Genomic DNA, 72,089 nt, shown 5'->3' with positions numbered 1-72,089 from the left:
GTTAGAATGTGAAACCTTATTCTAGATGCCAAATAAAGGGCACAGGAAACAAGTTTTTAGTCAAAAGAAATCAATACAAAATTTCAGCTTAACAACGATCTTTCCCTCTTGTCATTGTTTACCACCTTGGGAGCCCAAATTTCTTCATATTTGGTAGCAACTAGCATGGCCGTCAACCCCACTAGTCGAATATCCTTTCTCATAATAGTGTACAACATAGAAAGAAATCTATCAATCAAGTTAATCATGAGAAAATGTGTCTCATCCATTAAGTCAAATTTTAGATGCACCTGTAAGTGAAAATTGTTTATGTTAGAAATTATCAATGTAAACGTACAATCTTTTATTATTAGAGAAACAAATATATATCAATATGTATTAATAAAGTACATCAATCAGCTAGTCAATAAGTATTTCCCGCATCTTTTGGTTGATATCAACTTGCCTTGATATGTAATTTGATGAGATATTGTTGCATGCCTACAATACAACAAGCACAACAGACCAAAATAGAAATAAATTAGACATACATCTACTTATTCAGAGTTGAATCTAAACTATATACATGGATGAAGGCTTACATCAGTGCTTGACCTAATTTCCTCATTCATAAGTTATAACCTTCCATGATGCTTAGGTGGGTAGTTTAATTCTCTGGTGGAGATATTCATGTATGGCACAGACACACGTTGCTCACGTGTAATCACTGCATACTATATGTAGTGAAAAGCTAGTGCCTAATTAAATTGTTTAAATGAAGTGTATTCTTCCAAGACAAGGTGTTGTTATTTCAAATAGAACAAAGACAGTTTGCAAGGCTCCCATGACAAAAGGGATGTACCTTTGTATACCAATAAGCATTGTAAATGTCTTGAACATATTCAACTACAACAAGTTGATTTTCATTATCTCCTTCGTCAATGTTGGGCAAGTCCCCTTCCTCTTCCATGACATCCCACTCAATGACTCCAGATGAAAGATGTTTAATAGAAAACATTGGATGGCAATTGGAGCTATGGATTAGATAAAACCTTCAATTGCTTTTGCAAAAGAAAAGAGTAAAACTCTGTGAATAAAAAGAACCATCTACACATGCTAAAATAAGAGCAATGGACCAAATGCTCCTAACCTCACTTCTAACAGTCAGTGTTGATGTAAAATCTTGTGGAAGCCTTGTCTTCCTTTTTGATGCATTAGTCATTGGCATTCTTCTTGAGACAACTTTAGCTACAGGTGGGTAGAACCTAGACTTGGATGCATTTGAAGTAGATTTTCCTGAGATTTCAACATTTGAAGTCCTTAGTGGTCTCCCTGAAGCTGAAGTACATTTTCTCGAGAGGCCAGTAGTAGAAGGCTTCCCTAAAGTTGAAGCATGTTTTCCTTAGAGGCCAGTAGTAGAAGACCTCCCTGAAGCTGAAATGTTTTTAGCAGAGAGATAGTAGTAGAAGGCTTGTGTTGTATCCTTGAACTCGATGGATCATTACTTGAGACATCAACATTCAAAACCCTCTGGAGTTTACCTGAAACTGATTCACGTGTATGTAAGGGTCCAACATTGGAAATCCCGGGTGCTTTTCTTGAACCTACTACATGCTTGGATTTTGAAACCAAAGTTGATCTAATGCTTCCCTTTTCATATTTATTCCTCTGTGGCCCCAGTGGATGGGAGAAAAATAAAAATAACGGAAGTAAAATAAATACATGTAACCCATACCAACTAAACAGGGAAGCAAAGAGCCCTGTTATTGACCTCAATATATCCACACGCAATTACCTATTTGAAACAGAGGCCAATGTATAAATCCCAGTAGTAGTGAACTCATATCATTCACCTCATACTGCATACTAACATCTAGGGATTGATATATGATAAATAAACCAGATAGTTGTTTAATCACGCAAAATTTATACAACCATGGATGATGTACATACCATGGACGATGACTTTGTTGTAGCACTCGTATTCTTGACATTGACACCAAACCTCATACACACCCACTTCTAATTGTTAACTCTAATTGGTAAAAACCCCAAAATATCTGCAAAAGACAAGAGCATCATATTGGGAAGCTAAAACTACCTTGGTATCTTCTTATCAGCAAGATAATTCTGCTTCCTATATTTCCCGTAGACATAAAATTACACACCCAAAGCATCACATACAACATTTTTCTTCATCAACCCCACCATAAGAGGCTCTAAAATGCCTCAATAAGCATATGGATAGATAAAAATGCTTGACCAGAGAGGCTAAGCTCACAACCAAAACTTCTTTATAAAATTGAAGCTTCCATTATGTGCTGATAGAACATGAGTACTACATAACAGTTTTGCAAATTAAAAAAAAAATACATATGTTCTAGGAGTGAAAAAGCCTACCTACTCTAGCTTGATCTCATCACCCCACTAGGTTTTCAAGCATGGCACCCTAGGTTCCAAATGTTTGAGAAAACCCTTCTAGGCCTTGTTTCAGTCGTGTCACCACTACATCACAGAGCATGCATATAACCTCTATCAAATCAATCTATGTTTTACACTAGTCATATAGAGCCATTGATATTCATATAAACACTAATAAAGACATACTACATATTTGTTGATATTAGGTTTTGGTATGGGGTTTGGACAGCATAATACTATAAAATACCTTTGCTAGTCATGGGCTTGTTGGGCTTCATTGCCCTATTTTCGATTCCAATTTTGGTTCGTTGAAAACATAAACAGAAAGAATTCAGTAATTATTTAATAATCAAACCCCTCCAAAACTGATAAGGAAGCCATAACTAAGTGCGATCCTGACTTTAAACATAAAATCAAATTGAAATTTAAGAAAATACACCAATACCAGTAGTGAAGAGAGATATGCTCTTGAGATGGCTAATAATAGACATCTTGTAATTATCTCAGAAGCAAGGCATGATTTGATGATAGTCATCATTTCGTTACATGCTTCTATCATTTCTTTGAATAAGCCCTTGATCAGTCCTATATGCAACTCCAGAGAGGTCTAAATATAGCTCAACAAACCCTTCAGATTTGGCATAAATGATAAATCTTACAAAAGGTGAGGATAAGGCTAATTTTTTTTTTCCTTGGAGGTATTTTGAATATATATAGATTGCTTTCAGAAGAGCCCAAAATAGAGGCTTAAATGAGCATATATTATTCTAGAAACCATAGAGAGATAACACAATAATTTCCTCCAACTTCACTTTGAATAATCCCAAATTTTGTCCACAGAGATGTCATTGAAAAGAATTAGGTAAAATACTACTGGGGTCTACCAATAAGAGGGCCCAAATAGGTCCCAAAACATGCATGAAATTAATACAAAAATGCCACAGATGGGGGGGTCTCAGAATGGTCGAGAAGGGCATCATGAAAGGGCTAGTCTTTGCCTTAAATGAGCCAAAAGGAAATGCAAGATATATATGAATTAAACTCATAAAATAAATCATTTCATAATGAGCCGAGATCCTTTCAAATTGATTCATAAGTGCCCAGTAACAAGGCTATGAACTACATGATATTCAAAGTGTGATATTCAAATTGATTCATAAGTGCACTTTCAAATTTCATATGTAGTTAATATCATTTATTGCAATAATTCAAGAATTCTAAAATATTACCAGCCATCTTGGAGATTCTGGGATCATGAAGAGACTAATAAGCAATAGAAAACTGAGAACTAGCTCTACATCACCTCCCATTGACAACCTCCCTCGCTCAACAATGCATATTTTTTTTTTCTATCTATGTTCCCCGGAGAGATCATAGGTATATTCTGTATGAAATTTTATGAAAAGTGGCAACCAAGTGGCCTTATTTTCCTTTTTGGGGGTGATATGTTTATTTATAAGCACTTTTCTATGTATTTTCCTTTTCCAAACCATGAAATGGAAACGTATGGATTCTTTCTTTGGAAAAATAAAATCAATTAAAATTTGCGTAACATTCACCCTATCAAATTCTTGTCAATCCAAAAGTTGCAAAAAATAAGATACCATTCACCTTAAAATAGCCCTTGGGTCATACGCACACATTTCAAGGGCCATCAAACACATATATATCAATGTAGGAAAAAATAAGAAAACAAAGTGCTATCACCCAAACAATCTACCAAAAGCACATATCTCAATAAAGTTGCAAACAATTTAAAAACAAACTACCATGACATGTCCAAAAGCCTTTACATATAGTAATTAACATTAATGTCTTTTAGTGAAAGCACTGAAAGGAAATGCACAAAATATGATTGAGGACTCAATTGACAATAATAACCAAGTGCAATTTAACTATTGTAGACCCCATGCATATGGCCAAAACATAAATAATTCCAAAAATACTCTAATGACACATTTGAACTACAGACTCTAATTTATATGTCCAATTTAAAAAATAGAAAAGCCAACTACCACATAAACATTGAAAATAAAATTCACTTCATGTGTTAGACGTTTCTGTCGTGTAAATATGTTGACTTGAGTGAGAAGAATCCATCCTGACCGAGGCTCGTGTCATCAGATCCTTGATATCCTTTCTAGCAAGTGAACGATTAATTTAAAAATTCAAGGAAAATGTTAACATTAGTGAGAAGAGCCACATACTTGTCCACAAAACATATTCATGAAAAAGGAACCACCTCTTCTTATTTTGCATGATTAAATGGACCAACTTCAGAGGGACCAAATTAACATTTTAATGAAACACAACTACAAAAGAATGAATGGCTAGTGAAAGAAACTTACACCAAAAATCAAGTAGCAAAAGAAGGTTGAGTTATCCCGAACATTCACTATTTGAGCTATTCACTAGACCTAAAACCAAAAAGTACAAAATTAACATCAAATTCATATGAACAAATCAACAAAAATACAACCAATAATTATTTATAAATGATCCAACATATGGAAATACATAAGGAAAGAGAAAGTAGAATATTTTGAAAATCTACCTTCAAATTTTTCACAAAATCTGAAAAAACTTTGTAATCACATTCTTCTAATTTGTATGTATCATTCCTAGCATTGTATGATAAGTTTGTGATTGCTATAACAGATTCAAGTTGTACAAAAGCACGATCTATCAAATCCTACTTATACATGTATTGCCCCTTTATTCTACTATACAAACATAATTGAAGCTCGATGCCTTTTAATCTATCCAAACGGTCAATGTCATTATGGCAATCAAACACCCTATTACCATCCTTATTGCTTATTCTTTAAACCCTTCCAATGTACCACGTTCTGCAAGAAACAAATTGTTTTGTACTTTGAGTAACACCTTTTCTTGTTGTACGTTCACTGGGGGGAATTGTATTACTTTCAAACAACACCCCACAATCTGATCCAATTCCAAAGCCAATTGAAACATCATTTTGTGGATCCTTCCCATCTCGCCTAAAGTAGACCCCATTTCTCATTTTTTTCAACCTATATTTGGATAATGTCAGATTTCCATTCAACTGACTAACCAAACATACTTTAAAAATATCCTTACCATAAATATCCACCACTTACTTTATTGTTTTGCTTCCATTTTCATTAGTGGAATATAAATTTTCATCCAACTCGTTTCTCCACTCACTTTCCATTATTTGCAATTCACTTTCATTGTGTACCAATGATGATGAAGATTGTAATATAGAGTTGGAACAAATTAGTGGAGAAGCATCAACTACTTCATTCACATTTGGGATGTTGGATAATTTTTATCCTCTGTCCATTGCTTAACCCACCAAGAAGATTGATTGTAATTTTCTGGTTGCATTCCAGGAGTTGATAAAATGTCTTGTGCATCTTTCAATCCAATCCTGAGGGCTTCTACAATTTTAGAGTCTGTGGATATTGAATCATATTGCGACAATAGATCAATGTTTTGTATTGTTTCTTGGTGTAATATATTCCAAATGCTTTCCTGCTTCTTATGAGATTTACTAAAATGAAGCCCTTGGAGATTTGATTCTTCTTCAACAGCTCTATTAATGGTTTCAGCAACATGGAGCAAGTTAGTGAAATCATAGGCCCTCTCCACTCCAACCATCCCACCAAATTTGCTAAAGATGTTCTCACATACATTGGACCCAGTCAAGTGCAAAAGACATGGAAAGTTAGAGTAATGATCTCGAAACAATCTCATCAACAAAACTGCAAAATGGCAAGAAAATTTCACATCTTGATATGATTATTTGCTCATGAAATTTATGTTGAAATTACTATGATATTGTTTTTGTACCCAACATAACCATAATGTGAAGAAATGATGAAATCGTGAAGCATTTTGCACCCTTTCATAAATGCTCAAACTATGAGACATAAAGATGTCAATGTAGTGAGCAAAAATCATTAGATATGTCTCTGTAGCTAGTTTCCTCTCTAACTCTCCACTTGGTGTGCTTCTCAACTCTTTCAAACACCTCTAAACATGACTTGAAGCATTGCATTGTGTGGATCCCCAATTTTGTTGATCCATCCTCTCTGTATCTTCACCCTTAAGCTCATGATAATCCACTTTAAAAGTGAGATAAACCATTTTGACATGACCAAAACTTATGTAATCATTTCCTAAAACCAATTCTCGTCGACTGCTAAACAAAGGATTCACTAGCTTTTTTCTGTTGTGGATCTAATCTTCGTCATGCAATCATGTTACATTAAAACCATTCTACAACCCAGTTAGCCTCCACCCTTGCCAAGGAATTGGATATCGAAGACATGATGTTGAAGAATAATCCTTCAACATAAGTTGCCTTCTTCTGCTATCCCCATCCGAGGAATGACCAACAATAGATCCCAAGTTATTTTCCACATATTTCTTCGACATATATTCTACCTTTTCCCATTGTTGATAAACAAAATTTGCATTGAAATTATTGCATGTTGGATGAACAACCACAACCAAACGAGGAATCTTTTCATGTAAAGGGTTTTCAATAATAACACGTGCATAATGGCCAATACCATTGTTCTTAAAAGAATTTGTTATAATCTCATAGCCTACAGCTCCATCACCAACTCTCACTAAGAAATGTTATTTTCATTGATGTTCTTCTTTCGTACCACAAAACCCCACCAGTGTATCAATTTTTCTACCCATCTAACATATTGTTTCACAACTGTTTCATCTTCAGCGAGAAATACAAGAATTAGGCCATCTATACCATGCTTGGATTTATAAGAAGTATAAACGTTTATGGCTGCCTCAAAAATATGCTCGTGCTCCACTGGGATATATACTAATGACTTTCTAACTTGCCTTAAAGTCATAGATATTGAAGGACCATCCAGATTAAAGATAATAAAGCTATGTAATCTAGGACCTCCCCATAACTTGATCATCTCATAAAGGGATTTTGTGGATGTACTATACCTTTTCCCCACTTTTGCATGCATCAAGTTATGAAAAATATCATTGACAAATTCCTAGAATTGCATCTTTATCTTGTAATTTTCCTTGCTTATGTGCCTCACGCACATCCTTGCAAAACCTAAATTACATCCTTCCTTTCTATCAATTCAAACAACCTTTCCTTTAGGGATCTCATTCTAATAGAGGGTGTAGCAACCTTTGTCCTCTCACACCAATGAGATCGCATTGTTGATCTATGGCTAACATTTGTAACCCTTGCAGAATTCTTCAATTCATTGTGAGTCAAATAGTCGAGCCTTCTACCTTTCCCCGTATCTCATTCACTTCTTTTATTGGTGCACATTGATTCATGATATAATCACATCCTGAAGTCATCACATTCTGGAACCAACTTACAAACGTTACATCCTAATGAATAATATGGAATTCTTGTCTTAGAAGCCCTCTAGCAATGAATATGCCTATATGTACCATCAATACGACATTCAATACCCTCATAACATAACATGATCTTGGAATGCTTCTCTACGGCCCATAATTTTCCACCTCTTTAATCATCCATTAGGACCTTTGTTTCCAATCTCTCCCCATTTATATCAATATAAGGATACCAATACCCCCAACATTGTAGTAACAAGGGAGATAATTGAGCTGTAATAAAATGACAACAATCAAATAAATTTGAAGTAGGATAAATAAAATAATATACAAATTCATGTTCAAGTTTAGTCTAAGTTGTTAATTAACACACCTGAAGTAGAAATATCTACACTTGTAGAACCCCTATGTAATACTGATGGTGATAATGAGGCCAAGAACCTAGTCAAAATTTGTTGGGACATATCAATGGTAGGCTATTTGGGTCTCCCAACCGTGTCACTCCTCAACTCAATCTCCTCATGTGAACCATCATTTCTAGTAGTAGCAGTGTGATTCTTTGATTTCATGTGTTCATTTAGAGAATTGAAAATATTACCACTTGTCAGCACTAAACAAAACCATTTATTGCATCGTGTACATTCCACTCTCACTTTTTTAATGTCCTTATAGTCTACAAGTGTTGCTTCCACCACCTTGAACAAATTAGGCTCGTGCGTCTTGTTGAAACCATCTAGCAGTTTGATTTCTTAATCAATATGAAATTGATCTCCAACCATCACTATCTTTTGTACTTTGTTACATGAAGGAATTTCACTACCACTTGGCATTGATAGGTGTTATTGATGGGCCCTTGTTTCCATATGATGGTTTTTGAAATTTCGTGTTTTTCTGACAAGGATTCATCACCTATTCCATAATCAATGCCACAAATTTCACAATGGATCTTTATTTTAGATTCTCCCTTTTCTGAATATACTTTGAGAGTAATTTTCTCATTGACAAACTCTTCCATTAAACTTTTAACTTTTTTTCCCCAAGATGCCAAGACACTAGGATCAGCAACTATGGCTTGTTCCACTAACAAAGACATATTTTCAACTCTTGGTTCTTTATGCATAGGTCCCTCCACATTCACTTCAATGTTTTCAAAGATTGGTATTGTTTCCACTACATTTTAACACTCTTATTCCACATCAAATGTGCCTAGTTTCCTCTTGATGCCTACTAGTGTTGTATAAAATTTCCATTTTTTCTCTTTCTTTGTATTTAAACCTATTCCATCCTTGATAAAATAAAAAATGTATCCAACAATTTCATCATCCAAAATTTCATCACCAATTTCAGAAAATGTAGAACCTTCTCGACGCTTAAGCATGCCAATGATAGAATTTTCTTCACTGGTAGCAATTTTATAAAACAATTCCATCTGTTTTTGCACATAAATAAATGAAAAAAAAAGTAAAATTCCACAAGCATATTGGTTATTATAAAACAAAGAGCAAGGAAGCAAGGTATGAAATTTCAATTCAAAGCTCCATAAAACATGAAGAAATATTACTACTTGGATGAGACACCTTGATTCAAAATGTAGTATTAGTGGATTCCTCAAATGGAACTAAAACCATAAATAAAAAATATTACTAAAACAAATTTGAGAGTTGATTTATTGTTGCACTAGAACTCTTTTCAGCCTCTTGGGTGGGTGTTAGAATACATGTTCTCGACCATTTAAAGCATATAGATTGAGCAAGGCCAATGTGGGTTGTAATTCTTTACTCTGATAATTTCTTCTTTTGAATCGCATTAAGTAGTTTGGGGCAAAGAAACTTCAAAGGAAATGACATTTGGGTTCTATAATATTGAGTACACTCCATGTCAGGATCTAGTGAGAATACGTAAGTTCAATAGAACTAGGTTGACAAATGGGTCATTGTCTAGACAAGGATGATGCCTTGGAATGCCTAGGTTACTGAGAATTTTAGTATAAAAAGAACCATAAGAATTTGATGGATTTTTGATGTTGTTTTCATTAAAACGGGTTTTCAATTTCATTAGGACCATGGAGAGTGGAGACTATGTGCTTTGGTTTATTTTTGTTAGAGACTCTACCTCTGTTTTATGGTCCGTAGACCATTTTATCCTCTAAAAATGATGGTTCATTTTCTAGGAGTTCTAATGAAGGAAGATTCACCCATCATTCATGTCTATTTTCTCAACACATCTCATATCATAGGGTCGTTATGGATGTAGATGCAGGTACATAAAAGGTTACATGAAACCACTAGAGGTAAGGGCTATAATTCATTTCTTTGTTTCCATTCATTGTACATAACTCAGCTATGATATAGAGAATTATCAACTTAAAATGTCACATTGATTGTGTGCCTCACTTTTGCGCAGGTCCAAAGGCACTTTCAACTATGTAACGAAGCACAAAGACATTACTTGCAGTAAATTCAATACAAATCGAGGGAAACTCCTCCAAGACAGAACCTGAGGTTAGTTGGATTGGAAGTTACTTGTTCAAAACTTTCTAAGTTGGTGTAAAAAGTTAAAAGTGAATGTTTTGAGTCTACATTTTCTTATTTGACATTCTCTACTGCCTGACATATCTTCTCTATTTAGAGAATCTGAAATTTCCCTTCAATAATCCTAGCCTACAAAATGTTTTGGATATAGTTTCCTCACTTAAAATGGTAGAAGCTGCATATAGAGAATTTGAAGGTTGGTGTTAGAAAGAAATCATGGTACCCATATGATATAATAGTGTAGTTTTGGAAGGAAGAAATAGAAAAACATATGAGGCTGCAAGAATTGCCAACATAAGAAAAATTTTCTTCTCCTTTCTTTAGGGACAAGGAATCTTCAATATTTTTTTGCATGAGAAGGCTACTAGTGACATAGCACAAGTAGAAGAAAATGGAAATCGTTTAATTCGTGAAAAGGGAAGTGTGTGAATGAATGGAGTACTTGTTGTTCGACCCATGGCAACAACATTGGGATTTTCTAGTGTTGTATCTTTGAACAAAAATAACTAGCATTTTCTTCTTTTCACTTTATGTTTTAGCCCTGATTGAATCCTTTAATAGGATAGGCACCATTCCATAGATGCACGATGATACAAATAATGAAATTATACAACTATACACTATCGAAAATCGATCTTCAATTATTCTTTGTACCGCGGAGTTGGGTCAAGACTCTAGTTGAAGATTAAACTGAAAGATCTTCTAGCTTATGGGCACCTAGTGTGTGCTTTGAATTGTGTTTCCAAACCTGTCTTCAAAGAAGATGAAACCTGACTCAATATTGACTACAAGCGATGGTGGAATTTTCCCAAAAGGTTTCTACCCAATGGCTTAATAGATTCCTCCTTAAACTATTTTGTTTCTTTGGTAAATGTAGCATTCCTTTCAATAAGAATGTTTGTATTGTGTCATGTCAAATCCACCAAGGCACTTTCACCAATTATACTTTAAGATACGTATTTCTATATTCGATAGAAGTAAGTTGATAAATGTATAATGCCACAGCCTAAACAAGGAGGAGGAGAGTGGAGACTGTGTGCTTTGGTTTATTTATGTTAGATACCATGCCTCTACTTTGTGGTCCCTAGATCATTTTATCCTCTCCAAATGGTGGTTTATTTTTAGGAATAATGATGCAATAAGAGAAGGAAGAGCTAGCTAACATTACTTTCTTTTATCTCAAAATATTGCAGATCATAGGGACCTTGTGGAAGCATATGGAGGTATAAAGAAGGTTGTGCGAACCATGATGGGTAAGGTCTATCCTTTCATGGGTTCCTTTCATTGTACATGGCTCTGTTATGCTATAGAGAATCATGAACCTAAAATGTCACACTGATTGTATGTCTATCTTTTGAGATGTCACGTGGCTTTCTATGTTTCTTTGCATCATCATCCTTCTCTCACACACATTTACTCACCTCTTCTACACTAGGTTGGCCTCAAAATTGGATACTGAAAGTGAATTTACTTAAAAGCGAATCCCTAAAGACCAACATGAAACCCAACATCTCTATAAATGGAAGGAAATTCTGCAACAAAAAATATTTGGGGCATATGGTAGTTATGTTATGCCATGGGAGAATTGATCAATGCACAACAAATCTATTGGGTTGAAGTCTAGCCATAAATTTTTTGTAGATCACTCATTGGTCATGATGGAAAAGGGTCAAACCATGTGGCACAAGGAAATCCTTAGCAAATACATATGCTTTTCAAATCTGGTTTTTGAATGCAAGTAGTTAATTCGAGTGTGAAATATCGAGAAAAGGGATGTCAATTTCTATCAAATCCACACCCTGATACAATACATCTCATCCAAAAATCCATTTTGACTGAAAGAATACCCTGAACCATGTATTCCTCAACAACGCATGGAATTTCTAAGGACACACAAACTACTATAAACTAATGTTGATGCTTCTATGCCAGTCTGTCATCTAGGCACTAATCTATGTTCATGTTTGTGACTAGTCATTATTTTCATATTTTTAAGGTCTCCTTTTTTTAAAGGGTTTTGGATGGGATCCCCAACACTTCCATGAAATTTTCTAAAATTTCGGGTTGGGGCAAGTCTCGACACATACCCTGGACGTGGTTCCATGTTCTTGCATCCCTATTGTCCAGAAACTTGGTGGAACATTGTGTGTTGTTAGTGAACAAAATGGTCAAAATTAATCATCCACAAGTCTTAATGATTTTTAATGAGTATTAATAACCCCTTGCACCTATTCAATTCAACAAATGCACCAGCAAAAACCACACACAAAATTTATTCTCACAAAATATGTGAAATGAATCCTGTAAACATTGGTTTTAATTTTGAAGTGTACTCAATTTCAATGCTAAAAAATATCTCGATTGTTTCTGGGGTCATGACTCTATGAATATTTTTGCAAAATACTGCAAGCCAAGATGTGCTATGGTTTCCACTCATCCTTAGGTTGGTAATCATATATTTGTAAAGTTTTGGCAGTTTAAAAATTCTTTCGAAGCATCCTCTAAACTTTAAAGCAATAAGACACAACCAAAGTGAAGGGAAAAAAATCTACGAACAAATACATGTAATTAGTGCAGAAAATAGGCTCTACGAGCCATAGAAAAAGGTCTTTTCTAGACAAGAAAACATCGTGGAATAAAAAACCCCTCTAAATTTTAAAGCAATAAAACACAACCAAAGTGAGGGAAAAAAACTCTATGGACAAATATATGTAATTAGTGCACAAAATAGGCTTTAACAGCCATAGCGAAAGGTCCTTTCCAGACAACAAAACATCATGGAATAAACAACCCTAATATTCGCTTGATTTGGTTCTCTTATGGACACCAAAATATGATCACAACATTATGAGCCACAGAAGAAAAACTAACAGTGAACAAGATCGAAAATGTTCACGCCCACTTTCCTAACTTGTTGAGGTCACAAATAGGAAGAGGGGATTGCATGGAACCAAAACACTTACACAAAACCCTGCATCAAACAAAAACAGAGAAGAAAAAACATTAAAATAGTGCACAACATAGGGAAAACGCCCAAGCATGAGTGCACTACACATGAGTTGCACAATTGCAAAAAAAAATAAAGATATGCCAACCATAAAAGGATGTCAAAGATGTAGTGTCTGTAGGCTTAAAACACTTATATTAGAGAGGATTGGCTCAATTATCAAAAGATAATTTACAAATGAGGTTTGAGTAGTGTATTTAATAATGTATACACAACTCAAGTTGGGTGCCCTCCCAAGAGGGGTTATGGGTCGGCATAAGTAGGGTACACTCCCGAAGAGGGTTATTGAGCCTACATATCAAATTTGACTAGGTTTGCTTGAACCATAACCTAATAATACACCAAATAATCACATTAATGAGAAATAAGAGTTAGTCATATGAAAATGTGGGGATTAAGCTATTCTCAACAATGATTCACCAACAATTGTAAGATTATCTGAAACATCCACGAATCAAACATCTAAAAATAAAATAACCATTTGACCTAAAGAAACTGAAGTTGTAAGGTTATCATAAACATCTATGAAACAAACATCAAAATATAAAACACCAGTTGACCAAAAGGAAATCTTCCATTTGCATGAAACTAGGGGAACAGACACTAAACTATGTTGTACCATTTGAAAGACTGTCGTTCATCCCCTTGTGGTCTAATGGTTGAGACAAAGAATTTCCATAAAATAACATATGCTCAAACCCCAATAGACATAGGGTAGTAGAATATTTGCTTTAAACAAGTTCAATGGCCCCAAACATTGAAGTTCATAGATCCCTGCATGTTAAAAAAGGTGTGTACCCATAACAAAAAAGAATTTGAAATAATGTTCACATGCAATTTGAGATAATAGCAATATCATTTTCTTTGTCCCACTTTTGCATACCACTATCAAACTTCTCAAAATCTAAAATCAATCCTTAATTCCAAAATATAAGAAAACATTGTTCCAGAGATGAAAGAGTGTCTGACAAGCATTTTTCCTAAAAGATTTTAGGGAATTGTGATAGACAAATTCTTGAAAATTAATATCCCCATGAATAGTAGAACAATGTTTGTCATAGACAACAAGAAAAAATGAAACATGCCCAAAATTTCTTGCGTTGAATATGATTAAAGGGGCATGATAATGCATTTGGTTGGTTGAAAACTTGTGTGAGAAGGCTTTTCTTCCACCACTCATTGATTTCATTGGTAAGGCCAACCCCTGGAAACAACCTCAAATTATCAAGGCCATAGTTGTATATTCAAATAAAGAAGAACATATAATCTAGAATCTCCAATTGTGTCTTCCATATATCCCAAGTTCAATTAAAATCAAGTTCCTAGCTGATTAATTGTAGTGAGTGACTGTTATTTTATAGTTTTACCCAACAACACTATATTGGAGATTAAGGATATGGGTGTTGAAACATACCAAGCTTCCTTGGCCAGCAGGGCACTGACTCGATCCAAATAATCTTTGATAATGCTCTATGAATCCTACCATAGAATTCTGTCTGCTTCATTACCAATTACAAGATTTAAGTGTACATTCCACAAAATATATAATCCATAACATAAAATACAGTACAGTTCTTCATTCAAAATTTGCAATAAATAAAGTCATAACTGAATACTAATCTTTAAAACTAAGTTAAACATGTGGAATACCTGCAAAGTAGTGATTTTCCAACTAGCTGTAATCATCCACTATGGATGCCACCCACGAACTAGGATATGAGATGACAAGGTATGGGAAATTTCACCCACTTCTCTCTCCCTAAATTTCACCCACTTATCTCTCCCTAAATTCACCGTTAGAGCTCTACAAAGAATTTTTCACTGTTGCTTGATCTTTCAGTGTTGCAAAGGTGTGGTTCCAATAATAAAGAAACACAATGAAGAGTAGAGGCAGGAAGGCTCTGGTCAGGTAAGGTCTTGCAATGGGTACATTTACAAGATTTAAGTGTACATTCCACAAAATATATAATCCATAACATAAAATACAGTACAATTCTTCATTCAGAATTTGTAATAAACAAAGTCATAACTGAATACTAATCTTTAAAAATAAGTTAAACATGTGGAATACCTATGAAGTAGTGATTTTCCAACCAGTTGTAATCATCCACTATGGATGCCACCCGCAAACTGGGATATGAAATGACAAGGTATGGGAAATTTCACCCATTGCTCTCTCCCTAAAATCACCGTTCGAGCTCTACAAATAATTTTTCATTATTGCTTGGCCTTTCACTGTTATAGAGGTTCGGTTTCAATAATAAATAAACACAGTGAGAGCAGAGGCACGAAGGCTCTGGTTAGGTAAGGTCCTTCGTTAGGTACATTTACAAGATTTAAGTGTACATTCCAGAAAATATATAATCCATAACATAAAATACGGTATAGTTCTTCATTCAAAATTTGCAATAAACAAAGTCATTACTAAATACTAATCTTTAAAAATAAGTTAAACATGTGGAATACTTGCAAAGTAGCGATTTTCGAACCAGCTGTAATCATCCACTATGGATGTCACCCATCAACTAGGATATGAGATGACAAGGTATGGGAAATTTTACCCACTTCTCTCTCCCTAAATTCATTGTTATAGCTCTACAATTAATTTTACACTATTGCTTGGCATTTCACTATTGCAGAGGCGTGCTTTCAATAATAAAGAAACAAAATGAAAAGAAGAGGTGTGAAGGATCTGGTTAGTAAGGTCTTGCGTCGAGCGACCCAGTCAAGTCCTGAGAAACTTGATAGCTAAAAGCTTCTAGGGTTCAAACAAGTCCTAGGGTTCAAACAACAAGAAAGTTGTTAAGGTTCAAATGAGCAGAAGTAGGTGGGTTGCAGCTCCAAAATGCAACGAGTGGTAGGGTTCAAATGAGAAGAAAGTTGTGAGGGTTCAAACGAGTAGAAGCAAGTGGGTTGCAGCTCCAAAATGCAACAAGTCCTACGGTTCAAATGAGTAGAAAGTTGTTGGGTTCAAACGAGCAGAAGCGAGTGGGTTGCAGCTCCAAAATGCAACGAGTGCTAGGGTTCAAAGGAGAAGGAAGCTACTAGGGTTCAAATGAGCAGAAGCGGGTGGGTTGCAGCTCCAAAATGTAACTCTTTCTCTCCGCTCGTGAAGTGTAGCCTGATTTTTTCCCACGTGTAGCCTGATTCTTTCCCTCCACTTGGCCAAAGAAATATATCAACAATACCTTAGGTTATATATATTATTGTATAGTATATTAAAACCATTTAGGCCCTCATTATAACCCCAATATATTATTTTGTGATTTTTCCATTTTTAATGCCCCAATATGAACACATGTGATATAATATTGGTTTGCCATTGATGCCCCCATGATCATAATCATGTCGTGATGATGAACCTTGATAGGGGTTCGAAACACATCGACTATAAGGTTTCTATGTGATCTCTCCCGAAGATCTTGGCTTAAAGCTATGATATTATAACAAAGTCAATTTACAAATTAAGAATTTCCATGGTGAAGTAGAACTAGATCTTGTGGTTAAAAATCGTGTTATATATTTTCTTATATAAAAGCATCCAGTTTGAGAAATATCATGGCCTATCAATACCACATGCCCAGAAAAACCTCATTTCATATGACACTTGTTCATATGACATTTTTCAATGAATTAATTTAATTATAATGGGAGAAATGACATAATTACTTCGGAGATAAAGTTTAACTTTTAATTTGTTAAATACTTACCATTCCTCTAATAATTATTGATAATTAAATTAAAAATTTGGAAGCCCTATTTGAAAATAAACAACCTATACTTATTATGATTTTAAAATTTATTTAAAAAACACCTAAACATCCTTGTCAATTTTAACTATAAATTTAATAAGTAGAAAGGAGTTTAGTATTATCATTTTTAATAATTTTCAATGATAAATATTATATTTAGTGATTATTATGGTTTTAAAATTTCATTTTTTTCAGAAAATATCTGGGCAGATCTACCCAAGGGGATCACATCCAGCTTTCTCTTAGAGCATAAACTCGAGGGAGTTAAGGATTATTGAACTTGTCACCTCCCATTAGCAATGAAAACTCATCTAATTCAGCTAATCTTCAGGGCTAATTTTCTTTTAAAAATCACAATACAAACAACTTTATAAATTTCAACATTCAAAAATTTCAACATTCAAGTCAACTGGTAAACAGGAATTTAATCTCACAGATTTTTATTTTCTTGATGATGAATATCATATTTAGTGGTTATAATGGTAATGGCTGAATTGATCCATTTATATATATATATATATATATATATATATATATATATATATATATATATATATATATATATATATAATTCTGTTGGGTAGCTTTTTACTTTATATTGATAGTGTAATTTAAATATTTTATGTTTTTACAATTTTGTGTAATGAGTTTCGCAAACTTTGGCAAAATATTATTGAAATAAAAAATTTGAGTTGTTAAATGTGTATAAATATGTTTTTGGTGGATTTTGAAATTTAAAAGTACTAAATTTAAATATTTTATTTTTTATCTTTTTATTAAAATTTAACAATATAATTATTAACTGAAATCAATATTATTTTTAAATAATTGAAATATATTTCAATCGAAAATTTTCAAACCTATATATTTTTAACCATTATACCCACTTTTACCAAGCTAATGGGAAAGCTAAGGACATTGAAGGTTACCAAGCGGAAATCTTAAAAATTGGAGGTCCTGTCCTCATCCCCCACATCCATAAGCTTTTCAATCAAGCAGTCAAGCAAGGGTTCCCCAAACCTTGGACTGAGAGCCTCATTATCCCTATTTTTAAAGGTGGGGATACAAATAACCCCTCTAATTATCGAACAATTATGATCAACCCTCTCTTAGCCAAGTTATATGGTAGTATTTTGGAAAAGAAGTTAAGCATATGGCTTGAAAGTGAAGGTAAGTGGGCTAAAGGCCAAGTAGGTTTTAGAAGGCACCACTCAACAACAGACCACCTTGTTACGCTTAAGATCATTGCAGAGGAATGTCTTAATGATAAATCCAATTTATTTTGTTACTTTGTGGACTTTAGAAAGGCTTTCGATATGGTTCCTAGATACAACCTTTGGAATAGATTAGAAGAGCTAAAGGTTCCTCTCGAGTGGAGAGCTATCGCTATAAGGTTATATGAGAATGTAATTGCCAATCTAAAGAGCAATGAAGGGTGGTTGAAAGATATTAAGTGTAACATCAGAGTTAAGCAAGGTTTCCCCCTCTCCCCTATCCTATTTGGCATTTACATCGATAAGCTCGAAGGCTATTTAGAGGAAGCAGGATGTGATGGCACGATATTAGCTGGGATAGTCGTCATCCTTCTTCTTTATGCTGACGATATTGTTCTTTTGGCAAGGTGCCCATCTGATCTTAATAAGCAACTCAGGCTTCTTAAGGATTTATGCTCTACCATGGGTATGACTGTTAACACTGACAAAACAAAAGTTATGATTATCAAATCCAAGAAGGAAACTTACGCTAATTTTATGTATGACAATAATAACTTGGAGGAAGTGTATTCTTACAAGTACCTAGGAATTGATATTCATCACAAGCTCAGCTGGAACCATAGCATTGAGAAAAGGATTAATGGGGGGTGGAAAGCTTACTTTGGTCTTGAAAATAATTGTAAAATAGCAAACCTCGTAATGTGGGATAAAAAGAAGTTCCCCTTTGAAACTTTAGTCACTCTTGTTATCTTATATGGCTGTGAGGTTTGGGGTTGCAGCATCTCCAGAGAATCATGGAGAAATATTGAGCAAATCCAGAAGCATTTTATAACTTATAACCTGAAAATTAAAAGTAATACACCCTATCCCATTCTCCTTATAGAAGCAAGTCTTCCCCCTATTGAGAGCCTAGCTATGCTTAGGTTTCTGTTGTACAAGCACAAAATCAGTAACATAGATGATCATAGACTTCCTAAGCTAGCTTTAAATTCTAGCCAAAACCACCTAAGGCTCAATCGAGGGTGGCATAAAGATACAAGGGCCTGGTTAAACTATTGGGAGATCAATGAAAATGATGCATTGCAAAACATAAATAACATTAAAGATATTGTTACTTCTAAGTTCAAAGAAAAAATGTGGCGTGAGAAAGATTTAGCGGCTAAAAGAAAATTAAGTTATTATAAAAAGGTCATCAACCCCACCCTAGAAGATCAAAGGTATCTATCTATTTTAACTAGCTCAAAGAAGAAAATTAATATGGCAAAGATTAGAACGGATTCTCATGAGCTCCATAGTGAAACAGGTCGTTGTGCAGTTTCTAAAACACCATGGATGGAAAGGATCTGCCATATATGTGAGAATAGGAACATCGAGGATGAAAACCGATTCCTCTTAGAGTGCCCCGCGTATAACCACATTAGATCTTAGTTTCACAATCTTTGTTACAATACTGACCTTCCTAGCCTTTTACAATGTCAAAATTATAGTGAGCTCGGGAGGCTTCTCTCGAAGCTTTTTGAGCATAGGAATAAAATCTTAAATCAAAATAGATAGTTTGTTTCTTTAAGTCCGTTAGACCATTATTTGATCTCACCTGAGGTTAACCATCATCATCATCATATACATATATTTCAATTACATTTCCATATGTTACCTGATTTATTTTTATGTATATAATAGTGTATATATTATATTATTGGTAGGTTAGGAATTTGTCCTTCTTCACTAACAAAAGACAACAAAGCATTCACATAATTATTTTAAATTTATAAAATAAAACCGTAAATATTAAATATCAATTATTATTATTATAATAATAAAATTATTAAATTTATTTTTTATTTAAAAATAATTGCACCATCTAATTTTAATAATAGCAAATCTGTTCAAACTCATATAACAACTTTCTTAATATATAATTTTCTTAATTTGAATCCATTCATTTTGGTTTACATTAATTTAATAAAAAAATACGCATTACTATATTTAATCTTTCTAAATATTTAGAAAACCCAATTTTAAAATAAATGTAAACTAATTTATATAGGTACAAATTTTTTTATTTAATTTTAAATTTTTTTAAATAGCATTAAATTAGAACAACAAACATATCACTTGTGAACCATAAAATAACCCTAAAATTGACAATAATAACAATTCTAAGGTTTGTGCGGGCTACCGTTCAAAGTGCGGACGTTATGGGTTTGGTATTTGTGATAAAGTTGTCGACATGTCTTCCGCCTCTTTTCGTGTTCATGATTCATCACGAGAGAATCGCGCCATTCTTCGTATCCTGATCCGATTATTCCTCTTCAGTTCTCGACCGCCCTCTCAATTTAGCTATTTTTCGGTATAGTCACCTATATAAATTAAGGATGATTTATAACAAAACCATATGCTGTAAAAACACAGTGCAGCAGAATAGGGGCAGTAGCAAGGGAAAACTATAGCGACAGTGGCGCAGAACAGTAATCAATAGAGAAAATGTCGAAGCTTTCTCTGGCTATTGCACTGTTTGCTTGTGTCGGCATTACAATAATAAATTTTATCAGTGCCGCACAGGAAAAGCCAGAAGAATTCAATTACGATGAAGCACTCTCAAAGGCCATTCTCTTCTTCGAAGGGCAGCGCTCTGGAAAACTTCCCTTGAATCAACGAGTGAAATGGAGGGGGGACTCTGCTCTTTCTGATGGTCGTCTGGCTGGTGTAATGGCCGTAATCCAAAACAAATAATGCAATTCAATCTAAAAAAATACCCACTTCCTCAATCAGAAATTTCTATTTTCTCACGCTTCTCTTTTGATGATTTTTGCTGGCAGGTGGACCTGACGGGGGGTTACTACGATGCGGGAGACAACGTAAAATTTGGATGGCCCATGTCGTTCACAGTGACATTGCTTTCTTGGGCAACTACTCGTTATCAATACGAGTTACGTCGGAGTAACGAGCTAAATAACACTCTCCAAGCAATTCGCTGGGGAACGGATTTCATTGTGAAGGCTCATTCATCTCCTATGACGCTGTGGACTGAGGTGGGCAATGGGGACACCGATCATCCATGTTGGCAGCGGCCAGAAGATATGGATACTCCTCGAACGTTGAAACAGGTCAACCCATCTTCTCCTGGCACCGAGCCTGCTGCCGATGCATCCGCAGCTCTGTCGTCTGCAGCCATTGTTTTCAGGAAGTTTGATCCTTCTTACTCAAAATTATTAATTCAGCGTTCAAAAGCTGTGAGTACAAATTTCAGTAACTTTGGAAATTTTTTATCGCGATGGTATAATTTGGAAATATTTTAAAATTACATTATCAAGATTGGTTGGATATTTGGAATTAACTAATAGGGTTAGTATTTGGGACGATGTGAAAAAATCAATTAATCTCTTTGAACAAATAACATGTATGTATCATTGTTTATAATTATTCAACTATTAATTCTAGGCAATGATGCATTCATGCTAACTTGAAGATCGATTGATTTTTTCATCTTCTATTAAACATGAATTACATTAATTGATTCCAAATGTAAACTAAATCTTAATAATGTGATTAATACCAAAAACATTTATCTACATTATGGATCACAAAAGTCTTAAATCTAACAATATTTTAAAAACTTATTACTTCATCATATAAATACAAATTTCATTCAGTTTAAGATTTATATTTAAATGAGATATTTTAAAAATATATTAAAATCTAATTCAAATATGCCAGATTAATAGTTTTATGTAGATTACTTGATTCTTTTAATTTCAAAATAGTATGGACCAGCTTAATGGCTGGATCTAACTCTTATCCTTTAAATTCCAAAATATTTTGAAAACATGGTATTGAATTCAGTTCAAAGATTTTTAGCTATTTTCCTTCTGTGACTGGTGTATATATATGTTAATTTTCTGTTGCCTTGTTTTTGCAGCTCTTCGAACTTGCAAACAAATACCGTGGGTCTTATCAAGCATCTTGCCCTTACTACTGTTCCTATTCCGGTTTCCAAGTATGTACTCCTGCACACAATTATACACCAGTTTTATCCATTCTGTGAACAAAATTGAAGGCACAAAAAATTCCAGAAGGTTTGAGTATTAGATGAACCCACTGTACTTGATGTATCATATTTATAATTTTCATAATGCTGAGCAGGACGAACTGCTGTGGGCTGCTACATGGCTTTACAAGGCAACACGGGATCGATCTTATTTGCAATTTGTGTTGGATAACCAAGGATCCAGCTCCCCAGTCACTGAATTCGGTTGGGATAACAAATTTGCAGGTGTCCAGATACTCTTAGCCCAGGTAACCAGTTCGTATACAATGCAGGTTTTTTGTCACTGTTACTAAATACCGAAAAACTGATACTTTAATCCAATTTAGTTTTGTTTTCTTAATATTAACAATGGTTTTCAACCACTTTCCTAATGTTTGATGATACAAACTTCCACATAAATTAACTAATCTAAATTTCATACGTGTCACTAAATCTATTTAATAAAAAAATTAAAATTGCTATGGTAAAAAGAATAATAAACTTTAACCAATTCAATTAGTAGCTAACAACACTTTCACCCATAATTGGTAAGAAGTATATATCTTAGCTCATAGAATAATAAACTTTAACCAATTCAATTAGATAAATAGCTAACAACACTTTCACCCATAATTGGTAAGACGTATATATCTTAGCTCATATAACAAACCGTTTTGATGCACAGGAATATCTATCTGGAGCGAAGTCGTTGCAGAAATTTAAAACAGAGGCAGATTCCTTTGTGTGCGCCTTACTGCCCAAAAGTAGCACAGTGCAGATTCGAACGACTCCAGGTTTAACCATGCAAACCAATAAAATATTTTTAAAGCAAAGTATAGTTGAGTAATTGAAATTGTAATATTACTATATTTTTATATAAATTGTGTAAATGTGCATATAACATTCAATACTTCAATATTTTTTACAAATTTCCAAAACAAAAGTTTATTGTGAATATTTCCTACAAATTGACACAATGCATATGTTGAAATAATAATATTAAAGTTATGTGGAACTTTAGAAACTTACATGCCTTAAAACTTGAATACTTCAATGCTTTGCAATTTAGAGGAATTAGCAGAGTTGAAATTGTATACTTCCTTAGATCATTCTTCTTTGGCCTTCCTTGCAAACTAATAATATGAAATTTGCAGGTGGGCTTTTGTTTGTAAGAGACAATAACAACTTACAGTACGTGACTGTGGCTTCACAAGTACTCCTAATATACTCAGAGATACTTGGAGACGCAAGGATTTCTTCAATACAGTGTGGCAGTGTTCCAGTTTCACCTTCAGATATTAAAAGCTTTGCAAAAACACAGGTAAATAGATTAGATTTCTGAACTTAATCTTGGAATCTACAATCCACCTAAGGATGTCACTGGAGCTTCATGACATCAAATATAATTATGAAACCAGCTTTCAAGATCTGACTGGTTTGAATATATGGGCTTGATCAGGTGGACTATATACTCGGCAACAACCCATTGAAGATTTCTTATATGGTGGGCTTTGGACCGAAATTTCCCGAGCGTCTTCATCATCGAGGTGCTTCCCTTCCATCTATTCATGTACAGCCTCAGAAGATATTGTGCAAAGAAGGAATGAGTAAATTTTACGACGCCAATTTACAGAATCGAAACATTCATGTGGGCGCTGTGGTGGGAGGACCTGATTCAAATGATCAATTCACTGACGCGGTATCTGATTACAAACATCTGGAGCCGACGACATACATGAATGCTGGGATGGTTGGCGCCCTTGCCGGCCTCGTCCGCTGGGACGCGTGGTGACAAAGCAAAATGAGATTGCGTAGCTTGCCTGCTTGTTTGGTCTTTGATTAGGGCTCCCTATCTTTGTATCCACTGCTCTACAAGTATTTCTTATAATGCCTACTAATCTACACACGTTGGATTGGGGCAGAGTTTGAGTTGTGATGACACATAAGCCCACCAGTTTCCACTGTGCAACCAGTTGTCTATGCAGATATTCATTTATTTTTAAAAGTATATTCGAGAAATATATCACCAGTATTTTATTTATTTCCATCTCCTTTTCCATATTTATTTGTAAAAATAACAAACTCAATTTTCACGAATGAAAACTTACTTTTTTACCTTACTAACCAACTGTTAAAAACCAATTAAAATGTAAAATACCATTCATAAAAGAAACAAGGTGATACAGGTTTTAGGATGGGTTGCTTAGTTTAAATATAGTAATGTTGTATTTATGTGATACAGGTTTTAGTATGGGTTGTTTAGTTTAAATATAGTAATGTTGTAATTTGATAAGTGGATGATACATTTTTAAATAAATATCAAACATATAATAAAGTAAATTAATAGTTTAAAAATTATTTACTAAATTATTGAATATGTAATGTTTTCACTCTCAATAGTAACTATCTCAAGTAATATTTTAAATATGTTGTAGAAATGTGAGTGATAAAAAAAACTAAATGAATAATAAAAAGTGGTTTTTCAAATTACCATATATGTAAGACTAATTCACAATTATTATGTGAATTGACACAACAGAATAAAAATGGTTTGTTTTCTTATTGGATATTTCCTAAATAAAATGGATAAAATATATTACGCGTTTTTATTATGGAAATCTTCAACAACAATATGAATAACTATGAAAGTCTCTAATCACTTAGGGTTTGTATAGTTTCTTTTTAAAATATTTTAAAAGAAGTTGTTTTTATTGTAAGTAAAAATAGTTTTAAATATATATATTCGTCCTTTTGATATACATATGTTTTCAACTTAAATATTTTAAATAAAATTTTAAATAAAATTTTCAATGAATTGAAAGTAATATGATTGAAACCTACATGATTTTTTTGACTTGGATTAAATCTTTTAAGCAAAATAGATAATGCGGAAAAAGATAAATTATATATATATATAATTTGATTAAAAAATAAATATTAATAAAATATAAAATTTTATATACTTACATCCATGTATCTCTAAACATTCAATCTTTTCTAAAGAGAAGAAAACGAAATTTTTGTGCCCCTCTCTCTCTTTTTCGTGCCCTATTTTGGGAGATCAAAGTATTACAAGTTTTGTTGATGCTGGAAGTTGATACATAGATGAAGTTGTTAGAAGACACTTTGAAGATATGGGAGGCTGAATCAAGCACTTAATAGTTGGAAGGAAATTCCTACTTTTGAATAACTATGGATTGACTACACTCAGGAAGAATTAAGGGTCCTATTAGTTTCCAATTCTGAAGATATTTCGAATGCTTACATTTTTCAACATTAAGGAAAGAAATCAACAAGACCAAGGAAGAAAGTTGACATGTTCAAGATAGAATGATATCAATGTCATAAGAAGGTTCACTATAGGACTGACTTTCCCGACAATCCAAGAAACAATTAATTACAATGTGGCAGTTTGACCCAACCCTCATTTAACTTCTAATACCATGAATTAAGTTGTTGGAACTAACGAATTTTGAAATCAAATTATGAGCGGTTACAAATAGCGAAATCGAATTTTAAATGACACAACATTAATCTTCTATTAAGGATTTATGATATCCAACCATGCATAACATTAAATGAAAATAATATAGATTTTCATTTTAAATTTTCATAGCAACTGTCATGCTTAAGCCCAATCGAACATCATTACAACATCATTACCCTCCGCAATGCACATGGCCATCCAATTAAAATGGTTGTCACTGAGGATCCATATTAATTTAATTTGGATCGCTGTAAAATAAGTAATTCACTTTAAAAAAACAAATGAGGCAATATTGGTATTTACTTCTGCTCTAATCTAGAATCAAACAAAAAATAAAGATTTCATTTAAGAGTATAATGAATCAAAGAATGAGAGACGTGTGGATTACAGATACACTAGTAATCAGTGAGAAGTTAGTAGTAATCAACGAGAAGTTAGAAGTCACAACATGTGCAGGGCTTTAATTGCCAAATAGATTTAATTGTTAATAGATAATAATAGAAAGTTATTAATAAAATTAAACTATAGACTAGTACTCTATAATCATTATCAAATAAGATGTTATACAATACTACTAATAAGATTTAAAAAAAATAGATTCAATTGTTATTAAATAATAATAATAAATTATTTATAAAAGGTGTGTACATGATTTTTTGTTCCTGTGGGACTTCTACATTGGAGAAATCGGTCGCTCCATTAATCAAAAGATTAGTGAGCATGCAGCAGACCTTAAGCATAAGCGAACTAAGTCTTTCGCTTTAGGTGAGCATGCAGCAGACCTTAAGCATAAGCGAACTAAGTCTTTCGCTTTAGGTGAGCATGCTGAGAAAACTAATCATCATGTTTGTATTGAGGAGGCTAGTATTATTGCTAAGGTTTCGCACTTCCATCATCGGAAATTTAGGGAAACTTTTGAGATTGAAAAGAGGCCGAGTAATCTCAGTAGAGAAGATGGCTAGAAAATATGTTGGTGTTGGGTCCCAACACGTATTCCGCTTTAGGTGAGTATGCTGAGAAAACCAATCATCATGTTTGTATTGAGGAGGCTAGTATTATTGCTAAGGTTTCGCACTTCCATCATCAAAAATTTAGGGAAGCTCTTGAGATTGAAAAGAGGCCGAGTAATCTCAGTAGGAAAGATGGCTGGAAAATCAGTCGGTGTTGGGTCCCAACACTCTTTTCCTAGTCATTGTTCAGCTCCTTTTTTTTTTCTACTTTCTTAACTAATTTATTTATTTTTATTTTTATTTATCTGTTCATTCATTTTTTATTTTTATTTTTTAATCTATTATTATTATTATTATTTTACCATCTACTTTCTTAACTATTTTTTTTATTTTTATTTTTATTTAGTGATCTATTTATTATTTATTTTTTTTCTTTTTTTTTTTCTTAACTATTTTTATTTAGTTTCATTTTTTTTTTTTTTTTTATTTATTTTTTTTTATTCTTTTTATTTTTTATTTTTTTAACTTATTTTATTTTCTCGTTTCTTGTTATTTTTAAGTTGACTTATATTATTTTTCTCATTTATTTATTCATTTGTTATTTTTATTTTTTAACCTCTCTTTCTTTTATATTCATATAATTTATTCATATAAGAATGGTCCTGTTTTTAACTAAGTTCCATTCAAATACTAATTTAACTTATAATTTTTAATTATTTATTAATAATTTTTAACTAACTATTATCATAAATTATTTTTATATATTTTAAGGGATTGGTCCCCTAGGATAACTTTTTTCCCTTAAATTATTAAAAAAGTTTTGATCCCAACACAATAGTCAAAAGTAGCTGTTGGTCTTGCTAGCCGTTGGAGGCTCTGCTCAGTCTATTTAACTTGCTAAGCTGGATCTGTTTTTTCAACTTGTACTGACGATGAACCACACTGGTTGGTTCGAAACGCGTCAACAAATAATGTTTCATGTGATCTTCGCGGAAAAATCTTTTGTAAACTAGATTTAATTGTTATTAAATAATAATAAAAAATTTATTTATAAAATTAAACTATGGATTAGTTAAAAAAAAAATTAGTGAACAATATATTATTAAATCGTCAATGCCATACCTGATGGAAGGTATAATAGAGATGGTTTTCAAGCAGAGCTAGAAAATGGAAAGCCAATGCAACAAGCCCATGGCAAGATCCTTGTCCAACATCCCACACAAACTCCTACATTTTATGACAACAACAGTTAGAAATAATTAATTCCTACTTGTCTATGGTTGTATTCTCCATTTGAGGAGTTTGTTCCTACATAATAGAAATTTAGTTTCTCCTAGTTTAGTGTGTGGTTGAGAGAATCTCTCAACCACACTACTGTATGTCTAAGATAGCATTCCTATCTTAAGACTATTGATTGTATAAATATGTGTGTAATATCCTCATTAAATAATAGAATATATTATTGAGTGCCTATAATTTTATCGTGGTATCAGAGCTTCAGAGCCCGTAAGGGCCTTTGGCCCTTCCTGGGCATAGAGAAATAAAGAGATTGGTTTTCCAATCCATTTTTTATTTGTCCATCACTGTGGCGTTGTTATATTTAACATTGTACAGAGGCCACGCTGCTGGTTTACGAAACAAAGGAATCAACCGTGCTGCGTAAAGAGTCAAGACAGTGAGAGTTTGGAGATTTGTTGGCGATTGTTTAAGAGCCAACACCTGTTGGAGATTTTTGAGAGGGTGAACGAGCCGAGTATTGATGAACCTGTGTAGATATCTGTGTTAGATATGTCGTTGCTTGAGCAGAACTAAGTTAAACTAGCTGGGTTAAATACCAGGGGCTGTGGCAGAGGCGGAGCCCTGGGTGCTCACATGGTGGCCGCCCCTCTTACCAAAACGCCTTTTGCGCATCGATTTCCAAACCGATGTCTTCCAGAAAGATGCAGCCTGTGACAGTTGCCGTGGTGTCTGGCAGGCGGAGGATTTGGAGTTTGTCGCCCTCAGAGATGATATGACGAAACAACGGAGGACAAAGATGTGTGAGGTTGTGTGAATTGGGGAGCAACCATTTTTCTGTGTGCGGTTCTGGGTGTGCCAAGGCCGGTGATGGCTGATTGGGATCTAAAGTCCAGATCAGTAGCCGGTTGAGGAGTTATGGAGTGTTGCGCAGATGGCTAGCTGTTCAACCGAATTGTAAAGAGGGGCCACTCCAGTGAGCGCTGTCAATTTGACCAGGATGATCGTTAGCATCGTGGAGAACGCTGAATGTGTGTGATCAGGGAGTTGAGATCTACAATTGCGTGAAGTTTGCAGCACAGTTGTGCTGTAACCCTGGTACTTCATTCTTTTCATTACCAATTCTGCAGGTGTTGGCCCAGATCAAGGCTGAATTTGCAGAGGAAAAATTATGACAATTGCAGTTGTTGGGCGCAGAGGAGAAGAGAGGCAGCTGTTGCCGTAGCAATCAGAATTAATGGTAAGCGTAAGTTCATGTTCACGGGGTTTGCCAGGCAAAGGCACGTTATACAGTTGAGGATTGTAAGAAGCTTACAAGAATACCGTAATCTGTTTTTTGTGCAACATCGTTTGGCTGGACGGCTTATATATCCAGAATCATTAAAACTTTTACCTCTTTATGGACTTGCTCTGTGTAAGTCCTTGGCTCTACGAGGAGGATTTGAAGATGCTCACATTAATGAGCACTCTGCAGCTGGTTTTAGTATGATGATAATACCCATTAAGAGACTGTTGAAGCTTCGTTATCCATGTTTAGGTCGCCTTGATGAATATTTGCTAAAGGGTGGAGATGATGCCAAAGCTTCACTTCAACGTCTGGTATTGTCTGCTGAGAGATTGGATCCTAGGGGTGCTTTTCTCTATGATGATGGTTTTCGCTTTGTTCTTTGGTTGGGGAAAGTATTGCCAGCAAAATTTGTTAAAAAAATTGCTTGGAGTTGAAGCAGCCAATGGCCCGGATCTGTCCAAGATACCAATAATTGAGCAGAATAACGAGCTCTCACGAAAACTCTTAGCCACTCTAAGGACATCTCAGAGGCACCAGTTGTTCCTGTAGGTGATGAGAATGTGAAAGAAACAACAGCCAAGGTTGAAAAAGAAGTCGAGATCATTAGCACCGAGGAGAAAGGCCACCTATAAACTGAAATTGGCCTTCAGAGACGTGCTAAGGAAATCTTGGCTAGGTTTCCCCTTATTTATGATGATTTGTTTATGGATCGAGAGTTATTTTTTCTATTATTTGCAGTCCCAGCTTCCATGCCACACTATGATTTGAGGTCCTGATTTGTGCCTTGTATTAGACATGCTCCAATGCAAATTAATTTCATTGTTGTTTCTTTGTGGGAATAGATTGTTTCCTGTGTATATTTGTTACAGAGATATCAAAGTTCTGATAGCTTGGAGGATCGGAGGAGGCCGGACTTGCCCGGAGGCCGTGAGGAGAGGCCGAGGAGGTTAGATCTCTGTTTTTTGTTTGCAGGCCACAATTTTTTTGTTCAACAGATCTGTTGTATCATGATCTGGCATGGTTGATTCTCTGATATACGCTTGTTTGCTGACTGGCGTTCTATTTACTGTATCCCTTTAAGACCAGCATTCAAGGGATCTACTCCAATTAATCTCTCAGATGGGCTCCATCAAGTGTTGCGTTGGGCTCTTGGATCAGTAGAAATTTTCCTGAGCCAGCATTGCCCCAGTTGCTGGTGTTTTGGAGATACAATGGAGTGGGGTAGGTATTGATGATTGGTGGAGAAATGAGCAGTTTTGGGTGATTGGGGGTGTGTCAAGCCCATTTTTTTGCTCTCCATTTGTCCTCCAACAAGGGCGACTTGGTTTCTAGCCTTACTCTTTGGCCATGAAGTAAATGCTACTGATTTTCATAATAAGTATTTCATGTCATGGTATTTTATGTTATTATTTAAGTGACATTAGTATGACCAACTATTGTCACAATGCTGAGTGTGTTGGAGTTGGTCATTCCAACACTAAGCAAATTTGCAAGGAACAACACATGACAGTGAAAACGACATCAATTGGAGCTACATCCGAGATTGGAGGATGATCGAGATCCTGTTGCATATTGTTAGCAAGCATAAGGCAGTATTCTTGAACACTGTTCTTGAAGGGAAATTTGTGTTCTCTTCGTGGGGCTGTGAGTGCCTATGTTCTGGTTTCTTTATCAGTGGACCTCTCACAGATGAGGTAAAGGAGCAGCGACAATGTTTATGGTGGACAACAAAATAGATGTTTGTGTGAGTTACTGTGGTTTCTGGAATAGAATCCCTAGCATGTAATTATGGTCATTGTATGTACCCAGAACCATTGTATGTGGAATCAAACGTAAGTTTTAAAGGCATCTGAAAGTTCGTGGTGATCTTAAAACCACTTTGTAATGGTTTATGGTCAGCCTGAAACCATCTTTTTTCACTGTAAAGTGATGGTTTATGGTGAGCCAGAAACCACATATAGAGCCTTAGTGGCTACAGGACTTGCCCGGTGGTGGCACATTTAAGTTCCGGATTTGCCCGGTGGTGGCAGATCGTAGATCGGACATGCTCGGGGGTGGCATATCGAAGTTGGCAGATTTGCTCGGTGGTGGCAGATCGGACTTGCCTGGTGGTGGCATATTGAAGTTGGCGGATTTGCCCGGTGGTGGTAGATCGGACTTGCCCGGTGGTGGCATATTGAAGTTGGCGGATTTTCCTGGTGGTGGTAGATCGGACTTGCCCGGTGGTGGCATATTGCCTGAGTGGCTAACGTGTGCACAGGAGCTTTGTGCTCGTAGGAGTAGGTGGACTGCAGTAACACCTTGCTCACGGTCTCAGATATTGGTGTGTCTGAGGACAAGAGGGTCGGCGTACTTTTCTATCTGACAGTTGCGTCGAAAGGCGCAATCATCGCAACTGTTTGCGATTGTTATTTGGACATGAATATTTGGCTTAGAAAGGCACTGATCTCTCTTCCTTCTGGAGGTTCTGTACATGCAATTCGCGTGATGGTGGTGGATTTTGACTATCATGACAAGTAGTCATTAAGGGGGAGAGTTAGAAATAACTAATTCATACTTGTCTATGGTTGTATTCTCCATTTGAGGAGTTTGTTCCTACATAATAGGAATTTAGTTTCTCCTAGTTTAGTGTGTGGTTGAGAGAATCTCTCAACCACACTACTGTAAGTCTAAGATAGCATTCCTATCTTAAGACCATTGATTGTATAAATATGCGTGTAATTTCCTCATTAAATAATAGAATATATTATTAAGTGCCTCTAATTTTATCTACAACCACGCCAAAAGTAATTTGCTTTAGGATAGAGTCAGGGATAATTATTTTAACTTTTTCATAGTTGTTGCGTTGAAACGTTTCCATATGATACCCTAATTATTGGTTGTCAGCTTGCAAGATGGAAACCGTTGGATGATTGCTAGTTATGTAAATCTATGTGCTGCATGGATATATGATGATGATAAATGACAACCATTGGATAGTCAAATAAGCATCGAGGCGATCTTAGGGTGGGGTAAAACATCAACAAGTTTCTTAAAGCATTATATCTTTTCTACAAGGTACTATATTGAAGCACTTTGCAGGAATACATTATTTTTTCATAAAAAACAACAAATCTCAAAATTATGTAAGAATATATAATAAATACCAAAGTCAACATGAGGAAGTGGAAAGGTCATGAGTGAAGTTCAAGAGTTATAAAGGAAGGTGAAATGTCAACTCACTTATGAATACACTTTAATGCTTAGAAAAATGGATTTTTATCACTTAAGCTATGCAAGTAATTAGATTGTTATTTTGTGCTTTGGGAGATGAAATAATTATCCTCTTGTTAACTAATAGGCTAAGTGATGTGATGCTAGGGTTTCTATCTAAAAGATGATATGAAGAGTCTTCATTCCACTATTGGATTTTAAGTAGCTTTGGGTACATGTAGTTGAATGGGTAACAATGTTAATGAGAATGTTTTCACTTCATGCATTGATTCCCATTCATTTCTATGTTAGTTACATTAGCTAATTGGTATTCCAATCATGTATGCATGTGTGTTTACATATTAGTTACATGCTTATGAACTAATTTTTTTGAGACAGCTAGTATGTTTTCTTTGAATCTGATCTTCTTTCCATGCAAATTTTAGTAATTAATTGTGAAGTAAATTGCAATTGGTTTCTAGCACTTCCGCATTTGTGTATGTCTTAGTTAATCTCTACTATATGATTCTTTCTCAAGGAATAATATTTCTCATTACTTTGTTGTTACTTTCTTGTAGTGTGTTTTGCAAGCTATCAATGCAGGGTTTATTTTTTCCTCATTCTTTTGGAACATTCCTCATTGTATTGGAAAGCCAAGAGAAAATAAAAGTATTATGCCATGCTGGCCCATAAATAGTATGGTCACCCTATCCCAATTGATGTGATGTATAATTGGGACTTCACGCTGGGGACACTGTCTACTATTGGCAGAATATCCAACACCATCAACACATTTGGTGCATGAAGATGGATCGATGAGAAGCTGACCCTATGGAGTTGGTTTTAAGTCTTTGATCGTGAAATGACACTTTCCCACATTTTTATTTTGAGCTATTTTTCTAAAAAGGTTAATGTTTCAATACCTATGAATTCATTCAATCACCTTTGGAAGAATATGGTTGATGGTGAAGGGAAAATATCTGCATCTGAGTATATCTTATGATTTATCAATATTTGTGTTGATAATGATGCTTATCAAGATATTTTCCTATGCGAGATTTTCTTTTTCACCTTTCAAGGTCATGTCAATTCATGGTGTAAAACCTCATCATATGATTCTATTAATTCATTTAAACGATTCATTGTTGAGTTTGTGTATGCTTTCAAGAGTCTACTTCTGAGGATTTATTTAAAGAAATTGATGAACTCAAAAAGAGACTCGATGAATAAGTGGGTGACTTTTCCAATATATTTCTCAATATTTGCTATAAAATTCATAATAAAGATAAGGATTGGTATCATATAATAAGAGAGTTTCAATGCCTAGTGGGCCTTTCTGAGAGGGAATCTAAATCTAAAAGGAACATTGACAATTATCATAAGAGGATTGTAGTATTATGTTACCTAATTTTAGTATGCCCACTCTTTCCTTGGGTATCAATTAAATAAAACCTCATATCTCAGAGTTAGAAATTGTTCACCGTAATTTTCCTTGTCCTCCTTCCTCTTGACTATAAAATGAATTTGGTTCTTGTACTAACATGCAAATATCTTTTGAAAATGAACCAAGTAATGAGGAAGCTTAGCATGAAAAAGGGAAGAGTTGTCTTGATTCAGAAACTCATATAAACTTATTTGAAGTAGACCAAGCTCAAACTAAAACTCATATTGGTATACCATCCTTTAATTATCGTGTTGATGAATATTATGTTGATTTCGTTAATATTTGATATCACCATGATATTCTATTACCCTCTCCTACCGGCCATGACAACGGCATTGTCTTCAATGATAATGAGTGTTTAAATGAATTCATAGAGAATAACATGTATGTTGATAGATTGCCTCCTTAGGCAAATACTAATGTGCAAAATCTGAGTTTTGAATAAGATTTTGTTTAATTTGATGTTTCTTCACCTTAGTCGTTTAATATTCCTTTATCTTTAACACACTACATATTGAATCGTGATAAGTTTGATGACTGTTCTACATAAGTGATTTCCCTAAATCCTTCATATTTGTATTCAATTGATCTTGATTGTAATTATGTATAATATGGTGGTGTGTCTCACAATTAGAAGGAGAAAAGAATGAATCCATTCCTTATGATCTTTTTAGTATGCAATCTCTAACAGGGGAAGAGGAAGATTTCCAACTCCAAAAGTTCATGAAAGTCCTCTAGTTTATTTATCCTCATTCTTAATGCATGAAGAGTCTTATGTGTTAAGTTGTGAGTTTGGTCAAATCATGGATTTAAAACCTGTCATCCTATTAACCATATATTCACTAACATAGCTAATGAAACTTGTTCATATTCACAAATTGATCTTTCTAAGCCACCAAAATTTGATGATCCACCATTTGAGAGTTTAGAGACTTGTTAAGAGGTTGAGGCATTTCAACTTCCTTTAATTCTTATGTTAATTCTTAACGATCTTGACAAAATCCCTGAACAAGATAAGAGAAATTTTATTTCATGTGATTCTTTCCCTAATACTCTTTCATCTAATGAATGCTCATCTTTGAATGATTTTCAAGCCTCTCACGTTCATCATTTTGAATTTCGAGATAGAATTATTGATTGGTGGGAAGAGTCGTATTTAGAAATTTTTGATGATAATAAGAAGTTTCAATTTATTTTGTTCTTTTTTGTGAAGGATAATGTGGATGAATGCACACACGTAATGAATTTTTTGGGTGTTTGCGTTTATCATTTGGTATATTAGGATAGAGTTCCAACTCCATTAGAACATTCTTTTATGGATAACTCTGTTGCCTGCCTACATGACCTTATTTCTCATGTGCAAACTATTCATGTAAATATATTTGTTTTTGTGGACTACTTCATCTTGATACTAACTACATATGCATTTGTGTTCATAGGTCGAAAGCAATTACTATGGCTACATTGAAAGTTTTACTTCACATAATCATGAGCTTCTTCTCAATTAAATTAGGTTTAGGTTTGGGATACACTACTTTTTTTCTTATTAGTATAGTTTTGCATGGTTTTTTCTTGTGTACATAGTTGCATTTCAATTTTCATTTATTTAGTTTGATTACATGGTGCTTTTACTTTTCTTTGCATTTGGATGTTAACACTTTTGCATCACATAATTGCATCTTTCATTTAGTTGTCATTCACCCTTTTATGTCTTTGTTTGCATCTAGTTATTGGTCTCCCATGCATACACATGACATTATGCATTAGTTTATTTTTAGTATCATTCCAATGCATTGCTTGGTATTTCATTATACTTAGAAATTGTTTGCACAAGCATTTCATTGTTTTCTTCATTGCATTTACTCTATTTTCTTGCATCCCATAGTATATCATTCCTCAAATTGTGCATTTAATTTCATTTTTTTGCATTAGCTCTTTTGAATTTAATACAAGTTTTCTGCATTTCTCTTCACTCCATTAGCAATTGTTCATAGTGCATTGCAAGACTCTTTTAGTTTTCACTTATCTTAGTTTCTTTGCATTTGCATTGCTTTATAGCATTGCCTTTTGTCATTCATTGTATATATATGTTGTTTGCTTCATGACATAATAAATTTTTTTAAATTTTCCATTTATCTTCTTGCCTTACATTAAGAAATTCTTGGTATAAGTGTTGCATTCTTGTCTTAGCTTTATTTAGCTTACTTCCTTACATTGTACTTCATTTCAGAGACTTTTCATTTTCTTCCTCTTTGCTTTTCTTTAGTTTCATTGAGTATCATGTTCTTGCATTTCTTTTTATTTTATTGCATCACATTATATGATATATCATTAATACTCATCTAGTTTTATTCCTTACACAACTTTTTCACTTCATATAGCTCTTGACTATTTGATTGCGTTATTCATTCACGAGAGAATCGCGCCATTCTTCGAATCCTGATCCGATTATTCCTCTTCGGTTCTCGACCGCCCTCTCAATTTAGCTATTATTCGGTATAGTCACCTATATAAATTAAGGATGATTTATAACAAAACCATATGCTGTAAAAACACAGTGCAGCAGAATAGGAGCAGTAGCAAGGGAAAACTATAGCGACAGTGGCGCAGAACAGTAATCAATAGAGAAAATGTCGAAGCTTTCTCTGGCTATTGCACTGTTTGCTTGTGTCGGCTTTACAATAATAAATTTTATCAGTGCTGCACCGGAAAAGCCAGAAGAATTCAATTACGATGAAGCACTCTCAAAGGCCATTCTCTTCTTCGAAGGGCAGCGCTCTGGAAAACTTCCCTTGAATCAACGAGTGAAATGGAGGGGGGACTCTGCTCTTTCTGATGGTCGTCTGGCTGGTGTAATGGCCGTAATCCAAAACAAATGATGCAATTCAATGGTTTTATATTGCTGAATGATATTAGAATGAATTCTTTCTAATTATCATATTCCAAAATATTCTTTAAATCTGCATTAAAAAAAATACCCACTTCCTCAATCAGAAATTTCTATTTTCTCACGCTTCTCTTTTGATGATTTTTGCTGGCAGGTGGACCTGACGGGGGGTTACTACGATGCGGGAGACAACGTAAAATTCGGATGGCCCATGTCATTCACAGTGACATTGCTTTCTTGGACAACTACTCGTTATCAATACGAGTTACGTCGGAGTAACGAGCTAAATAACACTCTCCAAGCAATTCGCTGGGGAACGGATTTCATAGTGAAGGCTCATTCATCTCCTATGACGCTGTGGACTGAGGTGGGCAATGGGGACACCGATCATCCATGTTGGCAGCGGCCAGAAGACATGGATACTCCTCGAACATTGAAACAGGTCAACCCATCTTCTCCTGGCACCGAGCCTGCCGCCGATGCATCCGCAGCTCTGTCGTCTGCAGCCATTGTTTTCAGGAAGTTTGATCCTGCTTACTCAAAATTATTAATTCAGCGTTCAAAAGCTGTGAGTACAAATTTCAGTGACTTTGGAAATTTTTATCTCGATGGTATAATTTGGAAACATTTTTAAATTACATTATCAAGATTTGTTGGATAGTTGGAATCAACTAATAGGGTTAGTTTGTTGGACAATGAGGAAAAATCAATTAATCTTCCCGAACAAATAACATGTAACATTGTTTGTAATTATTCAGAACAATGATGTATTCATGTTATTTATTTTTGAAGATCTATTGATTTTTTCACTTTCATGAATCACATTAATTGGTTCCAAATATAAATTAAATCTTAATAATGTGATTAATACCAAAAACATTGATCTACATTATAAATCAGAAAAGTCATAAATCTTACAATATTTTAAAATTTTATTACTTTATCAGATAAATACAAATTTCATTCCCTTTGAAATTTATATTTAAATGAGATATTTTAAAAATATATTAAAATCTAATTCAAATATGCCAGATTAAGAGTTTTATCTAGATTACTTGATTCTTTTAATTTCAAAATAATATGGACCAGCTTAATGGCTGGATCTAACTCTTATCCTTTAAATTCCAAAATATTTTGAAAACATGGTATTGAATTAAGTTCAGAGATTTTCAGCTATTTTCCTTCTGTGACTGGTGTATATATATGTTAATTTTCTGTTGCCTTGTTTTTGCAGCTCTTCGAACTTGCAAACAAATACCGTGGGTCTTATCAAGCATCTTGCCCTTACTACTGTTCCTATTCCGGTTTCCAAGTATGTACTCCTGCACACAATTATACACCAGTTTTATCCATTCTGTGAACAAAATTGAAGGCACAAAAAATTCCAGAAGGTTTGAGTATTAGATGAACCCACTGTACTTGATGTGTCATATTTATAATTTTCATAATGCTGAGCAGGACGAACTGCTGTGGGCTGCTACATGGCTTTACAAGGCAACACGGGATCGATCTTATTTGCAATTTGTGTTGGATAACCAAGGATCCAGTTCCCCAGTCACTGAATTCGGTTGGGATAACAAATTTACAGGTGTCCAGATACTCTTAGCCCAGGTAACCAGTTCGTATACAATGCAGGTTTTTTTCACTGTTACTAAATACCAAAAAAACTGATACTTTAATTCAATTTAGTTTTGTTTTCTTAATATTAACAATGGTTTTCAACCACTTTCCTAATGTTTGATGATACAAACTTCCAAATAAATTAACTAATCTAAATTTCATACGTGTCACTAAATCTATTTAATAAAAAAAATAAAATTGCTATGATAAATAGAATAATGAACTTTAACCAATTCAATTAAATAGCTAACAACACTTTCACCCATAATTGGTAAGACGTATATATCTTAGCTCATAGAATAATAAACTTTAACCAATTCAATTAGATAAATAACTAACAACACTTTCACCCATAATTGGTAAGACGTATATATCTTAGCTCATATAACAAACCGTTTTGATGCACAGGAATATCTATCTGGAGCGAAGTCGTTGCAGAAATTTAAAACAGAGGCAGATTCTTTTGTGTGCGCCTTACTGCCCAAAAGTAGCACAGTGAAGATTCGAACGACTCCAGGTTTAACCATACAAACCAATAAAATATTTTTAAAGCAAAGTATAGTAGAGCAATTGAAATAGTAATATTACTATTTTTCTATATAAATTGTGTAAATGTGAATATAACATTCAATACTTCAATATTTTTACAAATTTCCAAAACAAAAGTTTATTGTGAATATTTCCTACAAATTGACACAATGCATAGGTTGAAATAATAATATTAAAGTTATGTGGAACTTTAGAAACTTACATGCCTTAAAATTTGAATACTTCAATGCTTTGCAATTTAGAGGAATTAGCAGAGTTGAAATTGTATACTTCCTTAGATCATTCTTCTTTGGCCTTCCTTGCAAACTAATAATATGAAATTTGCAGGTGGGCTTTTGTTTGTAAGAGACAATAACAACTTACAGTACGTGACTGTGGCTTCACAAGTACTCCTAATATACTCAGAGATACTTGGAGACGCAAGGATGTCTTCAATACAGTGTGGCAGTGTTCCAGTTTCACCTTCAGATATTAAAAGCTTTGCAAAAACACAGGTAAATAGATTAGATTTCTGAACTTAATCTTGGAATCTACAATCCACCTAAGGATGTCGCTGGAGCTTCATGACATCAAATATAATTATAAAACCAGCTTTCAAGATTTGACTGGTTTGAATATATGGGCTTGATCAGGTGGACTATATACTCGGCAACAACCCATTGAAGATTTCTTATATGGTGGGCTTTGGACCGAAATTTCCCGAGCGTCTTCATCATCGAGGTGCTTCCCTTCCATCTATTCATGTACAGCCTCAGAAGATATTGTGCAAAGAAGGAATGAGTAAATTTTACGACGCCAATTTACAAAATCGAAACATTCATGTGGGCGCTGTGGTGGGAGGACCTGATTCGAGTGATCAATTCACTGACGCGGTATCTGATTACAAACATCTGGAACCAACGACATACATGAATGCTGGGATGGTTGGCGCCCTTGCCGGCCTCGTCCGCTGGGACGCGTGGTGACAAAGCAAAATGAGATTGCGTAGCTTGCCTGCTTGTTTGGTCTTTGACTAGGCTCCCTATCTTTGTATCCACTGTTCTACAAGTATTTCATATAATGCCTACTAATCTACACACGTTGGATTGGGGCAGAGTTTGAGTTGTGAGGACACATAAGCCCACCAGTTTCCACTGTGCAACCAGTTGTCTATGCAGATATTTATTTATTTTTAAAAGTATATTCGAGAAATATATCACCAGTATTTTATTTATTTCCATGTCTTTTTCCATATTTATTTGTAAAAATAACAAACTTAATTTTCACGAATGAAAACTTACTTCTTTACTTTACTAAGCAATTATTAAAAACCAATTAAAATGTAAAATACCATTCATGAAAGAAACAAAAACCAATTAAAATATAAAATACCATTCATAAAAGAAACAATGTGATAGAGGTTTTACTACTGGTTGTTTAGCTTAAATATAATAATGTTGTAATTTGATAAGAGGATGATAGTTTTTAAACAAATATTAAACTTATAATAAAGTAAATTAATAGTAAAAAATTACTTATCAAATTATTGAATATATAATGTTTTCACTCTTAATAGTAACTATCTCAAGTAATATTAAAAAATTACTTACCAAATTATTGAATATATAACGTTTTCACTCTTAATAGTAACTATCTCAAGTAATATTTTAAATATGTTGCAGAAATGTGAGCGATAAAAAAAATTAAATAAATAATAAAAAGTGGTTGTTCAAATTACTATATAAATGTAAGACCTAATTCACAATTATTATGTGAATTGACAAGGCGGAATAAAAATGGTTTGTTTTTTTATTGGATATTTCCTAAATAAAATGGATAAAATATATTAGGCGTTTTTATTATAGAAATCTTCAACAACAATATAAATAACTATGGAAGTCTCTAATCACTTAGGGTTTGTATAGTTTCTCTTTAAAATATTTTAAAAGAAATTGTTAGTAAAAATAATTTTAAATATATATATATATATTCATCCTTTTGATATACATATGTTTTCAACTGAAATATTTTAAATAAAATTTTCAATGAATTGAAAGTAATATGATTGAAACATACATAATTTTTTTTGACCTTTGACTTGCATTAAATCTTTTAATCAAAATAGATGATGCGGAAAAAGATAAATTATATATATAATTTGATTAAAAAATAAATATTAATAAAATATAAAGTTTTATATACTTGCATCCATGTATCTCTAAACCTTCAATCTTTGTAAAGTTTGTTAACTTCAGCACTTAATAATATCTTTAATGCACTATAAATCACAACTAAGGCCAGGAATTGATTGTAATTTCGCTACTGATGCCTTGAATGCCAATAAATTTGCTTGAAAGTCAAGCAATTAATTACAATTTGGCAGTTTGACCCAACCCTCATTTAACTTCTAATACCATGAATTAAGTTCTTGGAACTAACGAATTTTGAAGTCAAATTATGAGCGCTTACAAATAGCGAAATCGAATTTTAAATGACACAACACTACTATTTACTTATGTTCTATTAAGGATTTATGATATCCAACCATGCATAACATTAAATGTAAATAATATAGATTTTCATTTTAAATTTTTATAGCAACTGTCATGCTTAAGCCCAATCGAACATCATTGCCCTCCGCAATGCACATGGCCATCCAATTAAAATGGTGGTCAGTGAGGATCCATATTAATTTAATTTGGATCGCTGTGAAATAAGTAATTCACTTTAAAAAACCAAATGAGGCAATATTGGTAGTTACTTCTGCTCTAATCTAGAATCAAACAAAAATAAAGATTTTATTTAAGAGTATAATGAATCAAAGAATAAGAGGCATGTGTGGATTACAGATACACTAGTAATCAGTGAGAAGTTAGTAGTAATCAACGAGAACTTAGAAGTCACAACATGTGCAGGGCTTTAATTGCCAAACAGATTTAATGGTTAATAAATAATAATAGAAAATTATTAATAAAATTAAACTATAGACTAGTACTCTATAATCATTATCAAATAAGATGTTATACAATACAATTAATAAGATTTAAAAAAAATAGATTTAATGGCTATTAAATAATAATAATAATTTATTTATAAAATTAGGAAAAATATATTTAAGTGTTATTAAATAATAATAACAAATTATTTATAAAATTCAACTATGGATTAGTTTAAAAAAAAAATTAGTGAACAATATATTATTAAACCGTCAATGCCGTACCTGATGGAAGGTATAGTAGAGATGGTTTTCAAGCAGAGCTAGAAAATGGAAAGCCAATGCAACAAGCCCATGGCTAGATCCTTGTCCAACATCCCACACAAACTCCTACTTTTTATGACAACAACCACGGCAAAGGTAATTTGCTTCAGGATAGAGTGAGGGATAACTATTTTGACTTTTTCATAGTTGTTGCGATGAAATGTTTCCATATGATACCCTAATTATTGGTTGTCAGCTTGCAAGATGGAAACCGTTAGATGATTGCTAGTTATGTAAATCTATGTGCTGCATGGATATATGATGATAAATGACAACCATTGGATAGTCAAATAAGCATCGAGGCGATCTTAGGGTGAGGTAAAACATCAACAAGTTTCTTAAAGCGTTATATCTTTTCTACAAGGTACTATATTGAAGCACTTTGCAGGAATACATTATTTTTTCATAAAAAATAACAAATCTCACAATTATGTAAAAATATATAATAAATACCGAAGTGAACATGAGGAAGTGGAAAGGTCATGAGGGAAGTTCAAAGAGTTATAAGGGAAAGTGAAATGTCAACTCATTTATGAATACAATTTAATTCTTTGAAAAATGGATTTTTATCGCTTAAGCTATGCATGTAATTAGATTGTTATTTTGTGCTTTGGGAGATGAAATAATTATCCTTTTGGTAACTAGTAGGCTGAGTGATGTGACGCTAGTGTTTCTATCTAAAAGATGATAGGAAGAGTCTTCATTCCATTATTGGATTTTAAGTAGCCTTGGGTACATGTATTTGAATGGGTAACAATGTTAATGAGAATGTTTTGACTTCATGTATTGATTCTCATTCATTTCTATGTTAGTTATATTAGCTAATTGGTATTCCAATTATGTATGCATGTGTGTTTACATATTAGTTACATGCTTATGAACTAATTTTTTTGAGACGGCTAGTATGTTTTCTTTGAATCTCTGATCTTCTTTCCATGTAAATTTTAGTAATAAATTGTGAAGTAAATTGCAATTGGTTTCTAGCACTTCCACATTTGTGTATGTCTTAGTTAATCTCTACTATATGATTCTTTCTCAAGGAATAATCTTGCCCATTACTTTGTTGTTACTTTCTTGTATTGTGTTTTGCAAGTTATCAATGGAGGGTTTATTTTTTCCTCGTTCTTTTGGAATATTCCTCATTGTATTGGAAAGCCAAGAGAAAACAAAAATATTATGCCATCCTGGCCCATAAATAGTATGGGCACCATATCCCAATTGGTGTGATGTATAATTCGGACTTCACACTGGGGACACCGCCTACTATTGGCAGAATATCCAACACCATCAACACATTTGGTGCATGAAGAAGGATCGATGAGAAGCTGACCCTATGGAGTTGGTCTTAAGTCTTTGATCGTGGAATGACACTTTCCCACATTTTTATTTTGAGTTATTTTTCTAAAAAGGTTAATGTTTCAATACCTATGAATTCATTCAATCACCTTTCGAAGAATATGGTTGATGGTGAAGGGAAAATATCTGCATCTGAGTATATCTTATGATTTATCAATATTTGTGTTGATAATGATGCTCATCAAGATATTTTCCTATGCGAGATTTTCTTTTTCACCATTCAAGGTCATGTCAATTCATGGTGTAAAACTTCGTCATATAATTCTATTAATTCATTTAAACAATTCATTGTTGAGTTTGTGTATGCTTTCAAGAGTCTACTTCCGAGGATTTATTTAAAGAAATTGATGAACTCAAAAAGATACCTGATGAATAAGTGGGTGACTTTTCCAATATATTTCTCAATATTTGCTATAAAATTCCTAATAAAGATAAGGATTGGTATCATATAATAAGAGAGTTTCAATGTCTAGTGGGCCTTTCTGAGAGGGAATCTAAATCTAAAATGAACATTGACAATTAGACATAAGAGGGTTGTAGTATTATGTTACCTAATTTTAGTATGCCCACTCTTTCCTTTGGGTATCAATTAAATAAAACCTCATGTCCCAGAGTTAGAAATTGTTCGCCCTAATTTTCCTTGTCCTCCTTCCTTTTGATTATAAAATAGATTTGGTTCTTGTACTAACATGCAAATATTTTTTGAAAATGAACCAAGTAATGAGGTAGCTTGGCATGAAAAAGGGAAGAGTTGTCTTGATTCAGAAACTCATATAAAATTAGTTGAAGTAGACCAAGCTTAAACTAAAACTCATATTGGTATACCATCCTTTAATTGTCATGTTGATGAATATTATATTGATTTCGTTAATATTTGATATCACCATGATGTTCCATTACCCTCTCCTACCGACCATGACAAAGGCATTGTCTTCAGTGATAATGAGTGTTTAAATGAATTCATAGAGAATAACATGTATGTTGATAGATTGCCTCCTTATGCAAGTACTAATGTGAAAAGTCTGAGTTTTGAATAAGGTTTTGTTGAAATTGATGTTTCTTCACCTTAGTCGTTTAATATTCCTTTATCTTTAACACACTACAGATTGAATAGTGATAAGTTTGATGAGTCTTCTACATAAGTGATTTCCCTAAATCCTTCATATTTGTATTCAATTGATCTTGATTGTAATTATGTACAATATGGTGGTGTGTCTCACAATTAGAAGGAGAAAAGAATGAATCCATTCCTTATGATATTTTTAGTATGCAATCTCTAACAGGTGAAGAGGTAGATTTCCAACTCCAAAAGTTCATGAAAGTCCTCTAGTTTATTTATCCTCATTCTTAATGCATGAAGAGTCTTATGTGTTAAATAGCGAGTTTGGTCAAATCATGGATTTAAAAACTGTCATCCTATTAACCATATATTCACTAACATAGCTAATGAAAGTTGTTCATATTCACTTATTGATCTTTCTAAGCCACCGAAATTTGATGAACCACCATTTGAGAGTTTAGAGACTTGTTAAGAGGTTGAGGCACTTCAACTTCCATTAATTGTTATGTTAATTCCTAACGACCTTGACAAAATCCCTGAACAAGATAAGAGAAATTTTCTTTCATGAGATTCTTTCCCTAATACTCTTTCATCTAATGAATGCTCATCTTTGAATGATTTTCAAGCCTCTCATGTTCATCATTTTGAATTTCAAGATAGAATTATTGATTGGTGGGAAGAGTCATATTTAGCAATTTTTGATGATAATAAGAAGTTTCAATTTATTTTGTGCTTTTTTGTGAAGGATAATGTGGATGAATGCACACATGTAAGGAATTTTTGGGGTGTTTGCGTTTATCATTTGGTATACTAGGATAGAGTTCCAACTCGATTAGAACTTCCTTTTCTGGATAACTCTCTTGCCTGCCTGCATGACCTTATTTCTCATGTGAAAACTATTCATGTAAATATCTTTGTTTTTGTAGACTACTTCATCTTGATACTAACTACATATGCATTTGTGTTCATAGGTCGAAAGCAACTACTATGGCTACATTGAAAGTTTTACTTCACATAATCATGAGCTTCTTCTCAACTAAATTAGGTTTAGGTTTGGGATACACTACTTTTTTTTCTTATTAGTATAGTTTTGCATGGTTTTTTCTTGTGTACATAATTGCATTCAATTTTCATTTATTTTGTTTCATTACATGGTGCTTTTACTTTTCTTTGCATTTGGATGTTAACACTTTTGCATCACATAATTGCATCTTTTATTTAGTTGGCATTCACCCTTTTATGTCTTTGTTTGCATCTAGTTATTGTTCTCTCACACATACACATGACATTATGCATTAGTTTATTTTTAGTATCATTCCAATGCATTGCTTTGTATTTCATTACACTTAGAAATTGTTTGCACAAGCATTTCATTGTTTTCTTCATTGCATTTACTCTGTTTTCTTGCATCCCATAGTATATCATTCCTCAAATTGTGCATTTAATTTCATTTTTTTGCATTACCTCTTTTGAATTTAATACAAGTTTTCTGCATTTCTCTTCACTCCATTAGCAATTGTTCATAGTGAGTTGCAAGACTGTTTTAGTTTTCACTTATCTTAGTTTCTTTGCATTTGCATTGCTTTATAGCATTCCCTTTTGTCATTCATTGTATATATATGTTGTTTGCTTCATGACATAATGCATTTCTTTGAATTTTCCATTTGTCTTCTTGCCTTACATTAAGAAATTCTTTGTAAAGTGTTGCATGCTTGTCTTAGCTTTATTTAGCTTACTTCCTTACATTGTACTTCATTTTAGAGACTTTTCATTTTCTTCCTCTTTTCTTTTCACTTAGTTTCATTGAGTATCATGTTGTTGCATTTCTTTTTATTTTATTGCATCACATTATATGATATATCATTATTACTCATCTAGTTTTATTCCTTACATAATTTTTTCTCTTCATATAGCTCTTGACTATTTGATTGCATTATTCATTCAACATACTTTCCTTTCATGGAATTGCTAGTTTTGTTGCATTATGACTTTATTTTTCATTCAACATTCTCATCTTATTGCATTTCACTTATTGTTGTATTATTTAAATTGTTAGGTTCATTTCACCCAGCATTCATTTCCTTACATTATGTATTTTCTTCTCATTTGAGCCTTCTTCTTGGAATTTTGTTTCCCGTCCTTAACATCCTATCTTGCCTAGTCCATAATGCTTAAAAGCCAAACCATTGGTTGTGTGATTGTAATGGCCACTCAATGAGGCAACCTCTTGTAGACCCTAGTATTGAAACCTTGTCCCTTTTATCTATACATGAGTCTAATCTATTAACAAGGAAAATATTTTTTGATACTTGTGGGGAACTCTAATAAGTTTGTATGGCCTATATCCATAACATGAAGCTTGTTTCTAGTATGGTATCGATTCATTGTGTTTTCATTTTCCACTTGTGAGTTGGAAATGTGATGTAGAAATGTGTCATGAGGGAGAACCTCGGTCATAAAATCTCTTAGTTTCAGTCAAATAAGAAACAACCTCTCTTGGCTGTAAAATAAGTTGGGATCCCTCTTTCTCCTTGGCACAATGAATTCCTTAATAAATTATACCAATGTTCATCCAAAAGAAAACTATTGAGATAAAGGTTAAGGAATGAGAAAGGCTTATAAGGCAGAAAGGCGATGCAAGCTTTATCCCAGTACTGAATAGGTATGGTGGAAATGAAGAAATGCCTATGATTTCTTGAGAGACTCCATTGGGGTAATAAGCCTCCTAGCAATGGAGCAACACCATAAACTCACTTTAAAATTTTGAATACCATAAACCCTTTGCATGTTCTCTATATCATTGTTGAAGACTAACAAGTATGAGATCTTCATGTAATGTTTAAATACAAACCAGACCTAACTATGGAGACAAATAAATGAGATATTTATAAATGGTTAAGTAACTCAAGCCATACCCATAGTATTTAATTCAATACTTCCTTGCATTTATCTTAAGACTCAATCTATTACACGGACTAAGGAAGACATGTTGGATTTTTCGAGTCCTTCACTAATTGTTGTCGGGGATCTGTTTCCCCCCAAATTTTTATTCTAATTTTCTAAATTTTGGGTCCCCTCTTCTTTTCAAGGATTTAACCGATATGCGTATGTCTTTGACTGGCTAGATTCCTCAATATACCACTTATCTATGAAGGTTTTGGTTTCTCACGTTTTATAAGGCATAGTGCCTATGCTCACCTTGGCTCATGACTACGGTTCTCATTCTTTTGAATACCTCATGCTTTACATGCTGCTTCATCATCCTCTTGTGGTTGGCCATACTTTACCTCGATTCTCATTCCTTAATCTGCAGCTCTGAGCTTGAATTCACTTTAGTATTTCATGGAAATCATAGTCACAACAATTGCATCGCATAACCTGCCATTTTCAATCCTTGAGGTGATTTATATGCTTTAAGGAAAACGATTGTTTATCTTTCAAACTTGAACCTTCAAAATGCATATCTTATACCCCGGTCATTTTCAAGAAAAGTCTGCATTTTAAAAATCACCCAGAGGTCTCTTTTGGAGTTTTACAAAGTTCATTTTGCTAAAATTGTCTTGATTAAATTTCTTAAATTTCTTAAGATTGCAATCTCTATCATTTATCCTGCATTCAATTCTTTACCCCGTAAATTTGTAAACTTTGTAAAATATTTACCCTGCATTCACTGCATTCAATTCTTTACCGCGTAAATTTGTAAACTTTGTAAAATATTTACCCCGCATCCAGTCCAACATGGAGTAAAAGGAAGAATTGATTTTGATATTTATGTAGATGACTGGTCCAATGTTACAAATTATTACGATCTATACATTTTTTTCACTGGACAATGGTGGAGTTCAGTTAATTTTCCTGAAAGGACACCGCTAATGTCTCACAGAAGGAAATCTTAATTATTCCACATTAAGTATAAGAGATTTACTTCATGTTATTCTACAAAGCATGACATCATATATTGAAAATACGATTCGAAAGGATAGGCTAAAGTTTTGAAAGACACAATCTCCAAGGTATTTGTATGTTTGTGGCTGCAATCAAAAAGAGAGCTGCACATTTGACACACTTATTGTTGAAAGGAAGATGGATGAATGGTTTGACCCTAAAATGGTGAAGTAAATCGGCATGCAAGAGAAGTGAATTTTATTATCGAATATGCTTTGCACATAACAAATACCCATAAGTTGGATTTGACTCATTTAAGTGAGCTTAGAGGGGCCAAAAGGTGCAGTTGCAATAATAGGACTAATATTGTATGCACTGGTGCATTCCTGGTTTACCTGATACATGGGTTGATGTGTTGTTGGCAGTAATCATAGAGTAATTTATTTCCTAGAGTCAGTACGTCCTAAGCTAAAATAATTCATAACTAGAGTAATATCTTATTAAGTTTAGCGAAAGAAACAATGTCTATTTCTCCGTAAGCATGAATCTTAGATATGTCATAATTTCAATATTTGAGTTAGCAGATACTATGCCAAGGTTGCATTGAAATACTATGCATGTAGCGCATATATTGATGATTATTAAATACTGCGATAGTATTATAAATCAGTGCATGAAATGGTTGCATATTAATACAGCCATGAAAGACAGTGGGTGGCATGCTAATGTGACGCGATGAAACTATGTTAAAATGTTGTGCACAAGCAATGGATATTATGTCGAATCTCTGCAGCAAGACTAATTCAAAGGGATACAATAATTCCATGTTCACTGCTATAATAAATGATGTTAGAGATTGTATAAAACACATACAATGAGACTATATGGAATGATGCAATGGAGGTTGTGTAAAAGAAATTCGATTGAGAACTATGTGGAACGCTGTGAAAGGAAATTGTTAAAATGTTGGACGATACACAAAGGAAACGATGGAGAATATGAACAAATAACGCAATGAGATTATATATCAGTACTATGATGAGATTATATAAATACTGTGGTGGAGGTTTTATTAAATTATTTGATGAGACTATATCATCTAGTGCAATGCAATGGTATATCAAAAGAGTTGTGATGATACTATAACAAAGACTGTGAAAACTACCTGGAATGATGCAACTGGGTAGGCTAGCATGCGACAAAAGGTAACTATCTGACTAGCGTGATATAAAACAACAAGCGATAACCCCTCCTACAGCTAATTTTCCTGCCTCTAATTATGCGTAGTCTATAAGGATGAAAGCTGAGTGATAATGCAACAACATGTGTTCATCGACAATGCTGACAACCAATCAATGGTCTTCTCATGGATAATATAAACATAATGGAAGTTGCTCCACGCATAGCTCCAGAAAAAATCACTTTTATTTCATGTCAACATCGTGTGAAAAAGTATCTTTACAAAATGTGATGATATTTAAAGTTATCACTACTCTCATGCGGCCACCCCAGCATCAACATTCTTAGCATTCCATCCGTCAACATTCCTAGCATTCCATCCATAGGATAATAATATCATAGCTGTTGAAATGGAAGATCCAACTATTCACATATAGTATAAGAATAAATAAGATTAAAATGAAGTTGAAAGAACATCAGAAAAAATCACAGGTCTTTCCTTTTTCAGCACTTGGAGTATTCTTGTATATTCAGGTGTCTGGAATATAGAGACATGGGAAAGCGTAAATCAAGGAATAATCAAATGCCAATTGGAATGTAGTTTCCAGCTACGCACAAGTTCAATACCATTCCAACTAGCTTCATGTACTTGTTGCGCATGAAAGCCTAAGTTGCCATATATGATGCCTCTAAATTACAACGTCAATGGCAGGTAAGAGAACAACCAAATTTTTATCTAGCAAAGCACTGGCATTTACATCTAGAACCTGATTCCCAAAGTTCACAAACAATGAGGCTTCTCTACACTTGATCGCAAGAAGCAATCCACACTTCAATCACAAATAATATAGGAAAGTTGTGCAAATCACATTCCCAAAAGGAAACCTTCTCCTATCGTAAGTGGAGGTGGCATATTATAAAGGACTCATCCCTATTGCTTTGACATGAACAATTGCTACCTGTGATCAAATTCCATTGCATAGTTACATATCTTACCGCGTTATCTCAAAATCACTATCGCATCCTTGTAATTTACGACAAAGATTTTTCGATTAAGGTTATCACTTCCACTGAATACATTTTAAGACACTAGGTACATTGGTTTATGGAAATCAAGAGAAATCATGTGAAAATAAAGAATCGAATGCAAATGATCTTTTCAAAGCAATGTTATTGGCTAAATTATGATCTCCATCCACTCAATGAGTTTCGATAATAATGGTCAATTTGGCAATTTGTTTATCAAATTATCCCATAACATATGTTGAATATTTTACATGGACAGCCACTATAGTAAGTCCATGGTGAAATACTTATCCAACATCCCACATAAATTCCTACATTTTATGACAACAATGACTAGGGAAAGAATAATATGATTTATCATAGAGGGAGGGATATTTAATATAATTTTTTCGTAATTGCTGTGATGAAATGTTTCCATCTGCTACCCTAATTATTAGTTGTGTGCTTGCAATATTGAAACTATGAGATTATTTCTAGTTATGTAAATCTAAGTGTTGCATGCATATATCATCACGATCATTGAAAACCATTGGATACTCAAATCAACACCAAGGAGATCATAGGGTGTGATAAAGACACCAACATATTTCTTAAAGTGTTATATCTTTCCTAGAACCAACTATAACAAGCACATTGCATTTCCTCTTATTATAGTGTAATATACTATTTTTCCATCAACATGACAAATCTCAAAATTATGTAAAAGTCAATAAGAAATAGCAAATTCACCATGACTAAGTTGTAAGGTCATGATGGAAGTCCAAGAGTCATCATGGAAGGTGAAAGGTCACCTTACTTCTCATAAATACACCCTCATGCCTAAAACAAAAGGACTTTTAGCACTTAAGCTACGCTAGTAATTAGATTTCTATTTCGTGATTGGGGAGCTAAAATAATTCTACTCTTGGTAATTGTTAGGCTAGGAAATTGTGAGACTAGGGTTTATGTCTAAAATATGATATGAATAGTGTTCATTCCACTATTTGATTTTGAGAAGCTCATGGTACAAGTATTTGAATGGGAAGTAGTGTTAATGAGAAGCTTTTCACTTCATGCATTGATTCTCGTGCATTCCTTTGTTGGTTATATTAGCTAACTGATATTCCAATCATGTATGCATGTGTGTTTACATACTGGTTACATGATTATGAAACAATTTGTTTCATACAGCTCGTATGTTTACTTTGAATCTCTGCTCTTCATTCCATGTAGATGTTATTAATTAATCATGAACTATTTTTGAATTGGTTTATAACACTTTCCCTTTTATGTTTGTCTTGGTTAGCCTCAATTGTCTCATTCATTCTTAAGGCATACCCTTTCTCATAACTCTGTTGTTACTTTCTTGGTATCACACTTATTTTTATGCATTGGAATGCCAAGAGGAAACACAAACATGGTGGGAGTGGGGCCCACAAAAGGGATAGGGCTCCTATTTGAAATAGTGTGAGGTTTAATTGGGACTTCACACTAGTGAGATCCCCTACTGTTGCTGGAATATCTATCATTGTCAACATATTTGGTGCTAGAAGGAGGGTCAATGACAAGCTAATCTTGTGGAGTTTGGTTTTATGTCTTTTTCCTTGAAATGTCTCCTTATCATATTTTTATTCCATTTTTATAAAAAGGTAAATATTTCAGTCCCTATGAAGATATTCCATATCTTGTCAAAATAATAAGTTTGATGGCGAAGTAGAAATATCTGCATTTGAGCATATATTATTATATCCTGATATTTGTGTTGATAGCAATGCTTATGATGACATTGTCCTATGCAGATTTTTCTTTTTCACCTTTAAAAATCGCACTTAGTCGTGGTGTAAAATTTTGTCCTGTGATTTTATTCATTGTTTTAAATAGTTCATTGATGAGTTTGTGTCTTCTTTTCAAGTGTATACTTTTGAGCATTTATTTAAAGAAATTTATGAACTAAGAATGAGAATATATGAAGCATTGGATGCTTTTTCCCGTGTATTTCTCAATATTTTCTATAAAATTCCTAAGAAAGATAAGGATTGGTATCATCTAATAAGAGAGTTTCCACATCTAGTGGGCCTTTCAGAGAGGGAATCTAAATCTCAAATGGACATTGACAATCAGACATCAGAGGGTTCTTGTATTATGTTCCCTAATTTCATTATTCCTACTTTTTTCTTGGGTATATTTCAAAAAAACCTCTGATTTTAAAGGTGGAAATTGTTCCCCTTGATTTTCCTTATCTTCCTTCATCTTCGTTATCTAATGAAATTGTTTCTTGTACTAACATGCAAATATCTATTAATAATAGATAAGGTAATGAGGAAACTTTGCATGAAAAAAGGAAGAGTCTTGTTGATTTATAAACTCATATAAAATACCTTGAAGTGAAACAAGCTCAAATTGCAAATCATATTGGTATACCATCCTTTGATTGTCGTGTTGATGAAAGTTTCGTTGATTCAATTAATATGTCATCTCACCATGATATGATTTTATCCTCTCCTCCCTACCATGACCAAGGCGTTATCTTTGATGACAACAAATGTTTAAATGACTTCATAGAGCAAAACAAGCATGATAATACATTGTTTCCTTGAGCATATACTAATGTGAAACGTTCAAGTTCTAAATCGGATTTAGTTAAAATGAATGTTTGTTCACATGAGTCATTTATTATTCCTTCATATTTAACATATTACAAATTGTACCCCAATCTGTTTGATAAGTCTGCTACATCAATGATTTCTCTAAATCATTCAAATCATTATTTAGTTGAGCTGATTGCAATCAAGTACACAATGGCAATGTCTCACAATTGGAAGGAGTAAAGAATGAATGCATTCCTTATGATATTTTTGATATGCATTCTTTAATAGGTCAAGAGGCATATTTTACAACTCCAAAAGTTCGATAGATTCCTCTAGTTGATTCATCCTCATTCTTAATCCATGAAGAGTGTCATGTGTTAAATAATGAATCTGGTAAAATCAGTGACTTTAAGAGGTGTCATCCTATTAGCCATATCTTCACTAAGACATCAAATGCTAATTGTTCATATTCACATTTTGATATTTGTAAGGCACTGAAATTTGATGATCCACATTTTGAGAGTTTAACGACTTGTCAAGAGGTTGAGGCACTTCAATTTTTGCTGATGGTTATGCCAAGTCATCATTATCTTGAAAATATCCTTGAACAATATTAGAGTAAGTTTATGTCACGTGATTCATCCCCTAGCACTATTTCATCTAATGAATGCTCATGTTTTGAATCATTTTCAGGTCTCTTAGCTTCATTATTTTAAATTTCAAGATAGAATTACTAATTGGTTGGAAGAGTCTTATTCAATAGGCTCTACTACTAATAAATTTTTTTAGTGTTATCTGGTTCTTTTGGTGAATGAAAATGTGGATAAACGCACATTTGTAAGGAATTTTCAGGTTGTTCATGTCTATCATTCTCTATATTAAGATAGAGTTGCGGCTTGGTTAGAACATTGTTTTATGGTTAAGATTCTTTCCCATATGTGTGACTTTATTTCCCATGTGCGTGTTATTCAGGTAAATATCTTTGCTTTCGCACAATGCTTCATCTTGATACTAACTATCGATACCTTTGTGTTCGCAAGTCGGGAGTAGCTATTGTTGCTACATTGGAAGTTTCACTTCACATAATTTTGACCTCCTTCTCAATTATATCATTTTTAGGTTTGTGATACTTTTTTTTTCTTATTAGTATAGTTTAGCATGGCTTCTTCTTGTGTACATAGTTGCATTAACTTTTCATGTATCTAGTTTCATTGCATCATCGTTTTACTTTTATTTGTATTTAGATATTAACCCTTTGCATCACATAATTTGATCTTTCATTTAGTTGTCATTCACTGTTTGATGTCTTCTTTTACATGTAGTTAGTGGTCTCATATGAATACACATGAAATTATGCATTCATTTTACATTTAGTATCATTCTAATGCATTACTTTTCATTTCATTAAATTTAGAATATGCTTGCACAAGAATTGTATTTATTTCTTCATTTCATTTAGTTTGTTTAGTTGCATTCCACAGTATTTCATTCCTCAGATCATGCATTTTTCAATTTTTTTGCACTAGTTAATTTACGTCCAAGACAACTTTCCTAGATTGCTCTTCACTCCATTAGAAATTGTTTATAGTTCATTGCAAGACTCTTTTAGTTTTCATTTAGTTTAGTTTATTTTTCCTTTGCATTGTTTTCTAGAATTTCATTTTGTCATTCATTGTATATAGATGTTGTTTGCTTAATGACATAATGCATTTCTTTATATTTTGCATTCATCTTCCTGCCTTGTGTTGGGCCTCATAATTGTTATAATTTCCTTACCTTAGTTCTTAGTTCATATATTATTTTCCTAAGTCCTTATTGCATTTAGGACATGATAATCTATGTAATATGGATTCTAAAAGCATTTAATGTATCTCTAACATTTCATTTCATCTATGAACTAACTCAATCACAAAAGCATTATTTACTCACTACTGGATCCTTATTTTCAACAAGAATCTATTGATGAGATTGCACTTGATGATGTTCCTTGGATTGATCATAAAACATCAAATAACTCGATGTTGTTGATCCTTGTTTGGAGCAAATATATTAAGGATAGGCTTTCAACTTGGTCATATGGAAATATTAATATTTCATGTAACTTAAAATAAGGATCTTGAGAATTTTCATATTCTTAAGATTTATCTTTATCAAAAATAAATTTATAATCTCTACTTGAATGGCTCATGAGGCACAATACTTGATAAGGTTTTGCAAATGGGGTAGCAAGCTAAGTGGGCTTGATTGTGGGGAAAGACTCCACAGTTAAGCGTGCTTGAGCCAGAGGCGATCTGGGATGGGTGACCCCCCGGGAAGTCCTGGTTACTGGGTGCAAGCCCCGAAAGTGATGAATGAATCTCTGTGATTTATTTCACTAGTTTCAATCCCACTTCTTCACCACTATGAGCATCATCTGATGTAATGAGTGCTAAGTGAACTATTCAAAAATCATGAGAAATTAGTTAGTTATGACTACCTCTCATGGAAATGGTCATACATGAATGAATTACTTAACGTAGTTGAATCCCAAAAATGATATCTAATATAATGCACTGCGTACAAACCCTCATACGTAGATTTATTGTTCTTATCTTCTATAGTCATTGTATAAAGGCTAAGAATTGAGCCTCAAGAGAGGTTGTTCAACTATAATATTTTAGACATAAGTCGTGAACCTCAAAAGAGATTGATTGTAATCAATCCTCTATAATTCAATGAAAGCTATTATTATCGAGAGTTCATTTTCTATGTTGATTTCTTTACAAGATAGTTTGATTTCGGTGATTTTGGCTTGATCCTAGAAGCAATGTTGTCTTCATTTGTATCATTAAATCTGTTTTTTGTTCTTTCGCTTCACTTATTTATTTTCGTAGTCATTTTCAAATTACAATTTCCAATTATTTAAGTAATTTTCAAATTGCATGTTCTATTTTAAATAGAAATTATAGTTCATTTTTGCAGAGTGGAGTTACCTTAGCTAATTCAGTCGGGATTGTTGTTACTTTATTGTTGTTTCATGTAGATGACCATAGGAGCATTATTTTCCTTGCTTAAATACCTTTCTATAGTGTTGTTCATTCGTTTTATAGTTTCTTCTTAGGTGACAACTGAATGTTTGATAACCTTTCTTTGTTGTTTCATACAAAAAGTATTTAGGAGTTGATGATCTGAAAGATTTGGTTGAGTTAGAAGAAGAAGTTCTTAATTATCTTATAGGTCAGTTCCTTTATCATTGAAATTTTTCTTTATTTTAGGATAATTGTGATTAGTCATACCAACATTTCTCTTGCATAAATTGTGCAGATAATTGATCTAGTGGATTAATTTTATGCTCAAATTTCAAAGATATCAGAATAGCTCGAAACTAGAATGAATATGTTTGTCTCATTGTTCTGAATTCGACGCAATTTGTTTCACGAAAAGTGGATGTCGTATGCTCCCAAAAATGAGTTTTGTTAATTTGTGGAAACAATGATTTTTTGTTTTTTATTTTTGGTAGTACAGGGCTACATAGTCAGTAGTCAGTACTGCTGACTCGAACCTGATTATACATGTAGACTGTACTTGGTTGGAAAATCTCTTCTTACCACTTGGCACAATTTTATTAGCTGTGAAATTAAGGAATTTTATTACTTAATGGTGGTTAAGATGGACCAACTAGAGGTTGCGGCATGGCCCAACTAGACGCTGCCACGTGGACTCCTAGTGGCCACTAAATTTTTGTTAAGGGTGAACAATGCCCCTAGGGTTTGAAACTGTGACCGCTCACCAAACAACCAACTCCTTTCACCAACATACCACATCATATTCCTTATTATATGTGACAAACGAAATGGGTTTTAAAGTTTATGGTAGGCACATGTTTGGGGAGGGGTCGGGCTAATGACTAGATCTTAGCCACCCAAACACCACGAGACCATGGGCGGGGGCCAAGGGCTAGGCCCTAGCCCAACCCACTAGTTAGCACCAAAGCCTTTCCCACAACAATGGGACCACAGGTTAAGAGTCGAGTGCAATCATATGGGGAGCCATCCTGTAAGGCCTGAACAACCACCATATGCCCAATAGTTGTGAGCATGTGCTATTCAGATTATTGTTCGAAGGACAGAAGGGTCTAGCCTACGGGCACTAACCTAGGGTCATGTTGACCATAATATGACCAGGCGCACGAAGGATAATAGGGGCCAGCCCATGGGGTCTATCTCAGGGTTATATGGATTGCAATGTGACTGGGCATGCGACAGATAGAGGGGGCCAACCCTTAAGCACCATCCAAGGTCTTATGTGGAACCCACATGACCACGGGCGTAGGCTAGGCACAGGCCCCAGAAAATTGGCACCCAACATGATCATATGGCCTCCATGTGGTCGAAATTTTCAGGGATGGGGGTTTAAAGGTGCCCTTATCCATCCTACAAACTCGCTTGTCAAGCAGGAGTTGTGTCAGATTTAGCACCATTTCCGCGTTTGAGGCATACGAGCCAGGTTTCAGCGAAATTGTAGGATGGTTAGGTGTAAAATTTGGGAAAAGAGAGAAAGATGTATAACTTTCTTATATTTTGGCCCTTTTGGGAGAAGAAAGAGGTTAGAAAAGGGTTTTTAATTGTTTTGAAGCCATTGGAGCTATTGTTGAAGCCATTTGAGCATTGTAATGTGACTTAAATACCATTTTATGAGCATAATCAAAGAGGCCCAACCATTGGAAGTTGGACCAAGAGATGTAGCCTAGGAGGGGTGAACTATTTCATCATTTTGCTATGTTTTGCTTGCTATTATGGTTGTTGGTTACTAAATTTGCCCACTTTTTACCCCACCTTTTTATCCCTTTCCTGTATTCATTTCATGTCCATGTTGGTCGATTTGTATTCTAAATAGAAAAGGTATACCTATTGTCATGTATTTGTGAATTGTTAATCGATGAAACATAGTCGCAGGGGATTATTTCCTAAAGCGACTTGCTAACTTAAGTTTTCTTGCAGATTGGAAGGAATGGTGATCAAGACCATGATTCAACATATGATGACTATCAAGCTAACAACATTATCTTTGGATATTAGCTGCAACGATGGTTCAACGTATCGACCAACACAAGTGTTATTTTTATATTATGTTATATCTCAAGAATCGTTATGCATTTGTAGGTAGATAATCGCCGTAATGTTAGTTGTTAAATGAAATGTATAAGTAGTGTTATGGTGCTGGGAAATCCACCGCAAAGAGATACACGAGAATTTTAAGTTGTAACAGTATACCTCTGTAATGTTATTTTGATGAATACAATTACTAATCTTTTGAGCATTTCATAATTCTCGATCTTCCAGCAACCTTGATAAGGGAGTTGGGCCCACTCTCCTGAAAAGGCACTGTTGGATTATTTGTGTGCGTAGGTTTATTTTTGTTGTGTTATTTCCTTGTTTCACAATGGTTTTAGTGTTTTTTTGTTAGTCTTTACTTGTTGTTACTATGATTTTTGTAAAATTTATTACTTTTTGTTACACATTGTTATGTTACGATTGAATGTTCAACGTTGGGTAGGGAAATTGTGGCCTACATATACCTTGCATGATAGCCTTGAAATAACCATTTGAGCCCCGAGTTGATGATTAATGTGGAAGTGGGTGAATTTTATTATTCATATATAAACACCAACATTTTGGCGTCGTTGCAAGGGAGGCTATTGAAGGAACAAAATTACGACCAATATTGACCATGGGACCACTCTCTTGTCCCGGGGAGGGAATTTTTTTGCCCTGCTCCGAGTCGTGAGCATCAGATTGTTTTTCTTCTTTCCTAAGAACCTCTCTCTCATCCTGGGAAGGCAATTTTTTTTTCACCATGTTTCAGGTCCTTAGCTAAAAAATTGTGGTTGGTTTGTTTTCCTTCTTTTACTTTCTTTTTAGGGACCACTCTATTGTCCCAGGGAGGGAAGTTTCACCCTACTCTAGGTCAAAAGATTTTATTTTTCTTGAATGTTTTCCTTTTATTTTCTAATTACATTAAAAAATATACAAATAAAAGTGGCAGAGGAAGACCCCCAAAAAGGGGAAGGAAACATTTAGGTAGAATTACCTATATCCAAGAAATAATTTCAAAAGTTGATTCAGGAGCATCGTCGTGAGCTGTTGTTAGGGTGAGATCTCATATGAGATCTGGAGGGTAGTCAATTTCATAACCAAAACCTCTGCCAATAACACAAGAACAATATAGGGAAGAAGAAGTAGTAAGCAGAGGATCGAGGAACTAAACATTGTGATTTCAAAAGAAGAAGAAGACTTGAGGAAATTCACTTCACCATTTAATCAAGGAAGTGTTGTTAAAAAAAGTCAACCGTACAATATAGAACAATTAGAACCTATTGATATTCTAAGTGAATATTGGAAGATATTCATGGCTCTTGCAACTTCTTCGATTGGGTTCCCTATTGGAGATATCGAGGGTGATGCGCCTATGAAGCCTATTCCTTTAACAACATTATCTAACTTTCATGGTATTTCTTCTAAAGATCTAGACACATTCCTATTTGAATTCGACGTTGTCTGTCAGGGGTATGAATATATTACTGAAGCTTAGAAATTGAATATATTCCCTGCCACTTTAAAGGGAAAAAATTTGAGATGGTTCATGGGTTTGGGGGGGAATCTATTACTACATGGGATGATATGAAGATGATTTTCTTCGAAAAGTATCATGACTATTTCAAATACTGAGATGTTAAGGAAGAAATATTTAAGATTATGCGGAAAGAGGATGAGAACATGGAGGAATTTGTGGAACATTTGAATTACTATTTGCAAAGATCAGGCCGTAATGATCTGGATAAGGACATCTTGAAGGTAATTTTTCTCCGGGCACTAAGGGTGGAATATTTGGAACTTTTGAACGTAGTAGGAAAGGGACATATATTAAATGAAGAATTCGACACCATCTATGAATTTTTCATTAAGTGTTCACGTGGAGCTACGAGGCATAGGCAGGGGATCCGAACCGTCAAGACATCTAGCGGTGGAGTTACAAAAGAAAAAATTGGAAACTTACTAGACAAATTGAGGGTTGATATCTTGAGCACACTGTCCTCAAAGCTGGACATTTTACAAGCGAAATAGAAGTAGATGGAAGTAGAGAAGGCTATGTCCATTTTCTACGCTCAATGCAGGAAGAAGAACCCGTTGAAGGAATGTCAACTGAATACTGTCGAGTCCTTTGCGATATGTTAACAAGGTCTTTCCACTAGCACCAGTCCATCTCTTCTTGGGCTGAAGGTAGTTTTTTAGGGAGAAAATGAAGAGGTAGATCAACTGTACTTCATGGGGTCAAGGAAACCATGGAAAGCATGGCCACATAACATGAATCAAGGTATGCCTCAAGACCCCTCTCAGTATATTAATAAGTTTAATTTTGGGCCACAATTTGTACCATTTTCACCTTCATGGTCGTAATCCTATCTATATCGAATGCCTTGGTAACCATGGTTCCCTCAGTCTGGTCCAACTCCTTCATGGTCCCAAAATTGGTATGGACCTCCTCCTCCTTTAGGACAATTCTCCTAGCCTATGCCACAACAATAATTACGACTTCCTTCTAACACCTGCACTAGTAATTGTCCTCTTCGTCCACAAGTTCCAGTTCAATACAACCCAAATCCAAACAATAGGGGGGATCAACAGGTTGAAACACTCAACCTTCCTGCATATATTATTGCCACAATAGAATGTAATGAATTAAACCTCCATTTTGGTCTGGTCATAAATACTTATACTTCACCAATAATTGTTGAACATACCAATGATGAAGTCTCAGAACCAGAACCTAGGAATTCTGCTGGGACAACTGGGGATGAGTGAACACAAACTCCTATGGAATAATAACCCCCTTCTCAAACAATTTCTCCTAGAGGATGTCAGATTGGTCCACCTTACCTTGAGAGATTGTCCGTGAGCAAACATAGTAGTCGTCGTGAATTTGACTTCTTAGGGGAATTGCAAAATTTATTTTTCAAAATGTCATTACTTCAGGCTATGAGGGAAGTACCGATTTATGCCAAAATGATCAAAGAATATTTCCCTAATAAACCTAGAGGAAAACCAAATGATCCGCTCACTATTCACATTATGGGAAAATTATCAGCCATAATGTTGGGGAAGCCTATGTCCATTAAGTACGGGGATCCAGGGAATCTGATTCTTACAGTACACATTAATGGGTTTGATATCCTAAATGTGATGGTAGACTTGGGCACAACAATTAATGTCATAAATTATGCAACTGTGATTACCTTGTGCTTGCGAAATGTTAAACCAACTCCCACTATCCTAGAGTTGGAAGATCGGTGTATTATAAGATCGGTAGGGATATTCGAAGATATAACCATTTCAGTAGACTCATGGAAGTACCCTGTCAATCTTTGGTGTTACATATCCAATCCCCAGCTGGTGGGCATCCTTTGATTTTAGGAAGACCATGGCTTGTGGCTGCAGACACTTACATTGGGTATCAGTCAAGAAATATGGTCATATCTAATGGGGGAGTTACAAAGAATATAATCCTTTATCCCCCTATAGAACGAGTTCACCAAATAAACTAGGATTTACCTTAATACAAAAATCTCTACTTTTGAAAGGGTCTGAACTTGTAAACGAAGAAATTATACCAATTCTTACTATTGGTGAGGCCCTTTGTTTTAAGGATGAAATGAAAGATGAAGCCATTAGTACCTTTATTAGCAGCCCCAAATCCATTTCTGATTCAAACTGCTAGTTATTAGAATATGTTATGAGTTGTAATGTTCCGGAAGCCATTGAAACAAAGAGTGAAGTTGAAAATGTTCCTGTAATTGTACACCATAACAATGTTCTTGTAGAAATTTAACCAGGGAAGACGTTGAATGTTAATCCTCACCTTTCACCTTCCTAGTTTTAATGGTTACTGAAAGTCCTTCAGGAAGAGAAAGAAGCCTTCGCTTAGGAATATACAAATATGAAATGAATCTATGCTGACTTATGCACTCATCACATATACATCAAAGAAGAACGTTGACTTGTTAGGAAACCACAAAGAATAATGAATCCTCCTTTAAATAACATTTTCAAACACAAATTATAGAAATGATTAGATGTGGGATTTATTTCCCCAATATAAGATAGCCAATGAGTATCCCCACTAGTCATTGTTCTGAAGAAGAGTGGAAAGTGGCAGATTTTTTACTTTTTTTATTACAGGGAATTAAATAAAGCAACTCAAAAATATCATTTTCCATTACCTTTCATTGACCAAGTCCTTGATACATTAGCCAAAAATAATTTCTTCTCATTTTTGGACGGATTTAGCGGGTATAATTAGATCTAAATAACTCATGAGCATTAAGATAAAATTACCTTCACATGCCCTTGGGGAACCTTTGCATACCAAATCCTCCCATTCAGTCTCTATCATGGACCCACTACCTTTCAACATGAAATATTAGGAATTTTTTTTTATCTAGTCAATGATAGTGTTGAAATCTACATGGATGAATTCACCTCATATGGGGATCATTTTGAAAAAGGTATGGAAAATTTAGAGAAAGTACTTAAAATATGTAAGTAAAGACATGATTATCTTAGTATAGTGAAATCCCATATGATGATGAAAGAGGGAATAGTGCTAGGACAACTTCTTTCAGTTGTAGGAATTTAGTTTGATCTTGCCAAGGTAGAGGTAATAATAAATTTTCCTACACCTAAGACACCAACAAAACTACGTATTTTAATCGGTTATGCTAGCTATTATAGAGGTTTTATAGAAGAAATTTCTAAGATAACATTTCCACTTTTTCAATTGTTACCTAAGGATGCAGAGTTTGTGAGGGCAGATGAATGTAGAACAACCAATGTGAAAATCAAAGAACTAGTTTGAAAAGCTCTAATATTATGTGGTCTTGACTAGAAGCTCCTATTTCATATCTCTACAGATGCTTCTCACACAGTAGTAGGGGCAGTCTTGGGACAACAAGAGGACAAGAAACCATACGTGATCTATTAAATCAGGAAGAACCTACCTCCTACTGAACTGAACTATACAGTAACTGAAAAAGAGTTTTTTGCTGCTATTTATGTTATTAATAATTTTTGTCATTAAATTATAGGTTATCCCACTTTAATTAACACTGGTCATACATATATCATGTATCTGATGAATAAACAGATAACTCATGGTTGTATTAAGACATGGTTACTATTAATTCAATAATTTTATATTTCCATTGTAGATAAGCTAGAGAAAGATAATGTAGTTGCAGATTTTGAGTCTAAGCTAGATACTAGCAATGAAGGAACACCTTTAGAGGATAGATTTCAAGATGAACATAGTATTTCAATGTTTACTCAAACTCTATGTTATGCAGATATGGCTAACTATCTCGCTACAGGAAAAGTACCTCAACACTTTCCATATAGAGAGCATCGAAATATTATCCATCATAGTGCCCTGTATTGGTGGATAGAGGGATACCTCTTTTATATAGGACCTGATCAACAAATCCAGTGTTGCATAGGTGAAGATAACATCTATGATGTCTTGAAATCTGCTTGCAATGGCCCTTGTAGAGGGAAATTTGCAGATAAGTGAACAGGTCATAAGGTGCTATATATGGGTACTATGCCATCTATATTTCATGATGCAAGAAAATATATCAGAGGGTGTGATATCTGCTAGTGGATGGGACAAATTAGTTAGTCGGATGAGATGTCGTTATAGCCTCAACTAGCTCTTGAGCCCTTTGAGAAATGGGCTATAAATTTTGTTGGGACATTCAATCCATCTTCACATCAGAAAGTCCACATTCTGGCCTGCACAAATTATGTGACAAAGTGGGTAGAGGCCAAGGATGTTGTGAAAGAAATCTAATAATTTGTCTCAGTCTTCTTATTCAAAGAAATTTTTTCATGGTATGGAGCTCCTAGATAGATAGTTTGAGATGGAGGGGCACAGTTCGCATCACATCTAATAGTAGGAATTACAAAGATATATGGAATCAAGCACAGGGTCACATCTCCATATCATCCTCAGGCGAATGGTGAAGTCAAGAGCACAAATAAAGTTCTGGATAATATCCTTATGAAGATTGTATCGAACCATCACCGAAATTGGGCCAAAAATCTTCTTGAGGTACTTCGGACATATAGAACAACATGGCGGAACATGATAGGATTTTCACCATACGAGCTTGTCTATGGGAAATCCCCTTTATTTCCAGAGTAATACAAAATTAAGATGCTCAGGATAGCCCTTGAAGTAGGTTTGGATCTTTCAGAAGCCTAGAAACACCGACTAGCACAGTTAAATGAGTTGGATGAAATTTGTTTGATAGCGGTCGAGAACACTACTACGATTCAGCAACAACGAACTAAATGGCATGATATTTATCAAGAAAAAGGTGTTTCAAAGAGGAGATTAGGCATTTCTCTATGACTCTTGGTTCAAATATTTTAAAGGAAAACCCTACTCTAGATGGATGGGACCATATGAAGCTGACACGATGTTTGATAATGGGATTGTTAGACTCATAACAATGGATGAGGCACATACTACCTTGATTATAAATGGACATCGTCTCAGATTGTATCACTGCCTAGTTTCTAAAGAATCGTTTATTAAACATCTCTCTGATAATTTTGGTTTTGAAATTTTTAGTGCAGAGAACTCTTCCTCCACACCTCTTCCTCAATTCAAAAAAAAAATCACACACACACACACACACACACATATAATAATAATAATAATAATAATAATAATAATAATAATAAAATGTTGTTACTACTCTATCATTAATTTTCTTGCAGATACTTCACTGATACTACTACTCCACTAGTGTTGTTACTCCCCTGGTGTTGTTACTCTATGGATGTTGATTTCATCTAAGTACTCCACTAGTGTTGTTACTCCTCCAATGTTGTTACACTACAGATGTTGACTTTGTCTAAGTACTTCACTGGTGTTGTTACTCCTCCGGTGTTGTTACTCCATTTATCACAATTATCTAAGTACACTGGTGTTGTTACTTCTCCCGTGTTGTTACTTCGTTCATAGCAATTCAGTCTAAGTACTCATTTAGTGTTATTACTCCTTCGGTGCTGTTACTCCATTATGGTAAGTCACCAGGTATGTCCCCGATCGACTTCGTAGATTTTATTCATATTTCACATATGACATAACTAGATATGATCGTGGACTGTCATCCCTTAGTTGTGGGGAGCTATTGTATTTAATGTTAAAGATGTCATATTTAATAGAAATGATGATCCATCATTATCATTATTGAACCTCATGCCAACTCGTACATTCCACAATCATTATTCTGATCCCTACCATACCTTGCACATTCATCCATACACAATGTAAATTGAAATACATGCAAATTCATTGAATTACGATCCTTCCTAATGGGTTATAATAATTTTTGTTATTACCATGATCCACCATGGATTTTCCCCATAACATTTTCCCTGATTTCCCTATCACCGCATCATTTTCCACCACAATCCCTATCACCGCAACTTTGTCGACTAACAATCTCCTCAACGATTTTTCTTTCTACTCTAAGTGCTGCTACAGAGAAACTAGAAGAATGGGTGGGCAAGTTTTTAGGCAAGAACTGGAAGACACAGTGCAAGTCCGACGCCATCTGAATGTATGGAAGGTTTTTCAAGATGCAAGATGGCACCCGTATTTTGAGGGCTTGCAAGGATTCGATGGATTCATTACAGTCAAATTTGGATTGAATTTGGACGAGAAATATTATAGATTCCATGGGCTAGACATTCTTGTCACTGAAGAAATTATCTTGACTTTCAATGGGTTTTTGCGAGGGAAGAAATGGTTTGCCAAGAAATTGCCCTTACCAGAATTTTTGGAATTATTCTTGCAAGTAGGAGAAGCCATGGTTTACAAGGGAAGGAGATATGATCAAAAATCCTTGCCACATCCATGTGCCGAGGTCGCGTACTTCATTGTGCGATACATTACTTTCGAATGTCAGCTCTCTACCTTATTCAAATACCATTTTAAATTTCTTGAATGCCTTCGATTCTATCATGTGCATTCTCTAGATATACCATATTTCTTATGGAATGACCTTCACTTGATGGAATGGTCTGCTCATCACTCAAGTCAACCATTGGTGTTCCTCACAAACCACAGGACCATCAGGCTACTGGTGGTGTATCCCCTATCATAGACTTTCGTGGCTTGGCCACAATTCACTGCATTAGCAGAAGAGGAACTTGTGTCCATGATGTTGGCAAGAGAGGAAGGAGAATTCGTGGCAGAGGAAGAAGCCGCAAACAACGCTGCTACAAAAGAACCAGTGTCAGTTACCGAACAATTGGAATAATTGGTGATGGAACAGGCTATAGTAGAATCACCATTAGAGAAAAGGGTTGCAGACGATGTTGTTACAAAAGAACTAGCATCGAATCCTGACCTGGAAGCAAGAGAAATGAAGGTAAAATGGAGTGCATGCGACGCTGCTACACAAGAAGCAGTGTCAACTGTCAACCTGGAAGAAGCAGCAATGGAAGTAGAAGGAAGCATAGGTGATGTTGTTACACAAGAACCAGCGTCGACTACTAAACTAATGGAAGAATTGCTGGCAGTGGAAGAAACTGCAGGCGACGTTGTTACACAAGAACCAACATTGCCTACCAAAGTGGTGTAGCAACAAGTGGAAGAAGCACAAGTCATAGTTGACGTTGTTACAAAAGAACTAGCATCAAATTTCGAGCAATCGACTAAAATGGAAAAACAAGTGGCAGAGGATGAAAAGGAGAACAAGTGTGTGGAACAACCAGTAGAAAAAGGGGAAGGAGAAATAATTGAAACAATAGGTGCTGAAAGGATGGAAATCAAGGAGGATATCCCTCATTCTCTGCTTTCCACTTCACTACTAAGATGGGCAAGAAAAATTTTCTCCCTAGACACTCGGTAAAGGAAAAGATCTCTCCCTTGATACTAAGATTTGTATGGACAGTTATGGGCAGCATCATCGACACTGTCACACAAGAACCAGTGTCAACTGGAGGACAAATTGGGAAAATTGAAGAACTGGTGGTCGACACTGTTACCCAAGAACTAGTATCAACTGAGGGGCAACTTGAAGAAACTATGGCTGATGTTGTTTGCACAGAACCGTCGGAAGAAAACGTTGTTGTTTGTACCAAATATAATGGCTGATGTTTTTTGCATAGAGCTGTTGGAAGAAAACATTGTTGTTGGTACCAAATCGTAAGTGCCAGAGCCAAATTCTGAGCAAATGGAAGAAGATGACTAGGCAAGAGAGCATCCATAGAAAAACTTTGTTGAAAATGCTACTCTGCAAGGGCCTGCAGTGGCTCCAAAGTCATTTAGGGAAGATATGGAGGTTCCAAGACCTACGAAAGAAGATGTTGGGGCTGTCCCCTGAGTTGTAGAGAAGAGAGAAGATATAAGGGTGAAACAGGAGCTGATTGATGAGTTTACTGATGTCAATCTGCCAAATCCAACACCAGCCACGAGACCAATGGAGGAGGTCATTATCAAACAAGAATTCATTGAAAATTGTGTAAAAGGAAGGGCCTCCATACAAGAAATGTACCAGTTGCAATTGAAGAAGAATATGAAATAAAAAATGGAAACTATTAAGCAAAGGAAGCAAGTGTTACGCTTATGAAAATAGGTGAGGAAGCATAAGAGGAATGTTAGTCAGGCTGTCGTAAATCCTAGAGCTGAAACCACTTTAGTAGTAGTGCAGACTAAAGATGGGCCTACCACCTCAACAACCGCACACACTGAGTCATTTTTTCATTTATTTGAGTCATAGGAATTCTTGTTCGCCGCAGAAATTTAGAAATGGTAGGTTACTTCATCTCGCCTTCAATGGGGTTCTATCTCTTTGGATGCCCACCAAGAAGGAGTGAAAGGAATATGGGAAGAAGATGTGAAAGTAGTGACCGATTACATGACCTAGATGGAGAAATCAAAGTAGAAACAAAAGAAGCAGTGGAAAAAGATTGAGGAAGTAGAAGAGCAAGTGAATCTACTGAAGGCTAACAAAGATGAAATGTTTGCTTTGGAGTAGTAGGAAATGGTGTGCCTACCTCCTTCTCATAGTTATGCTCTGTACCTCCATGAATAGTACATTTTCTTCTTTTTAAAGAGAAACCATCAGGAGAAAAGCCATGAAACGGAAGATCCGATACAATTTTTGTGAATCCTGAAAGGTCATAATATCCTGAACCAACACTTAATGTGCGAACTCTACATGCACGATTAATTTTTTGACGACTGATCAACCATTCAATCGAGTGGCATATGTGGGGTATATTTAGCTAAGAACCTTCACCTTCTTCATAATTAACTAGGTTAAATGGAAGAAAGCCTTTGAAATGTTCGAAGAGAACAAAGCGAACATGCCACTTGTAGTTTGAGTAGAGCATTGTCAGGCTGTGAATATTTTTAACAAACATCATAACTTCTTAGGATTATAAGGATAGAAGGGTGAGATGTTGGCAACATATAAGTGGTGTGTTGACATGTGCACAAAGAAAATTTTTACTTGTCAGGAGGAGGCTCCAGTCGGCTGTCAGAAATGATGGGCATTGTCATCATTTGTAGTAAGGCTATGAGAACCTTTTGGGGCTCCTACTTTTGTTTAGGCTTTGGACATAATACCATGATATATCACATGTATTTAGACTTGTGAGACCCAATGGATGGGTCTGAGGTTTTGGTTTCCCATTGTTGAGATGATAGATGAGGAATACACACCAACTTATGTGGTACACATGGATTGGTGGAACCAAGTCATTCATACAAATGGATATAAGGTTCCTAGATAAAAAATGGCCGCGAAGTATGCCCTTGCAGAACTCCATGCTAACCATAGTAGCTCTAACCCAAATTTGCGCAGAAGATGAGCTACATGAGGACTTGCAGAAATGCTAGTTAGGGGGAGATATCGGTTGCTAAATTTTCCCACTTTTTACCCGCCTTTTTATCCCTTTCCTATAGTCATTTCATGTCCTTGTTGGTTGATTTATATTCTAAACAGTAGAGGTATACCTATTGTCATGTCTTTGTGAATTCTTAATCGATGAAGCATAGTCATAGGGGATTATTGCATAAAGCAACTTGCTAACTTAAGTTTTCTTGCAGATTTGAAGGAATGATGATCAATACCATGACTAAGCATATGATGAATATCGAGATGGCAATGTTGTATTTGGATATCATCTACAATAGTGGTTCAACTTATTGAACATCACAAGTGTTATCTTTATATTCTGTTATATCTCAGGAATCACTATGCATTTCTAGGCAAATAGTTGTTAAATTAAATGTATAAGTAGTGTTACGGGGTTGGGAAAGCCATCGCAAAGAGATAAATGAGAATTTGAGCTGTAATAATAGAGCTATGTGATTTTCTTTTGATTAATACAATTTTTGATCTTCTGAGCATTTTATAGTTCTTGATCTGGTTGCAGCCCTGATCAAGGAGTTGCGCCCACTCTCCTGACTAGGAATTGTTGGATTAGTTGTGTGCGTAGATTTATTTTTGTTGTGTTATTTCCTTGATGTGCAATTATTTCAGTGTGTTTTTGTGATCCTTAACTTGCTATTACTCTGATTGTTGTTACACTTATTACTTGTTCTTACACGTTGTTATGTTACGATTGAATGTTCGATGTTGGGTACAGAAATTGTGGCATGCATATAACTTGCATGATAGCCTTGAAATAACCAGTCATGCCTTGGGTGGTTGAAAATTAATGTGGAATTGGGTGAATTGTATGATTCATATCTGAACACCAACAATGGTGATGTTGTCTCATGTTTTCTGCAAAAACTAAACTTTAATTCATATTTATGTGTTGATGAATTTGACATAAGAGGCTTAAAAGACCATAATCTATTTAGTTGCAATTTGACATAATCCTCAAGCATTTTCATATATAGATCAGTTTGGCAGTAGAGCTTAGGTTATTTGTTGTTGTGAGGGTTTAATTTGTTTGTGAGTGTTCTAATGCTTACAAGGTTGAAGCTCAAGAGAGGACAAGGAAAACTTGTGGTTGCAGGTCCTCAAGTTGGGACATGGATAAGGAGAGCACATTTTCCACAATCTCCACCACAAATATCTCCTCAAGCTGAACCAAAAGATTCATCAGTCATGGCACATGAAGGGAGTCTCATAATATGTTAGAGGATGATAAAGCCTTCATAAAAGCATTCGTTGACATGACCCAAATGGTGAAATTTCTCTATGAACAGAGAAATACAAGATTGAAAGGTGAGAGCTCCAAGCCTCCAAAGGGAGAGGGTTCTTCAAGAGGAACAGGAGGAGATGAGGATAAGCCTACGAAAGGGAATGATGAAAAAACACCTTTGACATGACCATTATCTTTGCCTCCATCCTCACCACCATCTTAACCATCTTCATCTTCCATAATAACCCATTCACAAATGCCTACACATTCTCCAAAGGGACATGGTAAAACTCCATTTTTGAAGATTGACATAAAGTTTGATTTGCCTAGGTATCATGGAGAGGTAAACGCTGAAATATTAGATAATTGGGTTAATCGGCTTGAAGTGTATTGCAGGATACTAAGGATCAAGGATGATTACACCGAGATTCAACTTGGTTCAATAAGATTGGAAACTGCTGCACTTATTTGGTGGGAATCCAAAACTCAAGAGGACATGAAGAAACATGGTAATGTCTTAACCTCTTGGAATTATTTTTTTGCTAATTTGAGAAGAAAATTTTATCAATTAGCATACATGCAGAAAGCTATAATGGATTGGAAAAAATTTAGGCAAGGAAAAGGATGAAGTGTACATAACTATACTCAAGAGTTTAGGAGAAGAGCACTGATATTGGGTCTAGATTTGACCTCTCAAGAAACTTTGTTGAAATACATTGGAGGTTTGCATAGTTACATAAGACACATTATTATCATGTTTAAACCCAAAAATTTAGATGTAGTTTGTGTACACGCCATACATATATAAGCAAGAGGGAAACATGCTTCAGATGAGAAAAGTAAGAGTTCCCTTGAATATGGAGAAAAAGGAAAGTGTAAGTATAAGGGAAAAGGGAAGAAGAATGCTTCCATCAATATGGAGAAAGAAAAACTCACATGCAAACATTGTTTTAAAGGTGATCATGATGAAGATCATTGCTGGAAACTTCATCCAGAGATGAGACACAACAAGCTTAAAAACAACAAGAAGGAGAAAACAATTGCAACTATAGAACATGATTTAGGTTCTAATTCGGGAGATGAAACCAAGATCAGAACCATGGGTTTGAAAGGAAAGGAAATCACTAGTGCTAGTTCTTCAAATTTTTTCAATGATACTAAAAATGAAGATACAAGAATATAGCTTTTCCACATTAGAGTTATTTCAAAGAATACAAAAATTGACACACTATTTGATAGTGGTTCACAAGCAAATCTTATTTTTGAAGACTTAGTCTAGAAGTTAAATCTAGAAACAATTCCACATCCAAGACCATATCCTTTAGGTTGGATATGTAAGAATGAAAATTTGCAGGTCACAAGGAAGTGCATACTTAGATTTGCAATGACTACAAACATTCTTGATGTAGTTCCACTTGAGATTTCTAGTATTGTTTTGGGAAGTCCATATCTTTATGATATGAGAGAAATATTTCATCGCCATTAGAATGAGTATCACTTTCTCAATGATGCGATTCTGTGAATTGTTAGAGTGCATAGTAATAAGATGAGTTTGTCTCTTATGCATGTTGTACAAATGAAGAGAATTGAGAATGCTAGTCATAATTTTTCTTTGTTAATGTTCAAGCATAA

The 72,089-nt window shown here is 34.4% G+C and overlaps 2 protein-coding genes across 2 annotated transcripts; both read left to right on the top strand.

Moving 5' to 3' along the window:
* Window positions 1-20,737: 20,737 nt before the first annotated feature.
* Window positions 20,738-24,072, top strand: LOC149263867 (endoglucanase 20-like). The gene is made up of 7 exons (XM_089391533.1): window positions 20,738-20,959; window positions 21,073-21,486; window positions 22,173-22,250; window positions 22,397-22,549; window positions 22,966-23,074; window positions 23,435-23,601; window positions 23,740-24,072. Exons 1-7 carry the CDS (start codon window positions 20,738-20,740, stop codon window positions 24,070-24,072), a joined length of 1,476 nt encoding a protein of 491 aa, XP_089247659.1.
* A 12,435-nt stretch (window positions 24,073-36,507) lies between these two features.
* On the top strand, window positions 36,508-39,898 carry LOC149263866 (endoglucanase 20-like). The gene is made up of 7 exons (XM_089391521.1): window positions 36,508-36,729; window positions 36,919-37,332; window positions 37,999-38,076; window positions 38,223-38,375; window positions 38,793-38,901; window positions 39,261-39,427; window positions 39,566-39,898. Exons 1-7 carry the CDS (start codon window positions 36,508-36,510, stop codon window positions 39,896-39,898), a joined length of 1,476 nt encoding a protein of 491 aa, XP_089247647.1.
* The last annotated feature ends 32,191 nt before the right edge of the window (window positions 39,899-72,089 follow it).

This window comes from Pinus tabuliformis, chromosome 6, assembly GCF_031772625.1.
Source record: "Pinus tabuliformis cultivar Carrire ecotype Pingquan chromosome 6, CPIR1, whole genome shotgun sequence".
In the NCBI taxonomy this organism is placed as follows: Eukaryota; Viridiplantae; Streptophyta; class Pinopsida; order Pinales; family Pinaceae; genus Pinus; species Pinus tabuliformis.
This window is presented reverse-complemented; position numbering and strand designations above follow the sequence as displayed.

Excerpts from the sequence above, each read along its gene's own strand:
- LOC149263866 (XM_089391521.1), top strand. The coding sequence starts at position 36,508 with ATGTCGAAGCTTTCTCTGGCTATTGCACTGTTTGCTTGTGTCGGCTTT. Across the intron at positions 36,730-36,918 it reads CTGATGGTCGTCTGGCTGGT|GTGGACCTGACGGGGGGTTA; the intron begins GTAATGGCCGTA and ends TTTTGCTGGCAG. Across the intron at positions 38,077-38,222 it reads GTTCCTATTCCGGTTTCCAA|GACGAACTGCTGTGGGCTGC; the intron begins GTATGTACTCCT and ends AATGCTGAGCAG.
- LOC149263867 (XM_089391533.1), top strand. The coding sequence starts at position 20,738 with ATGTCGAAGCTTTCTCTGGCTATTGCACTGTTTGCTTGTGTCGGCATT. Across the intron at positions 22,550-22,965 it reads TCCAGATACTCTTAGCCCAG|GAATATCTATCTGGAGCGAA; the intron begins GTAACCAGTTCG and ends TTTGATGCACAG. Across the intron at positions 23,075-23,434 it reads GCAGATTCGAACGACTCCAG|GTGGGCTTTTGTTTGTAAGA; the intron begins GTTTAACCATGC and ends TGAAATTTGCAG.